Raw genomic sequence first — 72,089 nt, 5'->3', positions numbered from 1 at the left:
CTCCCGTATTTCATCCAATAGTTCCAGGATAGTGATCATGGCCTCGCTGTTCAGCTCTTCGGCCGCATATTGGAACCTAAGGCTCGGTTCTCCCACCTCGACTGGTATTAAGGCTTCGGCTCCATAAACCATAGAAAATGGGGTGGCCCCGGTGCTTGATTTCGAAGTCGTATGGTATGACCACATAACTTCGGGAAAGATCTCCGTCCATTTTCCTTTCGAACTGGTTAACCTCTTTTTCAAGTTTTGAAGTATAGTCTTGTTCGTTTATTCTGCTTGATCATTCCCACTAGGATGTTAAGGCGTTGATAGTATCTTTTTTATCTTGTGATCCTTAAAATACTTACTCACCTTATTGCTGATGAATTATTTTCTATTGTCGCAAATAATCTCGGCATGTATCCAAAATCGACATATTATGTTGTCCTAGATAAAATCAATGACTTCTTTCTCGTAAAGCTTTTGGAACGCTTGGTCCTCAACCCATTTGGAAAAATAATCGATCGAATTGTATAAATTGAGATTTACCGGGTGCCCATGGAAGGGGACTGACAATATTAATTCCCTACTTCATAAATGGCCACGGGGATAGGACCGAGTGGAGAATTTCTCCTGGTTGATGGATCATCACGGCGTGTCTTTAGAACTCATTGCATTTCTGTACAAATTCCTTCGTATCCTTCACCATTTCGGTCCAGTAGTAGATGACCCTAATTAGTTTTTGAACTAAGGATTCCGCCCCCGAATGTTTCCCACAAATGCCTTCGTGAACTTCTCTTATGGCTTATTCGGTCTCTTCTGGTCCTAAGCATCAGGCTAGTGGGACAAAGAAGGTCCTCCTGAATAATGCCCCTTCGACCAAGCTAAATCTGGCAGCTTTGGTGTGCAGGGCTCTCGATTATTTGGGATCTGAAAACAATTTTCCCATCTTCAAGTAGTCTATGTATTTGTTTCTTCAATCCTACGTTGAACTCATTGAGTTCACTTCAGCGTGGCCTTCTTCTATCACCCATTTCATCAACAGCAGTACCGCTCCCGAATTGAACTCATTGTAATCGATCAACGACCCCAAGTTAGCCAGTGCATCGACCTTACTATTTTGATCTTGGGGTACATGTTTCAGGGTCCATTCCCTAAATTAGTGCAGGGTTACCTGCAATTTGTCCAAGTACCTTCGCATCCATTCTTCTTTTACCTCGAACATTCCGTTAACTTGATTCACCACGAGGAGGGAGTCGCACTTGGCTTCAATTATTTCGGCCTCGAGGCTTTTAGCCAATTCTAGACTACAATCATGGACTTATACTCGGCCTCATTGTTAGTCAATTTCACAGTTGTAATAGATTGCCTAACTACATTTCCCGTAAGTGGTTGTAATACAATGCCGAGCTCGGACCCCTTTGCGTTGGAGGCACCATCAGTGAAAATGGTCCAGATTCCCAAAGTGGTCACTGAGGCCAATAGTAATTCCCTTTCGACTTCGGTTATTAAGGCCGACGTAAAGTCGGCCATGAAGTCTGCCAAAATCTGAGATTTTATGGCTGTCCGGGGTCGACATTCAATATTGTACCCCCAAATTTTTACGGCCCATTTGGTCAACTGGCCTGATAGCTCGGGCTTGTGCATGATAATCCTTAGTGGATAAGAGGTCACGACACATATGGGGTGGTATTGAAAATACGGTTTTAGCTTCCATGAAGCGCTTAGCAAAGCGAGTGCTAAATTCTCCAGGTGAGGATACCTTGGTCCGGCATCGCCTAGATTTCTACTGACATAATAGATAGAAAACTACGTACCTTCTTCCTCCTGGACTAAGACACCACTTACCACCACCTCACAAATTGCCAAATAGAGGTATATTTGTCCGTCTGCCTTCGGAGTGTGCTGCGGGGGGGAAGGGGCTCGATAGGTACCGTTTGAGTTCATCAAAACTTGATGGCATTCTAGGGTCGAGGAAAAGTTATTCTTCTTCTTTAATAGTGAGAAGAATCGATGGTTCTTCTATGAGGACCTGGAAATATATCAGCCCAAGGAAGCTATACACCCGGTCAGTCTTTGAATGGCCTTGATGTTGTCCCCCATGGTGATGTCCTCTATGGACTTTATTTTGTCAGGTTTGATCTCAATCCCTCAATTAGATACCATGAACTCGAGGAATTTGCCCGATCTGACCCTGAGTGCGCACTTCTCCGGGTTCAGCTTCATATTGTATTTCTTCAGTATGTTGAAAGTCTCCTGTAAATATTTCAAATGGTCAGATGCTCGCAGGGACTTGACCAATATATCATCAATATAAACTTCCATTGATTTCTCTATTTGTTCTTCGAACATACAGTTTACTAGGCGTTGATAGGCGGCACCAGCATTTTTTAACCCAAATTGCATTACATTATAACAATAGGTGCCGAATTTAGTGATGAAAGAAGTCTTTTCTTGGTCGTTCAGGCCCAGCCGAATTTGGTTGTATCCGGAATAGGCATCGAGAAAATTGAGTATCTCGTGTCATAGCCCTCGCATCGATCATTCGATAGAGGTTAGGCAAATGGAAAGAATCCTTAGGAATGCTTTGTTCTGGTCTTTATAATCTACACACATTCTTAGCTTATCCCTTTTTAGGTACTACCACTACGTTAGCTAACCAGTCCAGGTATTTAACTTCCCTGATGGATCCTATCTAAGAAGTTTGGATACCTCATCCTTGATGAATGCATGTTTGACCTTGGACTATGACCTCCTCTTCTGCTTGACCGAATGGAATTTTGGGTCCATACTTAGCTTATGAGTAGTCACCTCCACTGGGATCCCTGTCATGTCAAGATGGGACTAAGCGAAACAATTTGTGTTTGCTTTAAAAAAATTAATAAGTTTTTCCCTGAGCTCGTGGGTTAACCACGTGCCCAAGTATACCTTTCGATCTGGTAGGTGTTCGATTAATATGACTTGCACCAACTCTTCAATAGTCGATTTGGTGGCATCAGTGTCATCAGGAGCTATGAATAATCTGGGGACACTGGAATCGTCCTCCTCGTCTGCTCCTCGGTCCTCTAGTTCGGCCGACGATGGCAACCGTGATTGCTATTTAATTTCCTCCTTTCTGGTCGGTTATGCGTTCCTTGATGTCGAAACCGCGGGCATCGAGATTACCTCATCAACAATAAACATCTCTTTTGTAGCCAGATGTTCTCCGTATATCGTCTTAACTCCCCCCGGTGTAGGGAATTTCAACGCCTAGTGCAAGGTTGAGGGTACCACCCTCATATTGTGAACCCTTGGCCTTCCGAATAGGGGGTTGTACCTCATGTCTCTCTCAATCACGTAGAAGTTTGTTTCATGGATTGTCCCAGCGATGTTCACTAGCAAGGTTATTTCCCCTTTAGTAGTTTCACATGCCATGTTAAATCCGTTCAATACCAGGACCGCTGGCATGATTTGGTCATGTAACCCCAATTACTCTACGACCTTCGATCTGATGATGCTAGCCAAGCTACCTAGATCAATAAACACATGTTTAACTCGAGATTTATTGATAAGTACAGATATTACCAGTGCATAATTGTGGGGCTTCGATGCCCTCGGCATCTTTGTCACTGAACGAAATTGCTCCCTCTGGAACATAATCTCAAGTGAGTTTTTCCCTTGTGATGGATACTTTAGTGCGTTTGATCATTGGCCCTTAGGGAACATCGACTCCTGCGATGATTATGTCGATTACGTGCTGAGGCTCCTCTTGTTCGACCTGTTTGTTGACATCCTTGTTCCTGAAGTGGTTTTTGGCTCGATCACTCAATAATTCTCGGAGGTGCTCGTTGTTGAATAACTGGGCAACCTCTTCTATCAATTGTCGACAATCCTTAGTCCTATGACCATGAGTGTCGTGGTACTTGCACATCAAGTTAGGATCCCTCTCGGAAGGGTCGTACTATAATGGTCGGGTCCATCTAGTCTCTTTGATGCACCATATGGCCGACATGATGCTGGCGGCATCCACGTTGAAGTTGTATTCCGACAATCTCGGTGCTTCCTTACTCCCGAGCGGCCTATCGAAGCCATTTTTGCTCATAAGGCCTCGACCACTAGGTCCTTGATTGCTTCTATTCTCATTCCTTGAGGGATGATGCCCGGATCTGTTTCCTTTTTGGTCTGCACTGTATGGCCGATATTGATATCAGGCCGGTCTTGGATCTTAATCAATAGATCTCTTAGATCTATCACATCGAACCTGATAGGATAAGCAGATCCAAACGGGGCCCCGAGTTGATTGCCCTCGACCCTAATCTTTGATAGATACCAGTTATAGACGTCGGCCCAGGTTATCGCCGGGTACTCCACCAAATTTTGTTTCAACTGTTGAAAGGAAAAGAACTTCAGGGGTTGATCCCCCAAGTGAATTCCTGAACAACCCAATCATCCACGACCGGTGGTAGATTCATCTGTTCCATATGAAATTTTGACACGAACTCCCTAAGCATCTCGTTATCCCTTTGTTTGACCTTGAAGAGGTCTGACTTCCTATTCTCGACCTTGATGGCCCTGACATGGACTTTTATGAAATCATCTGCAAGCATAGCAAACGAGTGTATGAATTTTGGGGGCAAGTTGTGATACCATATCATTGCTCCCTTGGATAGAGCTTCTCCGAACTTCTTTAGTAACGTCGACCCGATCTCATCATCTTTTAAATAATTTCCCTTGATCGCGCATGTGTAGGAGGTCAATGTTCGTTAGGATTTTTGGTTCCGTTATATTTGGGGATATCGGGCATACGAAACTTCTTTAGGATCGGCTTGGGTACTGCACTAGGAGGAAAAGGCTTCTGGATAAATTTCTTAAAATCTGATCCTGGAATTGTATGTTTCCACCTTCTTGTCGTTATCCTCAATTTTATTCTCACCAGATTCCACCTGCTTCATTAATCCTTCAAGAATTTTCATTATCTCAGGAATGACCACGGGCTCGGCTTTACCCGGTCTCTCGGTGATTTGTTCATTTCTCTAGGTGCTTTCCCGGTATTGTTCGAGCTCGACCCTATTGGGGGCGTGGTTTTGATTTTGCAGTTGCACTATTACCGCCTGTTGAGCATGCAATATTTCAAAGATTAGTCATAGGCTTACACCATCATCTTCGCCTTCGGGCGCTTCACAAGCTGGTGACGGGGTCCCCGCAAACACTATTTTCGGGATTAGTTGGCAAATTAGAATCAATGGCCACCTATGAGGTAGCATCGACCGGATCAGAAACTGGGACACCGTTGGGATCAGAAGGAGGCACCTTGTATCTAGGCACCAAATTATTATTTTCGCCATGATGTCCTGACTCAGCATCAATGTTCAAATGAGCAAACTAAGAGTTCACATTTTTGGGCTGACCTAAAATTAAAACTTTAAAGAACAAGCGTGAAATATGGTTTGTTATGGAGATTTGTATCAAATTACCACTATTATCCGTAACCCCAAGATGGGCGCCAAACTGTTTTTCCCATAAATCGGATAACAATTAAATTTATACATGATTTTAAGGATACGTGGGTTGATTCAACACAAACAATCAAGCAATTAGATAAACGAGTTAAAGAAAAAATAAAGAATAGAAAATTGAATAAGAACTTTAGCAACAACTAAAAGTATAAAAATAAACTTGTATTGCTTTGAGTTTCCGTGTTACAATATGACTTACAAAAGAAAAACTTCCCCTTTATATAGTAGGAGAGTTTCATCCCTATTGTAAGTTTAAAAAAAGTAAAAAATTTCCTTTATCATTAATTACTGATCCGTAGCCGACATCGAGCGAGATCCGCGCTGTGATATCCGTTCGCGAATATCATGGCCCTCTATCTATCATGTGTAACCATTTGTTGTGTTCCCCGAGATCTTAGAACTCGTCTTGGGTCCGGGGCACGTCGCTTTATTAGGCTCGATGATTAGCACATCGTTCACCTTTCATGGATCTCGATATGAAGGGCTCCCAGCCTCGATTTCAGTCTCGTGCGTCCATGTCCTTTTTCCATTTTCTTCACCGGGAAATCGAGTTATGCATTACCCCCGATTTTACCACTATACAAGTATTACATTTAATAAATCATAAAGGTCATATACTATATGTTAACGAGGTGCGTGCAACTGTGTCGAAAGGAGTAGGATCTCGATCAAAATGAAAGATTTAGAAAGGTAACTCAAAGAATTAGAGAGTGGCCATTCTTTTTCTTTTACTTGCAGTACTTTAAGTTTGTTTTAAGGATTAGACTGATGATAGTTAAAGGTCAAAAAGCACATAACCTCACTAGAGAAAATTAAAAAAAATACTAAAATTTATTATTTCATATTCTCTATTATTTTCAAGTGATGAAAGGTCAAGTACTGACCCCTGCATACACCCTATCCACAGAAAGCTTTTTATCTGTGCAAACTTATTTGTCTAATAATAATTCAACAATCAATCTGCTTTATTTTTCTCTTTTGTTGTATATCTTTTGTCATTTGTGATCATCTAAGTAGATGTCACACTTTCTAGGAAGTACAAGGAAAACGAACAAGATCAAAGATGTATTTTTCAGTATGACTCATGAAAACAAATGTGCTACAAGTTATTTAATTGTTGTATTGGGTGAAATTGGTTAGTGAAGCTGGGTGAATAACTAAATGACAACTAAAATTAAAGACAGGTGGAACGTGAGTCAGCAAGTAACTAGCACTGAATGTAAGCATGCAATCGATGCTGAATGAATCCCGAAGACAGAATAGCTGGTAACAAAGATTCAAAGCATTGTCATCGGATACTATTCAATGGGAAGTCGTTACAGAGAATATCTACATTTATAACTAAATGTTATGCAACCATCAATGACGGTTTTATTCTCATTCAAAAGGAGCTTGATTTGGGGATCTTGTCTCCTTGAATACAACTATAAGCAGGAGGATCAACATCTATTGTAGGGAGGAACAACTCTATACACAAAAAGCTATATTTTGCTCTCTAAATTATAAAGTTATTCACTATCTTTTGCTCTCAATAATATCTATACTTCTGCTATCTGAAAGATTAAGCACATAGCCAGGCATGTATTTCCTTTAGTTTCGTTTCATAATCTTTTTGTTCTTATTTACTTAATATTTTTGGGTCAAATCGATTCACTTGTCTATAAACCATGTTATAAATTCAACTATACCATTTTATAGGTAAATAACACCGTGGGGCATAGACAATAGTGTAATTACTTTTATCCATTCATATATTACTAACAAATTTTGATTCCTCTCTTAGCAAAAGAAAAATCAAATATGGCAGCTAATGATATCAACAATGCCTATAATATTGGAGCACATAATGAACGCGAAGATGAGTTCCAGCATGACGATTCACCTAGCGAAACTTGCAACAAAAGAGATGAGGCACCCCTATACACGAAGGCCAGTATCCTCGACATGTGAGGGGGTGGACTCCCGATGATGCAGAGGATGAGCACGTTCTTGACAGTCAAAATCTTGAGAGAAAAATAAAAGGAAATCATAGATCACCTCTCAAGGCAAGATCGGGTGATAACAAAATTGAAGTAGGCATTATCGGGTGCTTCCAATAATTCTAATAGAAGGGCCCCAATTCCTCCCAGCATTCCCATAAATCAAACGGCTCAAAGAACCGAGAACGACACTCCAAGAGAGGAGGTCAGTTTCAACGAGGACGGAGGTACCAGTAGCAGATCTGGGAACAACAATTTAAATGATCCTTTCAAAACTAAGCTCATGCGATTCACAAGAGAAATAAATGAACGAGTGGATCAGAATGCAAAGAAATTTCACGCTCAGATGGATCAGATCCCTGGGGCGCCACCGGTGTTAAAAGGACCAGATTCAAAAAAGTATACGCAGTTGCCTTTTAAACCAAGTGTGGCACCAGAGTTGATCCCAAAAAGGTTTAAGATTCCAGATATACCAAAATATGATGGAACTTTGGATCGACAGGAGCACATCATGACCTACTTTACAACAGTAAAGGGAAACGACTTGACCCAGTATAAGATCGAATCAGTTTTATTGAAGAAGTTTGGAGAAACCCTTACGAAGGGTGCCTTAACTTGGTATTCCCTCTTACTAGAATACTCTATTGACTCTTTTGAAATGCTTGTATATTCGTTTATCAAAGCTCATGGTGGAGCAAGAAAGGTCCATGCAAGGAAAGGTGGGTATATTTAAGGTATCTCAAGGAGAAGCTGAGTTGTTGGGAGAGTTCATGATCTGATTCCCAAAAGAAAAGATATTGTTACCAGCGGTTCTGTATGAGTGGGCAGTTGAGGTATTTACAAAGGGTCTCAACCCACTGAGCTCTGATGCCCCAAAAAAATTGAAGGAAAGCTTGCTCGAATTTCAGGCCAGCACATGGGCAGATGTTTGCAACCACTACAAGTCGAAAATCATAATAAAAGATAATCAGCATGGTTCCTCGATGTCTTTCAATAGAAGAAATCATGATTGGAATCAAGATAAGTTGAAAAATGATTTTGGCATAAATTAAAGACCCTCTAGAAGTCATTTTCAGCCTTACGAGAGAACTAATAGGCGTGGTAATAAGGGATTCTAGTAATTGGATAGGTTCATTTCCAATAGAAGGACGGATCGTGGCCGGAGTAACAGATCATTATAGGAGAAAGATGTGTCAGGGTCCTGAGATTTAGTATATCCCTTATTGCCCGATTATAGTTTTAATATCAGTTTGGTGGAATTGGTGTCGTCCACGAGAAATATTAAAGAAGCTAAGTTCCCGAAATCGATCCAATCGGATCCTAATCTATAGTGTGAATTCCATGGGACTCACGACCATAGGACTAGCGACTGCCGACATCTCGGTGAAGAGGTGGAGACATTGTTGAAGAATGGTCACCTTAGGGAATTTTTAAGCGACCACGCAAAAAACAACTATGGGAGAAACAAGGATAATGCAGAGCCATCAAAAACAGTAGCAAGGTCACCTCGAATGACAATCAACATGATCTTCAGAGGAGACGAAGTCAATGGGGTGAAACTTTTAGCAGCAAAGAAGACGAAGATATCAGTGACTGATGGCAAAAGGATCCGAGAATTCTCAAAAGATGACATCACTTTCATAGAGGAAGACGTTAATGGACTTCTTCTACTACACAATGATGCTTTGGTAATTTCTATTAAAGTTTTAGATTTCAAAATTAAGCGTGTTTTTATTGATCCTGGAAGTTCAGCCAACATCATACAATGGAGAGTTCTGGAGCAAGCAAGTTAGCTGGGAACATCATTGCGGCGACAAAGCTTCTAATTACCTTCAATCTAACAAGTGTGACAACCCGAGGAGAATTTTTGCTACCTATACATGCCAAAGGTGTAACAAAGACCACCTTGTTCAAAGTGGTTGATGGTGACATGAGCTATAATGTAATCCTCATAAGGTCTGGATACATAAAATGAAGGACTTACCTTCAACAATTAAAGTTTCCAACACCGGAAGGGATCAAAAAGATTCGAGGAGATCAACCGGGTGCAAGGGAGATGAATGTAGTATCTGTTTCCTGAAACAGGGGGAAAGAAACCAACAAATAGCAATTACAGGAATCGATGCCTTCTCCATCCCAATTGAAGATGATAAAAACAAGGAGTCATCAAAATTATATCAGGTACCGATGTCTTTTCAGGTACTAGAGGAGACAGATGCAACCAAGTCAACCGTAGAAGAGCTCGAACAAGTGGCTTTATTCGAAGCTTTTTTTGGAAAGAAATTCCATTTAGGAATGGGGTTGAGACTCGAACTCAGGTTATAACTTATAAATTTTCTTAAATCTAACATTAATTGCTTTGCATGGTCGCATTCAGATATAACATGTATTCCATTGGAGGTGGCCATACACAAACTGAGTCTGGATCTAAACTTCCCTCCAGTAAGGCAGAAACGATCAATAGTAGAGGTCAAAAACTAGTTTTTTAAGGAAGATGTTAACCCGATTACTTAACATCGGTTCAATTTGAGAGGTAAAGTACCTGGAGTGGCTAGCTAATGTAGTAGTAGTTCCAAAAAAGAATAACAAATTTTTGATGTGTGTAGATTATAAGGATTTAAATAAGGCATTCTCCAAAGACTTTTTCCCATTGCCAAAAATTGATCAAATGATCGATGCTACGGCGGAACACGAGTTAATGAGTTTTCTTGATGCTTATTCCGGGTATAATCAAATTAGGATGAACTCGGAAGATCAAGATAAGTCCTCTTTTATCACAAACTTTGGCACATGTAGCTATAATGTGATGCCTTTTGGGCTTAAAATGCCAGAGCCACTTATTAGAGGCTCGTTAATAAAATGTTTGAAAAACAGATAGGTAAGATGATGGAAGTTTATATTGATGATGTATCAGTTAAGTCTCTTAATGTAGGAGATCATCTATAACATCTCCAAGACACTTTTGACATTCTGAGAAATTACAACATGAAACTCAACCCGAAAAAGTGCGCCTTCAGCGTTGGCTCCGGTAAATTCTTGGGATTTATGGTCTCACAAAGAGGGATCGAAGTAAACCCTAATAAAATCAAAGCCATAAAGGATATTCTGGATCACTTAACAAATGTGAAGGAAGTACAGAGTTTGACCGGTAGGTTGGCAGCTTTAAGCAGGTTCATCTCAAAGTCCTCGGAGGAGTGCCACCACTTCTTTTCACTTTTGAAAAAGAAGAACGACTTCTTGTGGACATTGAAATATCAACATGCACTAAACAACCTAAAAAGGTACCTATATAGCCCTCCGTTATTGTCAAAACGGGTGTCACGCCTCGAGCCCGGGGGCGAGACCAACACCTAGTGCCTCATCTATCCTTGCGTACCACTTGCACTAAGAGACTCTGAACATGTAATGTCATACTTTGGTTATGGTCCACATTACAAGATAATGTGCGATGCAAAATATAAAACTAAATGGAGACTAAAACTGACTAATGTCAACATAAAACTGGGCCGGCAAGGCCGTCATAATTACTACAACTGACAAGCCAACAAAATATACGTGTAGGGCCTACAAGCCCAACATACTGCACTAACCGACAAGATATGTCTACAAGCCTCTACTGATAGATGTACTGTGATCGGAACAGGGCCCCTACCTTCCCATAACCTATCTACATATATACACAAGGTACACCACGCTGTTAGACCAGGCAACTCCGAAAGAAGGGAAGCTTACCGATAAAGCTGAACTCAGGCAACACCTACTGAGGAGGTCTACCCATCTGTCTATCTGAACCTGCACGCATGAAATGCAGCGCCCCTAGAAAGGGACGTTAGTACGAAATAATATACCGAGTATGTAAGACAATATACTGAAAGCTGAAACAGAACTGATGATATAATAACTGAAAGCAACTGGGGATCAAAGATAATCTGAAGATATGCTCATCAGCTGATACTGACTCAACTCTCTCAATATAGTGAGTAAAATAGATGTCCGGCCCTATAAGGCTCGGTATATATATATATATATATATATATATATATATATATATATATATATATATATATACATATATATATGTGTGTGTGTGTGTGTATGTGTGTATATATATATATATATATATGTGTGTGTATATATATATATATGTATATATATATATGCTTTGTCGTAGTAGGCTCTCTCATAGGTGCTCGGCCGTACTAGACTCTGTATCTCGACCAATTGGGCTCACTCATAGGCGTTCGGCCACAGCAGGCTCAGTATATGACTTACCATCTGATCAGAGGTTGCCCAATAAGGGCCTGCCCATCGATTATAACTCGATGGTAATGAAAATACTATAATACTATATATATATATATAAACTCTCTGCTCTTTGACTGGAAGGAAATACTCAATTGAATATGAAGTTCTGATAAGGAGAATATCATAATTTACAAAACTAGGAAAATATACGTAACTTGCGAGATTAGCAAAATATACGTAAATTTCGGGATATGAATTTTTCTTTATGACTCGTTATCAAACTTGTGTAATTACGAGATCATGCAAAATGAAAGAAGAGCTTAGCCTTAACATACCCGGAGTAGGGAAAATCCATATAATATCCTTGGAAAAAGTCACATTGTACCTCGCTAGAATCGCAAAATTTCTCCGTTGCTATAATTCTAAAAATTCTCGTGGATTTGTTGAAATTATATAAACCATGTTGTATCACGTTGCCTTCTTCAATTCTCAGAAAGCTCACATTATTCCTTGGTTTTGAAAGATTAAAAATGACTTTTCAAAGTTTTGTTTGAAAGATTTGAAGAATGACTTTAAAGATTTGAAGCATGACTAACGTTCTTAACATTTGAAGAATGACTTTTAAGGTTTTTCATTAAAAGATATCTAGGAGTTGTGTTTTGGTAACACTTATTGTTGCAAACCTATCAAGAGTGATTAATAGTCACCTCTTCATTAAGTGGCTTGCTGCCACGTGGGGGTGGGGGTAATTTTAGTCTTATCCCATGACAAATTAATTAAGTAGGTAATATTCCGTTACCTGGTAATTAACCAATTACCCGCATAATTAAGAATTATCTCAAATTACTTAAAATTCTACTTATTTTAAATATGCTTTACATATCTTACTGTCACGATCCTATGGTATCTTGTATGGTACTAGTCCATAAATATCAGGTATTAACTCTCGGCCCGTATTTTATCCCAAACCGACAACCTTCAACGAAACTCTTTTTTTTTTAATTCGCGTACCCTTTCTTCCATAGCACTTACTTATTGCTTGGTACAAATAGCATAAATATGCTAACCTCAAGATAATCTCATCCCCAAGTTTATGTCAATTAACTGAGGACAAAACCTTAACATACGAAGAATGCGAGGTGTAACATCCTTCCCCCCTTAGAAACATTCGTCCTCGAATGTTTACTTTTAGATACTTTTGGAAAATTTTTTGCCAATCTCTTCCGTACACTAGACTAAAACCAACTTGTACGTAGCCAAAAAATATACTATACACGCCACACATGGCCACTGTCTATAAATAGCAATACTTGGCTTCATACAACTGTTCATCATAAATTCTGAGGGTCAAAATGAGAGTTTACCTGATGATCTACTGGCCTGAATAGAGTTGTGCTGAGGTATCCCATAAATCTCGAGCCATATCTCCAGTTTGAAATAGGTGGGGGTATTTAGACTTCATTTCTTCCTCTGCTTCCCATGTCATCTCTTCCACCTTCTTACTTCTCCATAAAACTTTCACGGATTCTATCTCCTTATTTCATAGCTTGCAGATTTGTCGGTCTAGGATGGCAACCGAAATTTCCTCGTATGACAAGTCCTCTGTAATATGTAAATCATCTGTGGGCACCACTTGGGTAGGATCGCCAATACACTTTCGTAACATAGATACATGAAAAACCGAATGAACAGACTCCAATTCCGAGGGTAATTCTAACTTATAAGCTACTTGGCCTACTCTCCGAATGATCCTATAAGGACAAATTTACCGTGGGCTAAGCTTGACTTTCTTGCCAAATCTCATCACACCTTTCATAGGTGATACCTTTAAGAATACCCAATCATTAACCCCGAACTTTAAATCTCGTCGTCGCACGTTATAATATACTTCTGACGACTCTGTGCTATCAACAGTCGCTCCTAGATAAGCTTTACTTTTTCTATGGACCGTTGAACCAGGTCTATCCCATGTAACCCAGATTCTCCAACATTAAACTACCCTATAACAGATCTGCACCTACGCCTATACAAAGCCTCGTACGGAGCCATCTGGATACTGGAGTGGTAACTGTTATTATATGCAAACTCGATAAGAGGTAGATGTTCATCCCAACTTCTTTTAAAATCCAGCACGTATGCTCGCAACATATCCTCGAGCGTCTGAATTGTGCGTTCGGCTTGTCCATCTATTTGGGGATGAAAAGTTGTGCTGAGATCTACCCGAGTTCCTAGACCTTTCTGAAATGACCTCAAAAATATGTTGTAAACTGGGCCCTACTGTCAGATATAATAGATGCTGGTACTCCGTGTAGTCACACTATCTCCTTAATATATAGTTTTGCATAATCTTCTATTGTATATGTAGATCTGACCGGTAGGAAGTGAGCTAATTTCGTGAGCCTATCGACTATTACCCATATGGAATCGAACTTACGATGAGAACGAGGTAAACCCATGATAAAGTCCATGTTTATCACCTCCCATTTCCATGTCGGGATCTCTATAGTCTGCATTAGCCTCCGGGCTTCTGGTGCTCTATCTTCACCTGCTGGCAACTAGGGCATTGAGTGACATACTCAGCAATGTTCTTATTCATATTGTTCCACCAATACACCTCCTTAATGTCATGATACATCTTCGTCGGCCCAGGGTGAATGAAGTACCACGAATAATATGCCTCTGACATAATCATATCTCGTAGCCCTGCTACATCTGGAACACACAGATGACCCATGTATCTGAGAACCCCATCTCCTTTGAGTTCTAACAACGGCTTTTTCTGCTACAGTACTCGCTCTCTCAACTCGACCAACTTTGGGTCCTCGTATTGCCTCTCCTTTACTTTAGCTATGAGAGATGATTTTGCAGTATTTTTTAGTACAACTCCTCCATTTCCAGAGTCTACTAATCGAACCCCCAAACAAGCCAATTGATGAATCTCTCTAGTTAATTGTCTTTTTTTGGCCTCTACATGTGCTAAGCTGCCCATAGATCGGCGACTTAAGGCACCTGCTACAACATTAGCTTTCCCTGGATGGTAGAGAATGTTAACATCATAGTCTTTTAATAACTCAAGCCACCGCCTCTGTCACAAATTCAACTCCTTTTGTTTGAAGATATATTGCAGGCTTTTATGATTTGTAAATATATATCAACATGTACACTATATAAATAATGTCGTCATATCTTAAGTGCATGGACAACCAAAGCTAGCTCGAGGTCGTGGGTCGGATAATTCCGCTCATGCTTCCTTAACTGCCTTGAAGCATACGCAATTATTTTCCCTTGTTGCATCAGGACACATCCTAACCTGACACCTGAGGTATCACAATACATGGCATAACCATCTGGACCTTCTGGAAGTGCTAGAACTAGCACTGAGGTCAACCTGTTCTTAAGCTCTTGGAAACTCTGCTCATAGGCCTCTCTCTACTGAAACTTAGTCGGTTTCTGTGTCAGCTTTGTTAATGGTGCTGAAAGAGAAGAAAAACCCTTTACGAACCTCTGATAGTATCCTGCTAAGCCTAGAAAGCTACGAATCTCTGTCAGAGTGGTAGGTATAGGCCAGGATTTCACAGCCTCAATCTTCTGAGTGTCTACCTTTATACCTCCGTTGGATACAATGTGCCCCAAGAATGCTACGGACTTCAACCAGAACTCACACTTAGAAAACTTAGCATACAATTTATTATCACGGAGGTTTTAAAGTATCGCTCGCAGGTGATCCACATGCTCATCCTCTAAATGTGAATAAATCAGAATATCATCAATAAAGACTATTACAAACCGATCAAAATATGGCCGGAATAGGCTATTCATCAAGTCCATAAATATGGCATGTGCATTCGTCAACCCGAAGGACATTACAAGGAACTCAAAATGGCCATATCGGGTCCTAAAGGTTGTCTTAGGAATAACTTTCTCCCAAACTCTGACCTGGTGGTGCCGCGACCTCAAATCTATCTTTGTAAAGCATCCAGCTCCCTGCAACTGATCAAACAAGTCATCTATACTTGGAAAGGGATACTTATTCTTAATAGTTACCTTGTTCAGTTGCCTATAATCAATACACATCCTTAACGAGCCGTCTTTCTTCCGTACAAACAATACCGGTGCACCTCAAGGTGAGGTACTGGGTCTGAAGAAACCTTTCTCCAGTAAATCTTTTAACTTCACCTTCAACTCCTTTAATTCGGCAGGTGCCATTCTATATGGAGGGATGGATATTGGTTGCGTTCCAGGAAGCAAATCGATGCCAAAATCAATCTCTCGCTCTGGAGGAATACCTGGAAGTTCATCTGGAAATACATTCGCATAATCCTTGACTACTGGAATAGACTGAAGTGTAGGTATCTCAGCATTCACATCTTTAACTCGCACAATATGATAAATGCGCCCTTTTGCGATCATTTTCCTCACCTTCAGATAGGAAATAAACCTACCTCTGGGTGTCACTGTATTACCTACCCATTCAAGGACTGGCTCACACGGAAAATAAAATTTGGCTGTCTTTGCTTGACAATCACTGTGGCATAACAAGCTTCTAACCAGTCCATGCCCATGATAGCAACAAAATCTAACATCTCTAGCACAACTAGGTTGTTTGAGGTCTGATAACCACAAACTCATATCGTACAACCTCGGTAAATGCATCTAATGATAATCGACTCTCTGACCGGTGTAGATACTACAAAAGGATCACTTAGTATTTCAGGCCCTATACCGATTTTCCTCGCAACAAATGGGGTAATACATGATAAAGTAGATCCTGGGTCGATCAAGGCATAAACATTGTGAGAACAAATGGTTAACATACCTATCACAATGTCTGGTGAGGACTCTTGGTCCTATCAACCTGCTAGCGCATAAATACTATTCTGGTTACCACCTGAACTAGACCCTCTACCTCTACCTCGACCTCTACCAGCCGAAGACTGAGACTCACGCCCTGAAGGATACATGGACATAGCTAATCTTGTTGCTGAATTCACTGGTTGCACCATTCCCCCAAAATCTCTATTTGGGAAATCTTGCATCATATGCCCCAGACGTCCACATGTATAGCAAGCATCGGAATCGACTCGGCATTGGCCCAAATGTCCTCTACCGTAGATGACACACAGCGGCGGAACTAGCCATGTCTGCCCTGAACCTCATTGTCATTGCAAACTTAATGCGTGGGAGCTCTCACCTGATCCTGACTGAGTATTGCGGTCATACTTGTAACCCTGTAGCTGAGGTGGAGGAGGTCTAGGTGGTCGTTCGAAGTACTGGGGCATGTAACTACCCTGAGACTTCTCTTGAGACCTGGCAAATCTCATCCTCTTACGCTGCCCTGACTCAGTCCTCTCCGCACCCTACTGCTGACGCCTACCCCTTTCTATATTCTAGGCAAATGCCTGAATCCGGGAGATATCCATACTATCCTGCAATGCAACGGTGGCACACGCCTTATTCAACTTTGGGGCCAACACTGCTATAAACCTTTGGATTCTATCCCCCATAGTAGCAACTATGGATGGTGTATATCTGGCCAATGAGTTAAAACAGAGACTATATTCTCGAACACTCATATTTCCCTGCTTGAGGGATAGAAATTGATCGCGTCAGGCCTGTCGGATCTCTCGTGTAAGTACTGGTCAAGGAAGGCATCTGAAAATTTCTCCCAAATAGCAGGAGGTGCATCACGTCCACCGGACCTTTCCCAAATCGATAAACCGATAACAAATAATCGATTCGATTTATCGATAAACCGATTCGAATGCACACCCCTATGATAACATAAAAGCAAAGGATGGAAAGATATTTCAACCATAGAGCAAATCTACGATATTTTAAATTTGGGGATTTGGTTCTAAGGAAAGTCACTAAATGCACTCAAAAAGTTAACGCATGGAAGCTAGGATCGACATGGGAAAGACCTTATCGGGTTTCGGCTATAACTGATAAAAGGCTCATACGAATTGAAAAATTAAGATGGAGTTAAATTGCCAAGCAATTGGAACGTGACTCGCCTCAAAAGTATTACTACTGAAGATCATTCTTGGTACTGAAAGTATGTGCTACACTTTTTTCCCTTCGATAAGTTTTTATTGCAATTGGGTTTTTCTGGCAAGATTTTTAACGAGGAAGCAATGTAAAGCATACTACGAATGAATGATCATCGGCAAGTTGGTGAATCAACAACCCAAAGCTCTGTTGCCTTCACTTTAGCATGAGTATAGACATCTCTGTGTAGATCAACTTGTATGGAAATCAACCTGTGGATGGTTAAATAATCTTTGGCTCGATAGCATAACTCGTCTTCCAAGACTCTCATTTTTTCCATTGACCTCTGGAAACAAATAATTTACCCATCCACAAGTTATTTTTTTTAATTAGACAACAATGTAAAGTTTACTATGAAGGAAGTATCATCGACAAATGCAAGACTTCCAGTGTTTGAATTCATATACTTAGCATCGGAACACTGGGGGGAGGGAGAATAAAAAATGACAAGGCACTAAAAGTATTACGATTAATGTCTTATTAGGACCGGGGACTGCGTGATCAGTCCAATGTATTTCATCTTCTTCAACCAATAATGCTACTTCAAGTCACGATACATCTTTGTGACACCAGGGTGAATAGAATATCATGAGCTATGAGCCTACATAAGGATCAACTCTCTCAAACTATCAACATTTGGAATACAAATCGAGACCTAAAGTCGTGTAACACCATCATCCCCAATCACAACCTTCTTAGTATCATCCCGCTACACTGTGTATTTCAATACCAACGAGTGAGGATCATCAAACTAGCAAGCCTTGATATGCTCCAACAAGGATGATTGTGCCACAACATAAGCAAGGACCCTACTAGGATCTGAAATATCTAACCTCACAAACCTGTTAGCCAAATCATGAACATCCATATCCAATGGCCTCTCCACTACCGGTATAAATGCCAAGCCACCCATGATCTCTGCCTTCCTACTCAAGGCATCAACCACTATATTAGCCTTTCCTAGATGATATAATATGGTGATATCATAGTCTTTCAATAACTCAAACCATCTTCGCTGCATGTAATTAAGATCCTTTTGCTTAAATAGATGTTGGAGACTTTATATGATCAGTGTAGACCTTACTTGGCACACTGCATAAGTAGTGCTTCCAAATGTTGAGTGTGTGAACAATGGTTGTTAACTCCAAATCATGCATGAGGTAATTATTCTCATGGATCTTCAACTGAAGTTATGTGTAGGAAATAACTCTACCATCCTGTATCAATATCGCGCCAAGCCCAATACCTATATCACAATACACAGTGTAAGACTCTGAAACTATGGGCAAAACCAAGACTGGGGCTGCAGTCATCTTGAGCTTCTAAAAGCTCTCCTCACACTTGTCAGACCATATGAAAAGAGCGTCATTTTGAGTCAACTTGTTCAATGAGGCTGAGACAAATGAAAAACTCTCCACGAATGGCGATAGCGGCCCGCTAGACACAAGAAGCTCCAAATCTTAGTAGCTAAAGTAGGTCTAGGCCAATTTTGAGCTGCCTTAATCTTCTTAGGATCGACCTTGATACCATCAGAAGACACAACATGACCCAAGAAGGCAAATGAGTCCAACCAGAACTCATTCTTCGAAAACTTGGCATATAACTAATGATCCTTCAAAGTATGAAGTACAATTTGTAGGTGTTGCTCATGCTCCTCTCTACTACGAGAGTAAACCATAATATCATCAATGAAGACAATCGCAAAAGAATCCAAATAAGGCTTGAACACACGGTTCATCAAATCCATGAAGGTCGCTGGAACATTGGTCAAACTAAATGACATCAGCAAGAACTTGTAATCCATAACGAGTCATAAAATTTGTCTTAGGGACATCCAATGACCTAATCTTCACCTGATGGTAGCCAGATCTCAAATCAATCTTGGAAAACACCTTGGCACCTTGAATTTGGTCAAATATATCATCAATCCTAGGAGTGGGTACTTGTAATTGATGGTAACCTTCTTCTACTGATAGTCGATGCACATCCTTATTAATCTGTCCTTCTTATTAACAAACAACATTGGTGCACCCCCAAGGTAAAACACTTGGTCTAATGAATCCCTTATCAAGCAAATCCTGTAATTGTTCCCTTAATTCCTTTAACTCGCATAGAGCCATACAATACCGTGGAATAGAAATAGGTTGTGTGCCCGAAACCAAATCAATGTGAAAGTCAATATCCATGTGGGGTGGCATACCTGGCAAATCTGTAGGAAACACTTCTAGAAACTCCCTCATAATCGGTACCAAATCCATAAGAGGAACCTCCGTACTAGAATTAAGGATTGGCCAAATACATTAGATATCCCTTCCCAACCATACATCGAGCCTTCAAATATGAAATCATACTGTTAGTGGAATGATCAAGGGTCCCTTTCGACTCTAATATAGATAACCCTAACGTAACCATTCATCACCATCTTGGCATGACAATCCAGATAGCGTGACACATGGACAACCAATTCATACCAAGAATGACCTTACAATCCACCATATTTAGCAAAAAAAGATCAACTATTTTATCAAAATTATTAATAGTAACAACACAAGACCAGTACATCAAATCAACTACAATAGAATCTCCAACCGGTGTAGACCGAAACACAAACATCAAGAGAATCACAAGGCATACTCAAGTGCAAAACAAAATATGAAGACACATAAGAATATGTAGAACCTGGATCAAACAACACAAAAGCATCTCTATGACAAACTGAGATAAGATCTGCAATGACTGCATCAGATGATTCTACTTCAGGCCTACCCAGAAATGCATAACTATGAGGTTGAGCCCCACCAATCTGTCATACAATCTAGGATGACCTCTTACTGACTGGCCTCCACCTCTAACTGATTGGCCTCTACCTCAGGCTACATGATCCTCACCTCTAGCTGGCTGATTGAGTGGTGAAGTAACCGGTGCTGGAATCATGGCACGAGTACCCTACTATGGCATGCTGCCCTGTAATCTGGGACAACACCTCTTGATATGACATTGCATCTCTACACTCAAAATAGCTCCTCAGCTGGTGTGGCAGCTAAATCTTATATTGTCCATATCAACCCAAATGACCACTATAATAGCTCTAAATATGTGATGCATTAATAGGAGCTAAAAGTGCACTAAATGCTAATGAGGTCCATAAGCATAGTGGCTACCTGATGTACCCTATGTGACCTGTAGTGCTAACTGTATCGGCCTAACAGAATAGCCTCTACCAAAGAAACCCCTGCATCGAGACGAGGCAATACTAAATCATCCAAAATGACGGAACCTCCTATCATAGGTCGTATCTCTTGACTTGCCTCTAATGCGCTCAATCCTCATGGTGATCTCCTCTACTTGAGTAAAAGAAATCTCAGTCTCTGCCTCTCTAGCCATCTGAAGTTTGTTGCCATATGTAAGACCCTCTATAAACCTCCACGCTTTCTCCCTCTAAGTAGGGATCAGGATAGTTGCATCACGAGAAAAATCAACAATTCTATTCTCATACTGAGTAACAGTCATGCTACCCTACTAAAAGCACTTGAATTGGCTATGCAACTCCTCTCTGAGTGAAGGGAATAGGCTTCTCCAAAAACAACAACTAAAATTTAGCCCATGTGAGAGGAGGTGACCCCGCTGGCATGCACAGCTCAAAAACCTGTCACCACCTCTTGGCAGAACCATGCATCTAAAAGATAGGGAAATCAACTCTGTTAGACTCAACTAGTCCCACGTTATGCAAAATCTCATGGCAATGGTCCAACAAGTCATAGGCATCCTCTAAAGGTGAAATGCTAAAGTGAGGGGGAAAATACTTGGTGAACCTGTCCAACCTCTTTAGCTCATAAGCTAACATCGTGGGACTGTCCCCTGGCTATGTAGCACCAATAGGCCGAACTGCCCCAACTAGTAGCACTCTTGGGGTCTGATAACCATGGGTTATCTGCTCTGCAGTGTGAGTAGCGGGAGTCTAAACTCCTCTCTCATACTGATAAACGGCTAGTGCCACAGGAAACATACCGGCTTGAGCGATACTCTTCATAAAGCCAACCATGCGGACTAAGGCATCCTGAAGCACTAGGATAGCAATGAACCCCTCTAGGACTTGAGTTGGTCCTACTAGCTCGGTCAGAATTGGAACCTCATCATCGTGCATTATCTGAGGTTTGACTATGGGGGTGACTGCATGTATTCTAGGTTGGGCTCTTCTTCTCATCTGCCTCTGCCTTATCCCCGGCCCCTACCCCTGGTCGTGGCTAAAATTTGGGACTCCGGCTCCTTATTAGCTGCAGACGACGTAAACGTCCTTACTATCTGTGAGAGAATAAGAGAAAAATGATTCAAACTTATGATAGAACAAAGATGCATGATAGAGAAAGAAAGAAAGTGAAGTTTTTCAAACCCTTATTGCCTCTAGAAGATAAGTACAAATATCTCTGTACTGATCCTCAAGACTATACTAAGTTTGCTCATCACTCATGAGACCTATGCAATCTAGGGCTCTAATATCAATTTGTCACGATCCAAAATCCCAAACGTGGGGCTATAGTGGCGCCTAACACTATTTGGTAGACAAGCCAACCCTTGACAATAAATAAGAAGCTAGTCTAACAGGTAACAGTATAATGAGATAATAAAAATAAATTCAATTACATATGATAATACGTCTAAACCATACACCATTTACATAACCTCCCAAGATTTGGTGTCAGTAACCACGTGAACCACTAGAATATAACATATAAGGTCTGAACAAAAATGCAATATTGTTTGATACAAGAAAATAGAAATAATGAAAGTAAGGGGCTTCTAGGGTTTGCGAATGCCAAGCAGCACTACCTCAAGTCTCCAGGAAAAGGTCCGATCAATCACCTCTGAATTCCGTTGGGACCAATATCGGAATCTGCACAAGAAGTGCAGAAGTTTAGTATAAATACAATTGACCCTAGGTACTCAGTAATTATCGAGCCTAGCCTCAACGAGGTAGTGACGACGCTATGTCAAGATATTCATGTAAACCTATACGAGCAATAAGTAGAAAACAGTAACAATATAGAGAAACAAGTGAAACATAACGAATGAGATAAGAAAATAGAAGACGGACCCCCCAGAATATCACCACTGCATAGCCTCATAACACAACACGATAGCGGAGTATAACAATCGAGAATGACTACTAGACATCCTTTCTATTGTGTGCACAGCCCGATCCCAATATCAATATCAACAATTGTCCATACCATTGCAGCATGCAACCCGATCCAATGTGAATAACAATATTGTTGCAACGTGCAACCCAAACCCAATATTAATAACAATACCTTTGCAGCATGCAACCTGATCCCATTATATTAATTTAGCTGATAATGCTTAATGGCAATCAACACGACAAGTCTCACAGCATAATAATAATAATAATAATAATAATAATAATAATAATAATAATAATAATAGTATCTAGAACTCATAAATTCACCAAGGATGTATGAGCATGAACAAGGAACACCAAACAATGCCATATCCGAGAAACTAGTCTAACAACAGCATACACAAACAAGACTTAAAAAAGTTGTAACACAAGAACAATCTAAGGTCATACAATACAACATAATATAATAGAATAACACAAGGGACAGGTAAGACAATAAGGCACATAAGGACATGAAGCAGGCGAAAATATCTATCTAATAACAGGAAAGAGCATGTAACAAGTAAATGCATACATCAAATCATAACATAAAGTAACTAGAAGCATACAACAAATAGAGACAGTTTACAAGTGAAAGCTTGTATGTATCAAGTAAAACGTGTATCAAGTAAGGGCACATAATAAGGAAAAATACGAAATAAAAAAAAAAGACATAGTATAATTCAAGGCATAAAGTAAGCTAGAACACCCTGCATGCATACCCATGAAAACACATATGCTTAAGCAAGAACACCTTGCATGCTTATACCCCTGATAACGCATATGCACCCGTCACCTTGGACATAACCCATCCCCACACATAAATCACATAAAAATAGATCAGTCATGTGCTAATTCTCCCAAATCAAGGTTAATCACGATACTTACCTTTTTCGGAATAAGATCAACAATCCAATGTGGCTTTTTTCAGAACAAGCTTTCAAATCACCTAAATCTAGTCAAATATTACTCAAATAAGTAAAAATAAGATTTAGAAACTATCCTAGTACAAAACAAGTTCGACCTTTAACATATTTGAAAAGGTCGAGAAAAAGTCAACCCGTACATATGTGGTCGAAATGTGAAATTAAGACTAAATCTCGATTACCCATTCACCCGAGTCCAAATATGTGATTTGTTTCGAGATCCGACTTTAATTTAAGGTCTAAATCTCAATTTTATAAAATCTCTAATTTCTACCCAAGACCCAAATTTCTACTCTATGAAGTCTTTAGATTTGATAGTGAAAATTCATGAAAAAGTAATAGAAATTGAACAAAAACAAGTTAAAGTTACTAATATATGATGTTGGGAAGAAATTTCTCTCCAAAATCGCCTATATGTGGAGTCTATGTCTCAAAAATGGAGTAAAATAAGCTAAGTCCCGAATCTCAACCTTTTACCCAGCTGCAGATATCGTAATTGCAGACTCTTGTTAGTAGTTGAGATGTTCACAAAAGCGAAACACTTATCGCAATTGCAAATAGTGTATGAGCCTCTAAGATGTCGCAAATGCGACTAAACCTTCGTATTTGTCAAGTACTAGCCCCTCGCAAATGCGAAGCTACCCCCTACTTCCCAGTATCGCAATTGCGACATAAGCCTCACATTGCAAAGTCCACCAACTACCAAAAGCGACCAAAGCTATGCAAATGTGAAGTTGCCCTACCCCTGCCCAGCATCGCAAATGCAAGCTAGCACTCGCAAATGTGAGGTTTACATTTGCGAATAGACCTTCGCAAATGCGAGGTCTGTAGCACCAGCAAATCCCATCTTTGTCAAAATAGTTCGAAACTCATCTAAAACTCATATGAGCCCCTCGCGATCCAATCCGAACATGCACACAAATATAATAACATCGTACGAACTTGCTCATAAGCTCAAATTATCAAAATAACATCTGAATTTAAGAATCAAACACCAAAACTCAAAGAACTTCAAAGTTCATACTTCAAATTTGCAGTTTTCACATCAAGCACCGAAATGGCCTTAGGTCCCATGGGACCCCAAAAAAATATGTGTACAAGTCTAAAATCACTATACGAATCTACTAGAATCGTCGAAATACCAATCTGAGATCGTTTACAAAATATTTTGACTGTGGTCAACTCTAGCCATTTCCAAGTTTCAAAATCAAGTTTTCTTTAAAACTTCACATTAAAACTTTTCGGCAATTAACATGGACCACACATGCAAGTCATAAATTATTAAATAGCGGATGAAAGGTTTCAATAAAAAAAAGGGGAGCTAGTATTCAAAATGATCTATCGGATCTTTACAAAAATAATAATAATAATCTCCTCAAAAGTCGTCTATTCTCAAGCTCCAAAATTTTGTGAGAAAAAGTGACTAAATTTTGGAACAAGTAAAAAAAAATACAGAATTTGTCCCAGCCTGAATCAGATCATAGATGATCCTGAAACTCACCTTTGACAAGTGCAACATGCTAGATTCCGCCCAAGATAGACGGTTGAATCACTCAAATTAGCCTTAAATGAGAGAGACATATTGTTTTGAAATTTTAAAGGAAGTCTGAAATTTATGGATGAACATAGGTACATAACCGGTATTTTCAAAATTGTCGTACTACAAAATTTAACAATTGCAACATCTTACTTTTAGCACTCGAACTCATTCAGAACCTCTCGAAAACAAATCACATTTTCATTTCCATTATAAACATATTACCAACCAGCTCGCGCACTCAAATACCGAATAGAGGTTGTATTAACCCGGCATTGACTGTGGACAAACTCAAATTTCTTAACTTAACTAGTCTCTCAACCAATGATCCAAAATACACCTGAATCCCTCAGGACCCCGTCTAATCATAATAACAAGTACAAATATTTTATCCAAACTTATCCAAAGACTCGAAGCACCACAAATAACATCAAGACCAAGAATCGAAGATCAAATCATTCTCTTAAGTTTCAAACATTCTAATTCACTAAATACGTCCGAATCACACTTAGATATTCTGGATCACAACCAAACTTTGCGCACAAGTTCCAATCAACTAAATGAGCCTATCCAAGGTTTCAAAACCACAATAGGAGTCCGATAATACCGAAATCAACTTCTGGTCAAACTTATGAACTCTCCCATTTTTCAACTAGCCAACTTTTGACACATAACATCCAAATTTAAATCCAAACATATGCCTAGGTCCAAAATCACTACACAAACCTATTGAAATCATCAAGTTCAAATTCCGATGCCATTTACTCAAAAGTCAAATCTTGTTTAACTCTTCTAACTTAAGGCTTCCAAATTGAGAATTACTCTATCAAATCAATTTTGAACCTTAAGAACATCAAAACCAATCATATATGCAAGTCATAATACATCATATGAATCTATTCAAGGTCTCAAATCGCCAAACAGAATGTTAAAGCTCAAAATGACCAGTCGGGTCCTTATACAACTTCATAAACTTATCCATCCTCTTCAGCTCATCAGCTGACATAGCGAGCCTAACCTCAGGTTGTGCGGCAATGATAGGCTAAATTACCCCAACTGATAACACTCATGAGGTCTAATATCCCTAAATCATCTGCTCCGAGTATGAATGGTAGGAGTATGAACTCTTCCCCCGGCCTGAGAAGTATCAAGTGCCATAAGAAACACATCGGCTTGAGCCATTCTCTCGATACTATACAGACTAAGGCGTCCTGAAGTACTAGAGTAACAATAAACCCTTCTGGGACCTGTGTTGGTCCTACTGGCTCAACCTGAACCGGAATCTCATCCTCTGGATCTGTCTGAGGCTCATCTAGCACTACTCTAGCACGATCTTGAGTGGTTGCAGGTGCTTTTGCACGTGCCATGGGTTGGGCTCTACCACTACCCTGGCCTCCACCTCCGCCTCTACCCCTCGTAGCGACTATGACCTGGGGCTCCTGCTCAGCCGCAGCTGAAGCACGTGTCTTCATCATCTGTGAGAGAATAAGAGAAAAAATTCAAACTTTAGAATAGAACAAAGTCAACAATAGAGAAAGAAAGAAAGTGAAGTTTCCTAAAGCCTTCTAGCTTCTAGAAGATAAGTACAGACGTGTCTGTACCGATCCTCTAGACTCTACCAAGCTTGCTCATGACTCGTGAGACCTATGTAACCTAGTGCTCTAATACCTTGTAACGACCTAAAATCCCAACCAATGAGTCGTGATGGCTCCTAGCACCGCTTGCTAGGCAAGCCAACACTTAGCAACAACAAGTAAAGCAAGTTTAATAGTGAGCAATATTATAATAAAGATAAAGAGCAAAAACTCATAAAAATATAATAGGCTACAACCTAACGCTATCTAAACTTCCTAAGATTTGGTGACACAATTACATAAGCTACTAAGAGTATTAAATACAAAGTCAACAAGAAAATACAATACTATCTGGTACAATGAACAATAATAAAATGATAGGATGGGGACTCTAGGATCTGCAAACTGCATGCGGCACTATCTGAATAGTCCGAGCTAATCACTCATGGAAGCATCGATGGGACCAACACCGGGATCTGCACAAAAAGTGCTAAAGTATAGTATGAGTACAATCAACCTCATGTACTCAGTAAGTATTGAGTCTAACCTCGATAAGGCAATGATGAAGCTATGATAAGATATTTACCATACAAAATTGCACAGTTAATAGGCAACAGAAATAGTAATAGAGATAATAGTAATAATAGCGTGAATAAAGGCAAGAAATAGTAAAAGAATCCGATAGCAATAGTGATAACTATATTTCTTGAACAACGCAACCAAAACCCTTTTGAGCGGCTCAAATCAATGAGAAAAGAACGATATCCATAATCAACACAGCCAAAACCCACAAAGAAAGTCTATATTATAAATAAAAATCCACATCTCATAACACATATGCTCTGGCGCACAACCCGATCCAACGCATATATAAATATCGTTGAGGCGGCAAACATGTCCCATGGCCATACTATTGTTGCAATGGGCAACCCGTCCTTACCTTAATAATATTGCAGCGGCATCCTGATCCAACATATCAATTTACATAGAACAATCCAACAACACATCCAAATATAGCGAAATTCATAATAACTATCAACGAGAATAAATAAGTATAATTCACTAAGGAAAGGAAAATAGACCAAGAAGTAATAGAAAATACCAAGTTTTAGAGCTAATTTGACTCATGTAACATAATAAGGATCCAAACAAAGTTATTAACATGCAAACAGTCAAAGGATCACACAATCCCCAATATAGCATAGGAAAATAAGGTATAAAATAAGTCTATGCATGTTCTGGTAAAAGCATTTATAAAGTAAAAGCATGACCTCAATAAAGCATACATTCAACAAAAGCATATAATAAGTAAGAGCATGTATCAAGTAAAGGCATGGAGCAAGTAAAGCATGTGTAAGTAAGGCATGTAACAAATAAAGGCACAAAACAAGTAAGAGTATATAATAAATAAAACATAAAATAAACTAGTTCTACCTGCATTCTTTGATCCATTACAGTGTATATACCCTCATCACCTTACATATACGACGTCCCCAATACATAATTCATGTCGCAATAGACCCAATAACATCCTAAATCCATGAATCAAGGTTAACCACGATACTTACCTCTTCTGGAACAAAATCAATAATTCAACACAGGTTTGTATTTAGCACAAACCTCCAAACAACCCGAATCTAGTCAAATAATATTCAAATAAGTCAAAACAAGCTTTAGAAACTATCTTAGTATAAAAAATGTTCGATCTTTAACATATTCGAAAAAGTCAATAAAAAGTTAAGATGGGCTCACAAGGTCGAAATTAAAAATTAACTCTGAATTTCGACTACCCATTCATTCCCAAATCCAAATGTGTTTTGTTTCGTGATCCAACCTCAATTTGAGTTCTAAATCTCTAAAATATAAAAATTCTAAGTTCTAACCAAAAACCCTATTTCTATTTTATGAAAACTTAGATATAGGGATAAAAATCTATGAGAAGTAATGAAAATTAATCGAAAAATAAGTTAAAGTTACTAACCTATGAAGTTGGGATGAAAATCTCTTCAAAAGTTGGCTTTACACGAAGTTCAAATCTCTAAAATAGAAAAAAATGAGCTAAAACATGAAACCCTACCCATTTAGTCAGGTGTGGATATCGTATTTGCGAATGTTGATCGCAAATGCAAACATCACAAATGCAACCACTCAGCTCGCAATTGGGAACTAGTGTCGATGTAAATATCACATTTGCGACCAAGCCGTCGCAAATGCATCACAGACATTGCAAATGTGATCCTCCCACAAGTTGAGCTCCTTCGCACATGTGAGCCAACATTCGCAAATGCAGACCTCGCATTTGCGGACAGTGCTTAGCAATTGCTAAACCACCTGAGCTCTTCCCAATCTCGTAAATGCGAGCTAGCATTTGCTAATACTAGTTGCCTTTGCATTTGCGACAACAACAGCACCATCATATCTCAAGTCTTCCAAAACAGCCTGAAACCAATTTGAAACTCACCCGAGCCACTCGAGCCCCAATCCAAAAATCCATACAAGTATATAAACATCATACGAGCTCGTTCGTAAGCCCAAAACATCAAATAACATAAAAAAATCAAGAATCACACGTCAAAACTCAAAAATTTCAAAGTTCATAAGTTCAATTTTTAACTTTTCATAATAAGCACCGAAAACGGCCTCGGGTCACCCAGTACCCCAACTAAGGCTGCTCGGTGGGCCGGGCCTGAACCGGACCGGACCGGGCTCGCGGTCCTAACGGGCCTGGTGGTCCTGGGAAGCCCGTGACGGGCCGGTCTTCTAGTTTGAGCCCACGAGCCCGGGACCGTGTAGCCCGGGACCGTCAGGCGGGCCTGGGCCGATCCTGGCGGGCCTAACGGGCCCAACGGCTATTTTTTTTTTTTTTTAAAAAAAATTTAAATTCTCCAACGGCCATATTTAAAATCTAGTCATTTGGGCTGAAAAAATGACCGTTTTTAAGTTTAAAAAATGGTCATTTGGCCCCCAAACTTTATATAATTACTCTTTTCCCCATTTCTCAACTATAAATACCCCCTCATTCTTTCATTTTTATTCACTCATTCATCAATATCTCTCAATATCTCTCAATCTCTCTCAATCTCTCTACTATAATTACTTAATTTATTGTTGAAATTTCGTGAAAAATTGTGAAGTTGTTGAATTGAAGTTTTCAAGTGTTCAACGATTTTCAATTTTCAAGAAGTTGTTCGGCAATCCGGTAAACTCGTTTCAACTCTTACGTTTTAAGAATATATTTTTGTGTGGTTTAGTTTGCATAATTATAATTAATATGGCATTTACTTTGAAAAAAATGTTTGGTAAAGGAAAAGATAAAACCGGTGAAAGTAGTGGCCAACCAACTACCCTTCCCCCGGCTCCCCGACCTAGAAAAGATAAGCAAGTTGAAAGTAGTCGCCAACCTAGACGTCCTCCTCCTTCCGTAATTCTTGATAGTGATCACCCTTGTTTTCAATTTACCGATAGTGAATTTTACCATAATGTTGCACCAGGTGAAAGATTAGATGATGAAATTATGAATGCTCTTTATCCTAATGAAACCATCTTAGAAAATAATGAGGAAAATGAGGATGATGATGAAACCCAAGCACCGGATTTAGATGATACACCTACTAGTCCTCTTAATAACCCAACTGATGCACCGGTCGACCCACCTGTAGAAACTCCTACTTTTAATAGAGAACCTGCTAAACGCCTAGAAACATCATTAGTTTGGAATTTTTTTACTCAAGTAAGAGAACAAAATAAGGCTAAGTGTAAAACTTGTGGGAAATTAATGGTGCATAAATATACTGGAGACCGTAGCGGCACGGGTAGTTTGACTAGGCACATAAAAACACACCCTAGAGATAAGGCTAGATTTTTTCAAATGAAAGCGCAACTAGAGGGGACAAGTGTAGATTCTGCGGTTAACCCTAGTACAGGTTCGAATATATATACATAAGATACAATATATATACTACAAGAAAATATATTATGCGAATATATATACATAAGATACAATATATATACTACAAGACAATATATTATGCGAATATATATACATAAGATACAATATATATACTACAAGACAATATATTATGCGAATATATATACATAAGATACAATATATATACTACAAGACAATATATTATGCATGACAATTTAGTGTTTTACTATTGTTTTGTTATTTTCTTTTTCGTCAAGCACTTTAATAATTAGATCTACATATATACTACATATATATTTTTAATATAGCCATGATACTACAAGAAATTGCCTTAAAAAAAAAAAAAAAAAAAACTCCGCTAGGCCCGCGAAGCCCACGAGCCCGACCCGTTAAGCACAGGACCATGTGGGCTTAGGCCCGTCATGGGCCGGTTCCACCCATTGAGCCCACGAAGACCGGGACCGCCAGGCCCGTGACCGCCAGAGCCCAGGACCACGATGCCCGGCCCGTTAGGCCCGCTAAGGCCCGGGCCCGGGCCAGAATACAACATTAACCCCAACCAAACATGCGTACAAGTCCAAAATTATCATACAAACCTATTAAAATCGTCAAAACACTGATCTGAGTACTAGAAAATACCTTTTTTCCGACTACAAATTCTGACTACAAAATGTTAGTCGCAATTTTCCGACTACTGTAGTCGGAAATGTCATATTTATTTTTTAATTCATTTTTAAGAATTATTCCGAATACGTTTTTGCCTAATATAATCGTAAAGTTTCGCGGAAAATTGCGCGCGTAAAGATTTCCGACTACCGTAGTCGAAACATGAGATAGTAAAGTCAAAAACACTTTTGACTAAGTGGTCCCCGGAATTTTTTTAATTAAAAAAATTAAATAATATATAATTTCCGACTACAGTGGTCGGAAACTTTAAGTTATTTTCCGCTAACCCTTATTTTCTAATTCTTTTTTTCACAATCTCTCTCTAACTCTGTCTCTTTCTCCGTATCTCCTCGCCTCTCTCTCAACGGTGCCGGCAAAATCGGCGACGGGACTTCATCAGGTACACGCGCTCTCTCTCTCTTTCCCGTCTAATCTTCGGCCAAGACTAGGGTTTCGATTTTAATGTGCAAAATCAACGGCAGTACTAGGGTTTCGATTTTAATCAGAGCTTTTCATTCTCTTTACAATTCTTTGTCAAAATCTGCCGAGGTCTTAATTAAGTACTACTGCCGAGGTCTGCATTAAGTACTACTGCCGAGGTCTGCAAACATACATTAGGTTAATAACGACACAAATACCTAGCAAATTTCTTTTCACTTCCATATATAATTGCATATAACGTGCATAATCTGATAGTAATGTAGTAGTTCATACCAGTAAAAAGTGGGTGAGGAAACCTCATACTCATACCTAGGAGATACTGCATGTCGGTTGTGCCTTAAATTATAAAGTACAGTATATATTTACTGGTTAATTTGTTGTTTAATCCTTTTTATTTCCTAAAGAAAATTAAATTTCGTTGTTTGTGCCTTGAGCATTCAATGTAGACTGATCATCTAATTTTCTTGAGCCGCTAATTATATTTGATTTAGGAGATAAGTTATATAGTCTAAAGATCAATTTATACAGTATACATCTGTATTTTGATTGGTTTACTCTATCTTTCATATTATCGTATCAAGAGTTAATATTGTAAATCAACATTATCAAATTGGTGTAAAAAGCCTATACATTGTTAGTGCTGAACTTAAACTCTTTCATTTATACATGTCAAAAAGAGAAGATTATTTGAATTAAACTTTCCATCTGCATTCACATGCATAGAAACTTTTTTTCTTTTTCCTCTCCTTCACAAAATGCTGTAATAGAGTTGGTCTCTATTAGTTGTACCAGAAAAGTAACAGAGTCTTTTATTTCAACTGCCACATGTTATGGTCTTAACCGGATTGTCTTCAGGTCTCTCTCTTTCCTGCCTTCTCCTGACCTGTTTGCCAATTGAGCATTAACTTCAGATCTCTTTAAATTTATACATGGCTGTCAAATGAACTTAAATTGGAGATATAATTTTGTATAAAAATGTGTGGTATGGGACAAATTGAGTCCCTGACCATGTCGTATCCCGAATAGACGTGCATTTAGAATTTCAATATTAGTTGGTGTGACTTGGATAAGAGACACGTGTCCCATAACATACCATCACTTCCTCTGCTGTCATTGCTATTTTCGTGACAAAAATACTCTATGTTACTGTTAAAAGTATGAGAAGGAGAAGAGTAAAAACTCCCTTCAATATTAGTATTGTCAGTCACATTCTTGTTAGCTTCTTGACCATGCCAGCTTAAGCCTGATGGATGATCACATTGCAATTGAAACAAAAAATCTGAATTTTTTGGAAAGAACATTCTGCTCAAAGATTGACATTCTTCATCAAAGAAAGCTCCCACAGACTCCATTTTGTGTTTTTTTTTAAAATTGAAAGGCTAGTAAGGAGGGGAGAATGAGAAGTGGTTTACTAAATATAACCACTAAATATTCTCAAAAGTGATACATTGATGCTTCTCTTCCAATGATCGATTACATTGACAAACTTTATAATTCCAGAAGTATAAGCTTGGATTGGAGATCTCATACTTTTACTTGGATTGGGAATAAGCAACAACAAATGACATTAATGCTTAAGAACCCCTGTGAGAGTAGGACCATGCACCTCTTGTGTACGAGGTCATTGGATTATACTTTTTATCTGTATTTGCAAAATACTGGCATGATATGAGTTTGTCACTACTAATTAGTTTTTTATGTTATATGTAGTTCACGTAAAGGCTCCTTTTTCTGTTTGATCTTATTTAGTCCTAGTAATACTTAGATAGAAAAAAACAAGATCTTATGTTCTCATCCCATATCTACGTTCACTCATACAAGTCATCTTGATTTTGTAAAAGCCTAAAGAGTACAAAGGTTGATAACTAAAGGAAGGTTGGCACTACCGGTTCATCATCCATTTCGACTTTTATTTTTTAGTTTCGTCCTTGCTGCGGCAGGTATAGCTATATATCTTTTTTTTTTTTAAATATATGTTTATGAAAAATATATCTTTATATAAGTCATAGGACTTGCCTCATTCTTCATGTTTACCTTGTTTGCCAATAATTAAATGGTTAGGTTTCATTTGTGTAAATTTGAAATTTTGGTTTCACTTTGATGCTAGGAGTTAACTATTAATTTATATTAACATGTTATTCATTTCACTTTAAGTTTGAATGAAATAATGAAATAATACTATGTAATCATTACAGTATTTAGCATAGTACTAAGGGCACTTTCTCCGAATATTATTGTTGTTGCAAATTTAACTAGTCAATTGGACATGTGAGACTTCTCTTGTTGAATTTTGATTCCGCTATAAACTAGTAAATATACTTTTGAATGTAATCAATCTAATTTTTGTTGTGAAATTTTATATTTATAGAGTCATTCATAGTTAAAATGTTGAAGGTATTACAATTATTCAAAGTAGGAACCTTTAGAAGAATATCTCAATAGTTTTTTCTCTTGATGTAGATGGAATTTGAACATCGTGGATGGATGTATAATAGGACTCATCCTAATCGTGCGAGATTGAGGGAGGAATTTATAGAAGGAGTTGCGGGGTTTATTGCTAAGGCGAAATCGCTAAATGATTTTCTTATTGAAAGGACAATTAGGTGCCCTTGTATTAAATGCAAGTGTGTCAAGTTATTGAGACCAGATGCAGTTGAGCTTCATCTTTACAAGAATGGATTTATAGAAAATTATTATGTGTGGACTGTTCATGGAGAGAATCATGATTTTCATAATTCTTTTGGTGGTGAGGGTAGTCCCAGAATAGAGAATAATTTTGAAAATTCTCGATGCAATGAAATGATGAGAGATGCGTTTGAGATGTTCCCAGGGGCTCACTCCGAACCAAATGATGAGGCTAAGCGCTTTTATGAACAACTAGAGAAAGCTAGTCATCCATTGTATGAAGGCTCAATGCATTCCAAGTTGTCTGTTGCAGTTAGACTACTAACTATCAAATCCGATAGTTCTATTTCTCAAGCGGGCATGGATTCTATCATTGGGCTTATGAATGAACTAAATCCGAATAAAATTGATTTACCTAAAGATTTCTATACTCCAAAGAAATTGGTGTCCAAGTTAGGACTTTCATCAGAAAGGATTGACTGTTGTGAGAAAGGATGCATGTTATTTTACAAGGATGATGCAGCGTTAGAAAATTGTAAGTTTTGTAACCAACCTCGTTATAAGGAGGTTACAAATGCTAATAAGAAGAAGGTTCCCGTAAAGGCTATGCATTACTTACCCCTTATACCAAGATTAAAGAGGTTGTATGCATCAATGAGCTCCGCTCCTCATATGAGATGGCACTATGAACATAGAATGCCAACCGGTGTTCTATGTCACCCGTCAGATGGAGAAGCATGGAAGCATTTTGATAGGGTGTTCCCGAACTTTGCAAGTAAACCAAGAAATATTAGGTTAGGATTATGTGCTGATGGATTCACTCCATTTGCAGCCTCTGCCGCACCATATTCATGTTGGCCACTGTTTGTTATGCCGTATAATCTTCCTCCAGAGTTTTGTATGACAAGTCCATATTTGTTTCTAACTTGCATTATTCCAGGTCCACGCAATCCAAAAAGTTTGATTGATGTATACATGCAGCCGTTGATTGATGAGTTAAAGTTATTGTGAACTCATTGAAGCCAAAAGGAAATATTCATTTTTGGTGAGGCAAACCTCTCACAATCACATTCTTGCCCAATTATAGTTGGTCGAAGAATTTGGTAACATTTAAGAAAAATGTGATTCTGAGAGGTCGGGATTTTGGTAACATATTAGGATTACTAATTGAAATGGAGAAAGAGAGTAAAGGGCATAGTATCAGATTAAGAGACCATATATAGTAGATAAAAGTTTCAAATTCAGGGGTTATATCCCTTTAATTCTTTTATAATATAATCACATTTATGCTCTAACATTTCATGAAAATTCTTTTAATTGTGTCATTTTCAGTTGCTAGTGTAGGGTTCCAAACCCTATCTACTAATAGAAACAAAAGAGAAAGTCAAACCTTACTCTTAACAAGTTGCTTGCTTTTTGTCAGCCATTCTGCACTGGTGAATATGAAAAACAAATTGAGATAGATTATTAATGATGGAAGTAGGTTTAGGACATAGTATGTTTGACCGAGGTGGATCCAGGATTCGACTGTCACGGGCACCATAAAATTCAATATGAAGTTATCACTGCTCATTCGGAAATTTAATGGCTGCCACGCCCTCCTGAACATATGGGCAGGCAGCAAATACACGAACCAAAAGAATCTGATATTCTGCACCGGCTCTAATCAAGAAATTTAATGATAAGAGTATATGAAAATTCTGATTTAATCAACATGGTAAGGAAGCACATGTTGATTTTGTTTGTACTAAAATCCTGACAGCTTCTTGGTCAAAATGAACCTCTTTTACTGCACTCCTTGATTCAGCCCGTTTCATAGTTCTTGGTGCTTTTCTATAGATAAAGAAAGTGAATGCAATTTTGCTATTGAATAATAGAGTAGCATTGGTTCAGTGGTGCCTGTTTCCAGCAGCTAGAATATGTAGTGCCACATTCTGAGACATTCTTCATATTCTACTCTTTCCTGTGCAACTTGCCTATCTTTTACTAATAATAAAAGAGTGGAACAGCCTTGCCTTGGTGTTAAGAAGTATTTGTACTTCCTTCGAGAATTTTGGAATTTTAGTTCTAGTTGAAAATTTGAGCAATATATGTGTAAGTTTTACAACTTCAAATTGTCAAATAAATTAAGAAATGCTCCTGAAGGTAAAAGGTATTTATTGATGTGGTATTTATTTGGACATCACTAGAAAAATTATATTTTTTATTGCAGGAAAAGTTTAAAGGGGGACCAGTGTCTGATGCTGAGGTTTTTGCGGAGACACATAAGAAAAAGAAGAAAGACGGTTCAAGAGAAGGATGGGTTGAGACACGTGCATCGAAACAATATGTAGGATCATAACTTCAAGACTATTTTCACTTTAATATTGATTTATTTATATAATCCTTATTACCTTTATTTCAGGATGGATATCATAGAAGCTTGGATGAATGGTGTCAGACGCAGCCTACTTCTGATGATGGTACCCCAATCCAACCGTCACCCGATGTTATGACTTCAATATGGACGGATGCAGCAGGTGGTGTATCCAAGGAAGAGTTTACGGGCTTGGAGTACAACGACCTTCCTCTTTTCGTCCATCGCCATTAGTTTCGGATGCTCCCACTGCTCAAAATCAGGAAGAAATGGGAGCAATGCAAAAGAATATTGAGTTGTTGTCGAGACGATGTGAGACGGCCGAAGCTCACATTGCTAGAATGGATAAATACATGAAAAAACACATGCCCCACTTTTATGATGATGAAGAGACTGATTCTGATGTGTAGTAGTGATTTAAGGTTGATTACTGTTCTTGGATGTTTAAATTTTATATTTAGACTTTATGGTAGATTTGAATGATGTGGTATATATATGTTTAGACTTTATTATATTAGTGTCGATATGTATTAGCTACTCAGACTTGATATTGAATATTTAGACGTTAAGCAATGTTTTGGTTTGATATTATGGGATTTGAATGTTTGTTTGTTGATGTTGGAATTGGTTGGTTTGATTATTAGATTGTTTAGTTGGAATTGGTTGTGTAGTTGAAATTGATTTGTTGAGTTGGTTGTTTAGTTGGAATTGACTTGTTGAATTGGTTGTTTATAATATTTTGCATTTGACAGGTGATGTGCTAATAAAATGGCAGCTTTCTGTCAAATTTCAACCCAGTTTTCCGACTACTATAGTCGAAAGTGTGCCCAGCATAATGATTTTTCGACTACAATAATCGGAAAATGAGGTCAGAATAATACAGATTCTGACTACTGTAGTCAGAAAATATAATAAAATAACTAATAAATAATTATTATTTGTATAATATCCCCACTATAGTAGTCGGAAATAATTTTTAAAATAAATAATAGTTTTTTCTTATTTTCCGACTACTTCAATCGAAAAATAGCTGCATTTTCTAATTTTTGGTGGAAAATATTTTTTGACTACTGTAGTCGGAAATTTCCTTTTTCGGAAAATATTTTCTGAGATTAGTCGGAAAATATTTTCTGAGATTAGTCGGAAAATATTTTCCGACTAATCTTTTTCCGACTACTCTAAATCAATCGGAAAGTAGTCGGAATAGGTACTTTTCCGACTATTTTGGTAGTCGGAAAATAGCGAATTTCTTATAGTACCAACAATGTTGACCGTAGTTAACTCCAACAACTTTTAAATTCAAAAATCAAGTTTTCTTTGAAAAATCACATTTAAACTTTCTAAAAATCAAAACGGACTACACACAAGTTATAAACCATCAAATAACGCTATGCAAGGTCTCAAATCACGAAATGTGAAGTTAGAACTTAAAACAACCTATCGGGTCGTTACATGTATAAAAAATCCCTTTTCTATAAACCTACGTATTTTCCAAATTTCCCCTACAATTCTCATTTTATCTTTTACTTTCATGTACTTTTGTTTATATTTATCCTTCTAAAGTACTAAAAGGTAGTTAAAAAAGGTTCAATTTTGCTTTTAAACTTTGCAAAATTAGTCTTTTTTGTCTTCTGTTAAAAGTTTACTTCAAAAAAGATTTCGTTCTTACCCATACGTATTAATACCCTTCGTTTCTAACGACGCTCCAACCTACATATTTTGTTTATGCTGATCATTTTAAGTTGTCAAGTCGGGGAGACACTTGAAAGAAAAAAATTCAAATTTCCCCTCAACTTTATGAAAAAGGGAGAGGGAAGACAAAAGTCTGTATGATGGATAATTTTTTTTTTTTTGAAAATTCTTTTTAGAAAAAATGACTTACTCTTTACAAAATATTCTTCGATGGTTTATCGCAGAGAAAAATATCTTCTAAATAAAATATCTACTAAAAATTGATAATAATATTATTAAATCAAATAATGATTTGATGACAGTTTCTCAGCATTAAAGAATGATAATATGTGCTGGCCAAATATTGATGTGAAGTTAAGGGGGGTCGTTTGGTAGGATGTATTAGGGAAAATAATATATGTATTATTTTTGGTATTATTAATCCCTTATTTCGTAATATATTTCAATTTATGTGTAACTAATGTAATTACTAGTTACACACTATAGTCAATACTATTTTTGTACATAGCAAACTATGACATTAACAATATCGTAATTTTTAATATATGGATAAGCAAATATAAATATAGAACTACCGTTTCTAAATCTTTTCCAACGAGATAGATGGAGGGTATTTTTCGAACAAATAATTTTTTTTAAAAGTGTTGCAATAGATATTATTTTTAATACACAAAATTAAATAGTTGATAAGAAATAATTCCAGTATAATTAATCCCAACATTACCAATACACTCTATTCAGCAGGGGCCTATGCATAATTTTTTGTGTGGTGTCAAAATTTATAGAATGAGAATATTTGCCAAAAAATAAGTGCTAGTTTAGCTTCAAACCTCTAACCTCTTAGAGCAAAATCAAGCATATACAAACACGCTAAGAGACAATATGTGTCAAGTGATATTATTTTTCTACTTATTAGTTTCCTCACTGTATTTATTTTTTGCAAAAAAAGTTTGACGAAGTAGTATCACGTGACATCGTTTCCTTGAATATACGTCCGCCACTAATATTCAGTATTCTTTTTGTACACTCTATCAAACGACCCCTAATAGTTAAAATTGTTGTAAATGACATAACTTCCCAAAAAAGTAAATGAAGTTATTTTCCCCAATCCCCAGTTTGCCTGTCACGGTCCAGATTTCCCACCTCGGGAGTCGTGATAGCGCCTACTAATGAGAACTAGGCAAGCCAAATCTTAACTACTTGCTGCACTTTCATTTTTGCTTCTTTTAACAAATACAAGTCGATAATATGATAAAAGTGGAATTTTAAATAAATAAGCGGAAGTCAACAATTATATATCTTAAGGCTACGTCTATTACAACTTTTAAAAACCTCAAATACCCCAAAACCTGGTGTCACAATGTCACAGACTATCTAAGAGTTACTACATACAAGGTCTGAAGAAATACAATACACTGTTTATGAACAAAGGAAATGAAACAGGAAATAGAGATAGAGGGAGACGTCAGGGCCTGCGGACGCCTGCAGGTCTATCTTGGGTCTCCGAGTGGACTGAAGGAAGCCCTCCAACTATTGTCCGAAAGCTGCTCCTGGATCTGCACACAGTGCAGAGTGTAGTATCAGCACAACCAACCCCATGTACTGGTAAGTGTCTAGCCTAACCTCGGGGAAGTAGTGACGGGGCTAGGACCAGACTACCAAATAAACCTGTGTAGTTCATATATATATATATATATATATATATATATATATATATATATATATATATATACAGCGAAAAAGAAATACAGAAATAACCAGTCAATGTGGGAGGGGGAAACATGCTGTGGGGGCGATAATAGTTCCAAATAGATATGCATCAAGTAAGGAAAGAAACGACATAACTAGAATATCAACAAAGAAGCAGAAATCAACAATTGCACGGCATCACCCTTCGTGCTTTTACTCCCAGCCTCACCAAAGCAGTTATATACTAAAAACGTGCACGGCATCACACTTCGTGCTTTTACTCTCATCCTCACCAAGACAATCATATAATCAAAATGTACATGGCATCACCCTTCGTGCTTTTACTCTCTTTCCTCAACATATGATCAATAGAATCGGCAAGGAATGGTACGCCGTGCGGCACGACATCACTCTTCATGCTTTTACACTCTTTCCTCACAATATTAAACAATACACGACATCACCCTTCGTGCTTTAACACTCTTCCTCACCCAAACAAAAATCACAAACAAAGGGGCAAAGGAATAAACAAAATAATAATAGAAATCCCGGCACAGGAACACAATTAAATAATTAAATCCCGGCATGGGAACAACATCAATAATCTCAACATCCCGACAAGAGAGATAATTAACAAAGCAACAATATCCCGGCAAGGGAACAATTTAATAACTCTTTCTAAATTTTACTCTACAATTTACTTCACAACTCGAGCGAATGCTCTAGAGGTTCGATTATCACTTATACTTTCACAACTCATTTCACAACTCGAGCCAATGCTCTAGAGGTTCGATTATCACTTATGCTTTCACAACTCATTTCACAACTCGTGCCATTGCTCTAAAAGTACAATTGTCACGTATACTTTCACAATTTCACTATACAACTTGAGCCAACGCTCCTCAATATTCATAGGTCACAATTCTTTCCACAAGCTTTATATAACAATTAGGAATCTTCACCAAGGCATGAATAATACAACAAAATCATGAAAACCACAATATAAGACCCACGGTCATGCTTGATACCAACGTATAGATACTCGTCACCATGCCTATACGTTGTACTCGACAAGAAGCAAATAGCAAATAGGACACAACTCCTAATCCCTCAAGCTAAGGTTAGACCGAACACTTACTTCGATGCCACGAACACAATTCAAGTTTCAATTATAGCTTTACCCCTCGATTCCTCCGCCAATTCGCCCATATCTAGCCACAAGTTACTTAATTACATCAATAAACGCTAAATGAATCAATTTGAATGCATGAAAATGGGTTTTCCAAAGTTTTACCCAAAAAGTCAAAAATCGCTCTCGGGCCCATATGGTCAAAACCCGAGGTTCTAACCAAAATCCGATTACACATTCCTCCACGAGCTCAAATATGTAATTTGTTTTGAAATCGGATCTCAAATCGAGGTCCAAATCCCCAATTTTTGAAAAACCTAGGTTCTACCCAAAACACCCAATTTCTCCCATGAAAATAATTGATTTGAAACTGAAATCATGTTAAAAGATGTTAATGATTGAAGAAAACTAGTTAAAAATGACTTACAATTGATTTGTAGAAGAAAGGTTGTTTGAAAAATCGTCTCTTATGTTTTAGGGTTTTGAAAAATGAAAAATAACTGAAAATCCCGTCTATTTATACCTCTCTCAGACCCCCTGTGCAGACCGCACAAAATGGACTGCAGCCGCACAAGCCTTTCTGAGATACTGCGGTCCAGTGCCCTGTGCGGACCACACGAAATGGACCGCGGCCGCACAGGTCTCCACCGCGCACCGCACGAAATCGAGCCCGTCAAAGAGGGGCAGCTGTAAGCACGTGATTTTTGACCCTCCCCGAGAATTTTCACATTTTTAGCGTGAATATGTGAAATTGGGTCTAGTATAGCTATTTTAACTATTTTTACTTTATTTCGTTGCAAAAAGAAAAATTTCAAAAATATATATATATAAATTTTAGTTTATGTATCTCTCATAAACTTGAAAAATACAAAAATTGTACTTTATTTTGGTACTTTATATAAATTCGAAAATTACAAAAAATATAGTTCTATTAATGTTTGCAGTCATTATAATTTTGAAAAATACAAAAATATTACTTCATATTTTTGTCTTTATTAAAGAACGAAAATTACAAAAAATAGTTTTATTAATATTCTATAGTCATTTTAACTTTGAAAAATACAAAAAAAAACATTACTTCATATTTTATCTTAATATTTAAAAAAACGAAAATTACAAAAATAGTTTTATTAATATTTTGTAGCTATTTTAAATCTTGAAAAAATATTTAAAAAATATATAGTTTTGTTTGAATACTAGTCTTATTTTTGGTAGTTATTTTGCTTACATAGGACTAGTTAAGCAAAGTGTTCCTATTTCTCGGGTCCGGGCAAAAGAATAATATTCAGGTTCAAACTACCCGGTTTTAGGCCTAATTTTCGGACCTAGCCCATAATAAACCGTGTCCAGGACACATGGGGACCCCACCACGCGTGGGGACATAAACCTTGAACCCCACCACGCGTGGGGCTCATTTTTCTTGGCCAAAGCTACAAATGCACGGACTTGGACATTTTCAAAGGGGGGACCAACGAAAGGACTTGGATTTTTGAAAAAGAGGGGACTTTGGAAATTTTAAAGAAAGAAAAAACGGACAGGAGGACGGGGGGGGGGGGGACTTTTGGAAAAGGATTTTAAAAAAGGGAACTGTTGAATATCCTTCTTCAGGAGGAAGGGAACAGAAAACCCTACTGGGGAAAAAACCTACGAAAACCAACTCCCCTCCACCAACTTCACAAACGACCACTCCTCCATTACTACCTGAAACCACTCCGTCACCCAACGACTGTCCATAACCTGCTGCCCAGTTCAGTCGACCACCACCCCCGTCAACAAACACCCAAAACCCTGCTGCTTCGTCACCTTCCCCAGCATCACGACCAACAAACACCACCTCCCGTTAAGCCCCCTCCTCCTCACGTCCAGGCTCCAGCCATCGCCACCACCTCACGTCCAACACCACGTCCAAACACCATTACTGAACACCACCATTGATGCCCGCTACCGGCTCCTTCCATCGCTGTAACCCCGACGACCACTGCTGGTCGCAGTCCCCAGTCCAGCATCCAAACGACCCCTTTTGCTTCATATTCACGTATCAACCTGTTGCGTCGAAAAACAGAAATGCAGCAGCCACCAACATTTCGTGCGTTGGCAGTTTTGGCCGAGGTTTCTCTCCATTGAGGTCGTCGTCGTTCGTCGAGGTCCGGAACGTCGAGGTTGTTCCGAGTTTTTTGTTGTTGTTCCTCGTCCAGTGAAGTCCAGCTTGAGTCCCGTCGGGGTCGTGTTTGTCGTTCTGAGGTTGTCGAAGTTCAAAGGTTATTGTTCCTCATCCTTTGCTTCATTTTGTTCATTTCGTATATTAGGGTTCAAGGCAAATGAGAGTATTGATGAATGCCAATAATGCAATTTTTTGTTGTCGTGTTAAAAATGCTTATTTTATGGATAGTTATTGCCAGCTTGAAGTAACTGTGAAAACATCTGAACGGTTTGTGAGTCGTCTTGGTTGAATCGTTTTTTTTATTTTATTTTTACCAGGGATATTATTACTTATTAGAATCGTTGTTTTCGTTTAACCTCAGATGACGTCATGGGTAAAAAATCATAATTGCTTTTAGGCTTGCCTTTAATAAATAAAATGAGGCGATCCTCGAAAAATGCACAAGCTGCGGGGACCTCTAAATGTATATACTAAATACTTAGATTCCGGGACGGGCCGTTTAGCAAATTTCACGGCCCTACCCAAAATAATAATGCGCTAGTTGCTTTAGGCGCGCCTTTAATAATGTTATCTCCCTGAACTCGGGTGCACATTTATGTGACCCAAATCCAAATCTCAACGAAATCGAAATGTGTCTATAACCACGAGTGCATTGATTGTGACGTGGTATGAGATGCATTTACATGACGTTGCAAATTCCTTTTTTTTAATAATGAATGAGACGAGCCTCGCCAAATAAAAATGCAAATTGCGGGTCCCTCAATAATTAGTCATAATAAATACTTAGAATTTGGGATGGACCGTTTAGTGAATTTCACTGCCTTCCCTAAAGATAATAACGCGTTAGCCTCTTTAGACGCGATTTAATCAAATTACTTTCTTAAACTCGGGTGTGCATTTCATGCGACCCAAAGCCAAATCTCAAAACATCAAATAAAATGCGTTCCGGATTGTGGGTGCATTTCATGTGACGCAGTCCAAAGACGTGTTTTAAGCGATGTTCACATTCTTGTAAAAACAATAATAATAAAGCGGTTAAAAGTTAAAATTTGCACATAAGTTCATACTTGTATAAAATCAGATAATCAAGCCGAATATAACAATTGAGCGACCGTGCTAGAACCACGGAACTCGGGAATGCCTAACACCTTCTCCCGGGTTAACAGAATTCCTTATCCGGATTTCTGGTACGCAGACTATAATATAGAGTCATTATTTTCCTCGATTCGGGATTAAAATTGGTGACTTGGGACACCCTAAATCTCCCAAGTGGCGACTCTGAAATAATTAAACCAATCCCGTTTCGATTGTCCTTTAATTGGAAAAAACTCCCTTGCGCCCTCTCGGGTGCGGAAAAAGGAGGTGTGACAGCTCTGGCGACTCCGCTGGGGACTAAACCCAGAACCACTGGTTCAGGGTTAAGAATTCGAGCTTAGAATAATTGTTATTATTTGGCTTTATTTATTATCTGATTTTTACATGTTTGAGCCTAATGTGCTAAATGCTGCTTTTACTGCTTTGATATTACGTGAACTGTATATAAACTGTGCCGAAACCCCTATACTTTCTGAGTCTTCTAAATCATGAAGAAGGGCATACTTCGTATGACTTCTTTTCTGTATAGTGTCAAATCCCAATTTAGAACGAGGTTCGGATAAGTTGCTAAGCCGGTGAAGCTTCTGTATTCCCGGTACGCTGCCCCCCCTCGGCTCGAGCTGTCCGCTCGGGTAAGCCAGGTCTAGAACAAACACCCAGGTTCTGAACCTAGTATAACAAAGCCACATGCCGGATCCCTAGTAGGAACGTTTATTTGCATCATGTGCATTTGACTTAGGGGACTCAACACAGGGGTTGGGTCCGTCTAGGACAAGCAACCTGAAAATAATAGACCATCTTATGGCATCCTATGTGCTACATGTTGTATTCAGTCAAGGGCGAATGGGTCATTTGGTCATTTCCAGCATGATGTTATTTTAATCAAAGCATGGGGAACATTTGTGGAATCCAAGAAGCCTTGGAATTCCCTATGTCCCCCACGCTTGCTTTTTGGGAAAACACATGGGGAACATTTGTGGAATCCAAGAAGTCTTGGAATTCCCATATGTCCCCCACGCTTCATATGTTGGAAAAAGCGCATGGGGAACATTTGCGAAATCCAAGATGTCTTGGAAATCCTTATGTTTCCCATGCCACATTTTGAAAATAACAATAAATATAAAAAAAATAAAAATACATATAAAAACAAGGCATGAAAATTCAAAAAATTTTGTACGTTGTCATCATTTTCCACAAATTAGAAAGTCGTGAAAAGATGAGGAAATGGCAGTGTAGAGATATAACTACTTATTTTTAGAAAGAAAAAAAAACAAATGTCCAAGTAGTGTCGAAACTCTGCCGAAATTTTGAGAATATAAAATAAAAAATATGACTTATTAGTTTGTTTTATTAAAAAAAAAGCATTAATAGAAAAGGAAATTGTTTGTCTTGCCATAAAAATGAAAAAAAAAAGCCTTGTTTTTAAAATATGTGTTATTTATTTGTTTATGAAAATGACAAAATTAAAATAATCCAAAAATATTTTCTCCATTATTGGCTTCTCTAGGAAGTCTTTCTAATTGTTTTCAAAAAATAATATAATATAAAATAATAAAAAAAAAACAAATCCGAAAATATTGTGATTCTTTTTCAAAATTGAAAAGAAAATTCAAAATCCAAAAAAAATATATTTTGAGAAGCATTTCTTTTATTAAAAGCAAAATTCCGAAAAAATATTTTCTTCTTCTTCTTTAGAATAAAGAAAAAAAGAGCAAATGAAAATTCAAAATATATCTTGGAAGTGTTTCTTGTAAAAAGAAAATCAATAAAAAAAAATGCTTCCTTTCTTCTTTTAAAGTAGTTTATTTGACCGAACTACGCGGGTTTGATTCTCACCGGATGTGAGATACGTAGGCAACCCTCATCGGGTCCAACCCCACCTTCTCAAAAAAGAAGGAATGTTTTATGTTTTTCGTTAATTTGTTTGTTTGTTATGAATGAAAAATAATAGTCTATTTGATTGTTGTGAAAAAAGAATAATAATAATAAAAAAAAATAGAAATGGAAAAGGGTCTTCTCAAAAATAGCTTATTTGCCCGAACTACGCGGGTTTGATTCTCACCGGATGTGAGATACGTAGGCAACCCTCATCGGGTCCAACCCCACCTTTTGCTAAAAAAGCCAAAAAACAAATAATAATAATAATAATAAAAAAAAAGTACATGTCAAATTTTAATTTTTGTCATAAAGAAGTCGGGTGACGCTGTTTTATCAGACATAGCCGAATGTTCCCGAAAGGGACGCCGGAAGGCTGACTTTGCATAAACAGCCACCTTTGGGTCATTTTTTAACACTTGGTCCAGTTGACCCTCACAGCCTAAAAATCTTCGTCCCCAAGACGTTGAAAGGCCGTGTTTGCAATATTGACTTTTCCAATTTGAAAAACGATAAAAAGAGTTATAAATAAGTCAGGTGATGTTGTTTAGTCATAAATAGACGAATGTTCCCGAAAGGGACGCCGGAAGGTTGACTTGGCATAAACAGCCACCTTTGGGTCGTTTTGAGATATGGACCCACACAGCCTTAAAAATCTTCGTCCCCGAGGCGCTGAAGGGCCGTGTTTGCAACACCAGGTTTTTATTACAATTTGAAAAAAAAAACCAAGAGTTGGCGGTCAGGTGAATACCGTCCAAATTTTGTCATAATAAGTCGAGCCAGCTTCGGCCGCATCTTAAACCGTTCTTGCCGAAATAGCCTTAGAATATCTTTCAGTTGTCGAAAGGTTATTTTCGTAAAAGAATGGGCAAGTTGGTAAAGTGTCATAAAATAATCCTCCCCGGCCTCAAAATTCATGTGAAATTCGGAAGGGGCCACATTTGCACAAATAACCATTTGGTTGCATTTGTCGAACAGAGAAAGGGAGTTAGCCTTTTGTTTTTGAGTTTATAAATCTCTTGATTAAAGTATATGGGTTATTTGATTTTCGAGTTTGTAGGTCATCTTCAAACCTTTGAAACCCAGTTTGTTTTAATATGAAAATTGAAAAATGGTTTGTTATTGTTTATCTCTTATTGGTCCGAACTACGCAAGGTCTGATTCATGCGGGGGCATGATACGTAGGCAATCTCCATAAGATTCGACCACAACAAAAAATAAAAAATAAGAGAAATTTTGAAAAAAAAAAAAGAGAAAAAAAGAGAAAAGAAAGAAAATAAAATGAAAAAAAAATCTAAAGAAAAAGAAAATACAAAATATAATAAAATACAGGGGTTCCCAAAGTACTTCAAAGGGGCAAATAAGCAAGCCGGGATGACGCATGTTGTTTGAAGCAGGGATGACGCATGTTGTTTGAAGCAAGGCATGTTAGAAACGGTTAACTGCCTAGGGGCATTGCATCCTCAATGTGTTGTTATCAAATCTGTTAAACTCTAAACGCTAACAAGTTTGTTGTTTTCCGAATCTCAAACAGTTAGTTGTTAAAGAATTCTGGCAACACACCCTTACCAAACTAGATCCAAAGGACCGATAACAACAAGCATGACTACTTCAGAGAATAGCACCGAGGAAGAAAGGCCGATGAGCCAGTTGTTAAAGGAAGCGATGGAAAAGATAGAAATGATGGGACTAGAGATGAATGCAATGCAGCTAGCTCTAGCCAAAGCACAAAAGAGCCCTGAGCCACTAGGGCACGTGCCGGAATACCCTCACTCCGGCCCTTCAACAAGCCTCCCAAATCCCCGTTACCATCAAGAAAGAAGCCCTTATGATTCCCAGGCTCCACCACCCCATCAATCTCTCCCCACACCCGATATTCCCACTTTTGTGGGACCCACACCAGCCCCCTTGCACAGAACGACCAGTGAGCCATTGTTTCAGGCTCACGATACGCAATACTATCCCCCTGAGCCTACATTCCATGCCCTCGAACCACATGCTTACAATCCACACTTGGAGGTACCGGCAGAGATCGAAAAGCCGGTTAAAGCCCCTGAACAGGATGAGGTGTTGAGAAAATTCAAAAGCCTGGAGCAGTCCTTCAGGAGCCTGCACGGTTTGGGCAACCAGGTCAGCGTAGCATACAAAGATCTATGCCCTTTCCCGGACGTCCAACTCCCGGCTGGGTTCAAGATGCCTAAATTTGATTTATATGAAGGGCACGGTGATCCCATGGCGCATTTGCGGGGATTCTGTAGCAAAATGAGAGGGGCAGGTGGCAAAGATAAGCTGCTGATAGCTTATTTCGGCCAAAGCTTGAGTGGTTCGGCACTAGAATGGTACACCAGGCAAGATTCCAGTAGGTGGTATACTTGGGATGATCTGGCGCAGGCTTTCGCAGGTCATTTCCAGTACAATCTCGAGATAGTCCCTGACTGTCTCACATTGCTGAGGACTGGAAAGAAGCCCGGGGAAAGTTTTCGCGAGTTCGGGTTCCGCTGGAGAGAGCAAGCAGCCAGAGTTGATCCTCCCATGAGAGAGGGAGAAATGGTGGACTACTTCTTGCAGACACTGGATCCAACTTACTTTGGTCACTTGGTGACGACGGTTGGGAAATCCTTCAATGAAGTAGTAAAGATAGGGGTCATGATAGAGGAGGGTCTGAGGTCTGACAAAATCCTGAATTACTCAGCGCTCAAGGCAACGACCCAAGCTATTCAGAGCGACACGGGAGGTGCCCTGGGAAGGAGGAAGAAAGAAGAAATTGCCACGATTGAGGCAAGCAGTTGGTCCAGGTCTGGTAAACCATACTACAACCAACCCAGACCCCACAAACCAAACTACCCATACAACCCACCTCAACACCACTATTCACCTCAAGAACCACACTTCCCCGTGCACCAAGCCCAAACATATACTCGGCCTCCGGTTCGCCCGCAATGGCGCGTGTCGGCTCCCCAGAACACACATACACCACCGCAAAACACCTATCTACCGCCAAGAGCTTACAAGAACCCTCCAGGGGCAGGTTTTCGGGGAAATCAGGCTTTCAGAAATGAAAGAATCCAAAGAACATTCACTGAGTTGGGGGAAACCTATACTGTCGTGTTCCACAAATTAAGGCAGTTAGGTTTGTTGTGTCCTGTTGATCCCAGATTGCCAAATCCCCTTCCCAAAAATATGGACCTCTCGGTAAGCTGTGAGTATTGTTCGGGGGCTCCCGGACATGATACCGAGAAGTGTTGGAAGTTGAAACATGTCGTACAGAATCTTATTGACACCAACAAGATTGAAGTTCAGACACCAGAGGCTGAAAGCAAAGATTCCTTATTTTGAAAGCAAAGATCAACAATTGAATGGCTACTCCTCTTCTTATACGAAGGGAGTCTTGGTAGTGGGCTCTGATTTTCTTTTTTGTTGTCTGGATTATTCCAGGGTTGTAATCCAGATTTTTTTTTCTTGTGCTCGCCAAAGTGTGAAACCTTGCTATCCCGTATTTTAATAAAGTGAGTTTTTTTCTCATTCCTTATTTGGTTTTAATTTTTCTTCTTATTTTCTGAACAGTTCTCTTTATACTGGTTCTAATGACATGGCATGCATGACGGATCTTCAACCTAGTCTAAAAAAATCAATTTGATTTCGAACTTATAGTACAAGATTGTGATGATAAGTCGGAATACGATAAGGATGAAGCCTTCGAAGAAATTAACAGAGATTTGAGCCAATTTGAAAAAAGAGGGCCCAACTGACACGGAAGCCGTCAATCTAGGGATGCGGATGACATCAGGGAAGAACTAATCAAAGCACTTACTGAATTCAAAACATTCTGCATGGTCATACGACGACATGCCGGGTTGAAGCACCAATTTAGTGGTTCAAAATTTGCCCACTGACCCGACATTTCCCCCCGTCAAGCAAAATTAAGGAAGTCCAAAACCGACTCTAAACATAGCAAGCCCAATGACGCTTTGTGATCAACAAATATCGAAGGGAAATGCGTCGACATGGTTATCAATTCTGACACAGTTGAGAGATATTATGTATGATTGTAATTGTTGTTTGTTGGTATTTAGCATTTATCAGAGAATGAAATGACGGAGGCAATTCTTTCTTCTATCCAAACACTTTAACCTTTGCTTCCCCTTTTGAGCCTTATTTATTTTTTTTATTTTTTTCTCATACCCCTCTTTTGGAATCAGTAATGAAAATGAAAGAAAAGAAAAAACAAAGTAATGATGATAAGAACAAAAGAAAAGTCACAAAAAAAACAAAGGAATTGGGAACTACGTTTGACCTGATTCCTCAAAGAAGGATACGTAGGCGCCTCACGGCTCGGTCATAGTGTAACAAAAAAACAAAAATCCCCAAGCAAGAAAAACTGGGGCAGAAGTTGATTCCGAGAGTTGTAATGTTTTACCCATCAAAATCATCTTGAACCTCTTGTTACCCCTTTTTTTTAACCATACACGAAAACCCATATTGACGTCCAAAAAGACCTCCCGATCAGTAACTGAGAAGTGCTAAGTCAATGCAAATGGATGTCGGGGATAACACTCTGATCCCCAGCAAAGAAGAAGATCACAAGCTGGAAATGAATTGATAGCCGAAAGAATCCCCAACAGAAAGTCATATCGGCATCACTCCGATCCCCAGTTGAAAAATAAAATAAAATGAGAGAGTCTTATCGGTGAAAACCTTCACAGGCACCATAAGGCGATGAGAGTTGAGAGAAATGAGAGAGTCTTATTAGTGAAAACCCCTCGAAGGGCACTATGAGGCGACAAGACAAGATTGGCGGGAAGGATCCGCATTTGGCAAAGAGTTGAGTGCCTGTTTATCCTCAGCAACATGAGGCCGTCCGAAGGGTTGATTGATACAAATAGACTGGGTTGATTAATCCGGAATGCGTGACATGATCGTTGGGATCGGTTATATCATTCAGATAAGTTCTTTTCTTTCCTTTTCCCCAGCATTTGTTCAGAAAGACTTCTTCTTTTTCTATTTTTGAAATTCTTCACTTTTTCATTTCTTGGTTTAAAGATTTTACCTCCCCAACAATTTATTTTTGAAAAGGATTTTCAGAGCTTACTACCAGTTGCCAAAATGATGCAAAGCAAAATGCGAATAGGACATGCCAAAGATAAGACGAGCAGCGAAAAGAAGTTGGTCGCAAGACCAAATGTTGAATAGGTCTAGATCCCAAGAGGACCAAATTTCCAAGGGTAGCTGGAGGAAAACAGGAAAACAACAGTTGAGAAAATAAAAGCAAAATTCATTCCCAGCAAAATAACCCCCAGCAAGTTTTGATAGTGTAATGAAGCACAAAGCGGGGGAGAGAGAAAGGGAGAAACCATCCCCAGCAGGAGTGGCACGACCACTCACAATGTGTTAAAACTAACAAATTTTCTGTGATTTGAAGCAGGAAAAGGAAATCTTGTTAATGGCGAAAAACATGCCACAAGGAAAAGCACCAAAACTGGGGCAGAAAATTTCCTGCCATTTGTCGAAAATTTTCTCGGAGGAACGAGGAAATCAATTCAAGTTTTAAGAGATAGCAAGACAACACGATTCTAAGAAAAACGGTCGGAGGTAAGACAATTCCAAGCTTTTGAAGATGGGTTCATCCGCCCTCGAATAGGATATTTTGGGTTCATCCGCCCCCGAATAGGATATTTTGGGTTCATCCGCCCCCGAATAGGATATTTTGGGTTCATCCGCCTTCGAATAGGATATTTTGGGTTCATCCGCCCTCGAATAGGATATTTTGGGTTCATCCGCCCTCGAATAGGATATTTTTGGGTTCATCCCCCTCGAATAGGATATTTTGGGTTCATCCGCCCTCGAATAGGATATTTTGGGTTCATCCGCCCTCGAATAGGATATTTTGGGTTCATCCGCCCTCGAATAGGATATTTTGGGTTCATCCGCCCTCGAATAGGATATTTTGGGTTCATCCGCCCTCGAATAGGATATTTTGGGTTCATCCGCCCTCGAATAGGATATTTTGGGTTCATCCGCCCTCGAATAGGATATTTTTGGGTTCATCCGCCCTCGAATAGGATATTTTGGGTTCATCCGCCCTCGAATAGGATATTTTGGGTTCATCCGCCCTCGAATAGGATATTTTTGGGTTCATCCGCCCTCGAATAGGATATTTTGGGTTCATCCGCCCTCGAATAGGATATTTTGGGTTCATCCGCCCTCGAATAGGATATTTTGGGTTCATCCGCCCTCGAATAGGATATTTTGGGTTCATCCGCCCTTGAATAGGATATTTTTGGGTTCATCCGCCCTCGAATAGGATATTTTGGGTTCATCCGCCCTCGAATAGGATATTTTGGGTTCATCCGCCCTCGAATAGGATATTTTGGGTTCATCCGCCCTCGAATAGGATATTTTGGGTTCATCCGCCCTCGAATAGGATATTTTGGGTTCATCCGCCCTCGAATAGGATATTTTTGGGTTCATCCGCCCTCGAATAGGATATTTTGGGTTCATCCGCCCTCGAATAGGATATTTTTGGGTTCATCCGCCCTCGAATAGGATATTTTGGGTTCATCCGCCCTCGAATAGGATATTTTGGGTTCATCCGCCCTCGAATAGGATATTTTGGGTTCATCCGCCCTCGAATAGGATATTTTGGGTTCATCCGCCCTCGAATAGGATATTTTGGGTTCATCCGCCCTCGAATAGGATATTTGGGTTCATCCGCCCTCGAATAGGATATTTTGGGTTCATCCGCCCTCGAATAGGATATTTTGGGTTCATCCGCCCTCGAATAGGATATTTTGGGTTCATCCGCCCTCGAATAGGATATTTTAGGTTCATCCGCCCTCGAATAGGATATTTTGGGTTCATCCGCCCTCGAATAGGATATTTTGGGTTCATCCGCCCTCGAATAGGATATTTTGGGTTCATCCGCCCTCGAATAGGATATTTTTGGGTTCATCCGCCCTCGAATAGGATATTTTGGGTTCATCCGCCCTCGAATAGGATATTTTTGGGTTCATCCGCCCTCGAATAGGATATTTTGGGTTCATCCGCCCTCGAATAGGATATTTTGGGTTCATCCGCCCTCGAATAGGATATTTTGGGTTCATCCGCCCTCGAATAGGATATTTTGGGTTCATTCGCCCTCGAATAGGATTTTATTTTCTAAATTGTTGTTGAAACCAGGCGCCCACCTGTATAACGAGAGGAATACATTTCAGTCTTTACTTTTCAAGTGTTGAAATTGGGAGCCCGCCCATAATAACAGAGGAATACATTTCAGTCCTTACATTTCAAGCATTGAAGTTAGGCGCCCACCTATATAACAAGGGAATACATCCTAATCTAGTGTTTAGTTCACTCTCAGCACTGCATCAGTAGTGTCAGTGGGCTACGATTTTGCTAACGACTCACAAACCTCCCCAATGCAAACTAGGTTAGGAAATTTTGTTTGTTTTGTTTGTTTTGATTGTCAGGGACCCGCCTGTAGAACGGAGTTTGTGGTATGTCAAAGATCGAAGAAGTCAGGAGTCCGCCTGTCAAAGATCAAGCAGTGACCCACTGGAAAGCAGAAGGATTACAACAGAAATCCCCAGCATTCAATCCAAGTTAGAAGCTCGCCTCAAGAACGCGAATCAATAGTCTGGGATGATCAACAGAAGCTGGTCACAAAAACAAAAAAAAAACAAAAAAACAAGAAAAAAAAAGAAGAAGAAAAAAAGAAGAAAGAGAAGAGTCCAAAATACGGAAGTGGAGAACAAATGTGGTCTGCTCAAGAACTAGCACCTACAACTAGCAAGTATCAAGGTTCAAATCCAAAGTCTGTATGAAGCACCATTCAAGACTCAAGATCAAGTTTCAGAAGACTTAAGAGATAGGAATCCTTGTAACTAGTAGCTGATAGGCTTAGTTAGTCTTTTTCAGTTTTCATTTTTGTTGTAATGACAGGACCGCGGACCGGAACCTCAACGGAACGACACCTCGATCGGCTCTTCACCTCGGTACACTTCACTATCTCTCTCATTCCCGAACTACACGTGGCCTAATTCCTGTATAACCAAGGATATGTAGGCAGCTCAGATACCAGGGCTCGGTCACATTCCCTCCCTTTCCTTCAGTGTAGTCCGTCCAAGTAATGGTCGGGTCAAAAACACGTCTAGTCGTTCTTTGTCGGAAAACTCTTCGTGTTTCCAGTCAAAGAGGGGCAGCTGTAAGCACGTGATTTTTGACCCTCCCCGAGAATTTTCACATTTTTAGCGTGAATATGTGAAATTGGGTCTAGTATAGCTATTTTAACTATTTTTACTTTATTTCGTTGCAAAAAGAAAAATTTCAAAAATATATATATATAAATTTTAGTTTATGTATCTCTCATAAACTTGAAAAATACAAAAATTGTACTTTATTTTGGTACTTTATATAAATTCGAAAATTACAAAAAATATAGTTCTATTAATGTTTGCAGTCATTATAATTTTGAAAAATACAAAAATATTACTTCATATTTTTGTCTTTATTAAAGAACGAAAATTACAAAAAATAGTTTTATTAATATTCTATAGTCATTTTAACTTTGAAAAATACAAAAAAAAACATTACTTCATATTTTATCTTAATATTTAAAAAAATGAAAATTACAAAAATAGTTTTATTAATATTTTGTAGCTATTTTAAATCTTGAAAAAATATTTAAAAAATATATAGTTTTGTTTGAATACTAGTCTTATTTTTGGTAGTTATTTTGCTTACATAGGACTAGTTAAGCAACGTGTTCCTATTTCTCGGGTCCGGGCAAAAGAATAATATTCGGGTTCAAACTACCCGGTTTTAGGCCTAATTTTCGGACCTAACCCATAATAAACCGTGTCCAGGACACATGGGGAACCCCACCACGCGTGGGGACATAAACCTTGAACCCCACCACGCGTGGGGCTCATTTTTCTTGGCCAAAGCTACAAATGCACGTACTTGGACATTTTCAAAGGGGGGACCAACGAAAGGACTTGGATTTTTGAAAAAGAGGGGACTTTGGAAATTTTAAAGAAAGAAAAAACGGACAGGAGGACGGGGGGGGGGGACTTTTGGAAAAGGATTTTAAAAAAGGGAACTGTTGAATATCCTTCTTCAGGAGGAAGGGAACAGAAAACCCTACTGGGGAAAAAACCTACGAAAACCAACTCCCCTCCACCAACTTCACGAACGACCACTCCTCCATTACTACCTGAAACCACTCCGTCACCCAACGACTGTCCATAACCTGCTGCCCAGTTCAGTCGACCACCACCCCCGTCAACAAACACCCAAAACCCTGCTGCTTCGTCACCTTCCCCAGCATCACGACCAACAAACACCACCTCCCGTTAAGCCCCCTCCTCCTCACGTCCAGGCTCCAGCCATCGCCACCACCTCACGTCCAACACCACGTCCAAACACCATTACTGAACACCACCATTGATGCCCGCTACCGGCTCCTTCCATCGCTGCAACCCCGACGACCACTGCTGGTCGCAGTCCCCAGTCCAGCATCCAAACGACCCCTTTTGCTTCATATTCACGTATCAACCTGTTGCGTCGAAAAACAGAAATGCAGCAGCCACCAACATTTCGTGCGTTGGCAGTTTTGGCCGAGGTTTCTCTCCATTGAGGTCGTCGTCGTTCGTCGAGGTCCGGAACGTCGAGGTTGTTCCGAGTTTTTTGTTGTTGTTCCTCGTCCAGTGAAGTCCAGCTTGAGTCCCGTTGGGGTCGTGTTTGTCGTTCTGAGGTTGTCGAAGTTCAAAGGTTATTGTTCCTCATCCTTTGCTTCATTTTGTTCATTTCGTATATTAGGGTTCAAGGCAAATGAGAGTATTGATGAATGCCAATAATGCAATTTTTTGTTGTCGTGTTAAAAATGCTTATTTTATGGATAGTTATTGCCAGCTTGAAGTAACTGTGAAAACATCTGAACGGTTTGTGAGTCGTCTTGGTTGAATCGTTTTTTTTTATTTTATTTTTACCAGGGATATTATTACTTATTAGAATCGTTGTTTTCGTTTAACCTCAGATGACGTCATGGGTAAAAAATCATAATTGCTTTTAGGCTTGCCTTTAATAAATAAAATGAGGCGATCCTCGAAAAATGCACAAGCTGCGGGGACCTCTAAATGTATATACTAAATACTTAGATTCCGGGACGGGCCGTTTAGCAAATTTCACGGCCCTACCCAAAATAATAATGCGCTAGTTGCTTTAGGCGCGCCTTTAATAATGTTATCTCCCTGAACTCGGGTGCACATTTATGTGACCCAAATCCAAATCTCAACGAAATCGAAATGTGTCTATAACCACGGGTGCATTGATTGTGACGTGGTATGAGATGCATTTACATGACGTTGCAAATTCCTTTTTTTTAATAATGAATGAGACGAGCCTCGCCAAATAAAAATGCAAATTGCGGGTCCCTCAATAATTAGTCATAATAAATACTTAGAATTTGGGATGGACCGTTTAGTGAATTTCACTGCCTTCCCTAAAGATAATAACGCGTTAGCCTCTTTAGACGCGATTTAATCAAATTACTTTCTTAAACTCGGGTGTGCATTTCATGCGACCCAAAGCCAAATCTCAAAACATCAAATAAAATGCGTTCCGGATTGTGGGTGCATTTCATGTGACGCAGTCCAAAGACGTGTTTTAAGCGATGTTCACATTCTTGTAAAAACAATAATAATAAAGCGGTTAAAAGTTAAAATTTGCACATAAGTTCATACTTGTATAAAATCAGATAATCAAGCCGAATATAACAATTGAGCGACCGTGCTAGAACCACGGAACTCGGGAATGCCTAACACCTTCTCCCGGGTTAACAGAATTCCTTATCCGGATTTCTGGTACGCAGACTATAATATAGAGTCATTATTTTCCTCGATTCGGGATTAAAATTGGTGACTTGGGACACCCTAAATCTCCCAAGTGGCGACTCTGAAATAATTAAACCAATCCCGTTTCGATTGTCCTTTAATTGGAAAAAAATCCCTTGTACCCTCTCGGGTGCGGAAAAAGGAGGTGTGACAACCGCGGATCGCACAAATTACACCGCGGTCGCGAAGTCCCCACCGCGGCGGCGAAGCTTCCACCACGGACCGCGAGACCTGGCTTCAGAAACCTGCAACTTCGCTGAATCTGCAACTTTTTCCTAAGTGTAAAAACATCCCGAAACTCACCCGAGCCCTCGGGGCTCCAAACCAAATATCATACTAACTCAAAAACATCATATGGACCTACTCGTGCGATCACATCATCAAAATAACATGTAAAATCATGAATTAAACCTCAAAACTCAACATTTTCATCAAGAACTCTCAAAGTCCATAACTCTTCAACCGGAAGTCCAACTCACGTCAAATAAACGCTGTTTTTCACCAAATTTCACAGTTATCTTTCAAATACCATAACAAGTTTGTACCGGGCTCCGGAACCAAAATACGGGCCCGATAACAATGGTTTCAAACATTAATTCTTTTCTTTATTCCTTAGATAATTCAGTAAAATAATTTCTTTCAAAAATTGATTTCCAAGGCTTGGGACCTCAGAATTCATTTCCGGGTATACGCCCAAGTCCCATATTTTACTTCGGACCTCCCGGGATCGTCGGAACACGAATCCGAGTCCGTTTGCTAAGAATGTTGACCAAAGTCAATCATAATCAAAGTTTTAACTCTAAAATTTCTATTTCTCATATTTTCACATAGAAGGCTTTCCGAATATAGGTCCGGACCATGCACATAAATCAAGGTGGGGTAAAAAGGAAAGTTTTTAGGCCTCGGAACACTAAATGCACTTGCAACGCAAGTGATGACCCTTTTGGGTCATCACATTGCCTCTGGCAACTTAACACCAAAAAACGAATTATCTTCCAAAAAAATATTTCCCATCATGCGAAACACATCTAAATCCATTAAATGACTCAGAATTGGGATTTATGGTTTGAAAAATGATAAAAAGAAACAGTTCTTCGAAGACCATCTCTAATACAACACCAATTTTGACACCAAACACCATTTTAGTGTAAGATTTGTTTTTTTTTTGCTCCAATCCAATACCATTTTTTGCACCATTTTGGTGTGTTAATAATGTTACATCAAATTTGGTGTAACACTATTCATCAACACTATTACTATTCACTATTATTTTAATATTATCATTTATTATATAACACTTTTAATTTAACATATTATAATTTTGTAATTAATTATAGTTTTTATGTAATATCTTTATAATATTAATTTTTGGTGTATAATTTTTATAAATTAATTTTTGTATATTTTATTTTTATATTAAATTGTAAGTTAATTTTATTATAAGTTATAATTGTATAAAATATAAAACCATAAAAAAAATGAAACGTGCAAAACGAAATTATAATATGTTAATAAATAACACAATGTTCATTGATTATCAAGATGCTTGGGAATGAAGTCAAGTGCAAAACTGAAATATACTGTACAACATGATAATCGAGGATGAACGTGATCTTAATGCACCAATTCAAGATGCTTGGGAAGGTCCAACTCCAACAATTTTTAGCTCGGCACAAAAATATTAAGGACAAAGATGCTCATTTTACACTTCGTAATACATTATAGAGCATCCGAGAAGATTTTCATAGGGGGTGACTTTAATGGTCATGTTGGGGAGATGGCTAGAGGTTATGACGAGGTGCATGGAGGGTTCGGTTTCGGGGCTAGGAACGAGGGCGGTACTTCGTTGTTGGAGTTTGCTAAAGCTTTTGACTTGGTGTTAGCTAACATGGGTTTTCAGAAGAGGGAGGATCACCTGGTCACTTTCCGGAGTAGGGTTGCCAAGGCTCAGATTGATTATCTTCTCCTCAGGAGAGGTGATAAGGGCCTGTGTACGGATTGCAAGGTTATCCCGAGTGAGTGTCTGTCGATGCAGCATAGGCTCCTAGTAATGGATTTGGAGGTCAAGGGAGTAGGGAAGAAGAGAGCGGTGTACGGACAACCTAAGATCAAGTGGGGAACCTTGACTAAGGGAAAGGCTCAGGAGTTGAGGGAGAAGTTGTTGGCTATGAGGGCCCAGAGGAGCAGTGGGGACGCGAGTAGTATGTGGACCATGACAACAAACTGCATTAGGAAAGCTGTTAGGGAGGTGTTAGGGGTCTCGAAGGGTTACTCGGGTGGAAGGGGATTGGTGGTGGAATGAGGAGGTCCAAGAAAAAGTGAAAGCTAAGAAGCGGCGTATCTGAAGCTAGTGAGGAGCACGGATGAGGAAGAGCGAAGGTCGTATAGGGAGTGCTACAAGAAAACAAGGAGATATGCGAAGCTCGCGGTTACGGCGACCAAGACTGCAACTTTTGAAAGATTGTATGAGAATCTTGGTGGCAAAGGAGGGGATAGGAAGCTGCACAAGTTAGCCAAAATTAGGGAGAGGAAGGCTCGGTGTTACATCCCGTAAGTTTAACAACCTTGATACCGTTATATATATATTTGATATGGTATTTTGAGTATAACATTTTTGTAAAAAAAATAAAAATAAATAGTTTGAAAAAAATATGATTTCATATAGTTATTAATATTACCACTTTCGAATATGTTTTAAATTATACAAATAATATGAGATAAGGTTATGAGATTTTCTTTATTGTAAAGATATGAATTATTTTCTCACAAGAAAAGAAGGTTATCTTTTTACCATTTTAATAATTAAGCGTATGAAGTTTTGTACTCTTTATATGAGATTAAGAAAATTAGAAGTTGAGAAAACATGTGCAATTTTTTTTACATGGATGTTTTAATGAAATAATAGTGTATGTATTTATTTTATATGATACCACATGACCATGATAGTAGGATATATAATTATATATAAAGTGTATTAAAAGTAAAATGTATATTAAGTAATTTGAGATAATTCTTAAGTATGTGGGATAGTTTTTTTTTCCTTTTTCTTTTATGGGTAAAATACCAAATTTGTCCTTGTACTTTGTTGGAAGCTCCACAATTACCCTCTGTTGGAAGTTGGATTTGTGTGGGTCATGAAACTTTCGAGCAAAAAAAAACGTCCTTATTTTATTGCACCTGTTCAATTTGAGATATAAAAGTAAATGGACAGAAGAGTAAAAGACGGTATTGCATCCTCCGGTTTAATCGGGTTCGGATTTGCTCCAGTAGAAGAGGCTCCAGTAGATATCAATACTATTCTTAATCAATGCCACATGTCCAGAAATTTTTTCCAAGGTTAGGATCTACTTTAGTTATTCATATTATTTAATGGTTAAAAAGATATGAAATAAATGAAGAGAACAAAAATATGAACATTTGAAAAGTACTGTTCTTTTCTTCTTCTTCTTCTTCTCTTCTTCTTCTTCTTCTTCTTCTTCTTCTTCTTTTATTATGCTATAACCAATTGTTAATTTAGTTAAACAAAATCATCTTCTATTTATTTTAAATCGAACCTCTTTTATTATCCTATTTTTGTAGTACATTTGAAAAGCAACAAAGACATGAAAGGCGGATCAACTCATTTACTGTTATTTTTCTAATTGTCACATTTATTTATTTATTTATTTATTAAGTCTTACTTTGTTTCGTTTTTAGAGCATATTATATATGCATTGTTATATATATATTTAGTGATTATTATGTTTCTTGTTGTAATGTTAATATGTTCATATTATGCAACTTGTAACTGCCACTTTTTTTAATTACCTTTTAACTTGATTATAGCTTATTAAAATTTAAAGAGAATAAAGCCTTACAAACGTTCGGCGACATTTATTTCTTTTTGATTTACAGTTTTTAACCATTAATAGGGAAAAAGTTAAGATGCATCATAGCCTTTGAATGATACCCTGGACAGGCGGCATTGATTAACAACAGTATTGACATCTACTGAAGCTTTTCCTACTGGAGCAAATCCTTACCCGGGTTTAATCATACATAAATATAAAGTACCAATTGACTTGCATATTATTATATTAATAATAATACTTGCTTCTCTAATATGACAATATTAGTAACGATGATAAAGCAATCATCCCCTCCAAAAAACGTGGCAGCAAGTGTGGAAGGGCTCAAAGCCCAATAATATGACTCTTAAACTATTTTGCAAGGTGGCAACATATAAAAGACACTTTTATCTCATTTGGTTGAATATAGAATTAGTGTCCATCCTCCTGGTCAGCGGACTCTTTGTATACACTTGAACCCACCTAAACATTCAGTGATCTCTCTATTAGGAATCTAGGCGGATCTAGAATTTGAAGTTTATGGGTTCCTATTATAATCTTAAATTAATATACAATAATAATTGGGTTCACAATTATATATTTATAGATATTTAATGAATTTTTTAATAAATATATAGGATCTCCGCAAAAGTTACCGGGTTCCCGAGAACCCAGTAACTATACTCTACATCCGCCACTGATTAGGAATTCTTGGCATTCTAATTGTCATTTAGCACTCTAATTGGATAGAATGGCAGTTAAATTTTGCGCTGATGTTACATTCCTATATTCCTATTATTAATAAGAGGCAGTTGAGGAGCTTGGGGTCGTCCTGTCAGCTTGAAGAAATATTATTTGTGTTATAAAACAAAGACTATAAAGTAAAGACAAGTATAGAGAGAAACTGATATATTATTCGAATTCAAACTGATGTACATAATGAACTGAAATATCTTCTATTTATAGAAGAAAGGAAGCTGCTCTGTAAGCTGCTACTACAAGCTGCTGTGTAAGCTGCTACTACAAGCTGCAGTGTAAGCTACTATAAGCTGCTGTGTAAGCTGCTACTACAAGCTGTTGTGTAAGTTGCTACAAGCTGTTGTGTAAGCTGCTGTTGTACCAGATATGGATAATCTTCTACTGAGAGCAATATTTATCCATAACGGAGTACTGAATGGATAAGCTTATTATACCCGGTATGGATAATCTTCTACCGGGGGTAATGTTTATCCATAACCGGGTACTGAAAAGATAAGCTCATTATACCCGGTATGGATAATCTTCTACCGGGGGTAATGTTTATCCATAACTGGGTACCGAAGTGATAAGCTTCTTCAGGAAGCTTATTTCCAATATAGTACTAAATAGATAAACATATTTACGGTGGAGTCTCATATGGATAAGCTTCTTCAGGAAGCTTATTTACAACGGAGTACTAAATGAACATCCATAATATAATATATTTATAACACTCCCCCTTGGATGTTCATTAAAAAGATAATGTGCCTCATTAAAACCTTACTGGAAAAAACCACGTGGGAAAAAATCCCAGTGAAGGAAAAAGAGTACACATATTTAGTAATACGCATTGTTAGGTGCCTCATTAAAAACCTTATAAGGAAAACCCCATGGGAAAAAACCTTAGTAAGGGAAAAAGAGTGCATCGCGTATTTTACTCCCCCTGATGAAAACCTTGTTTCAAATATTTGAGTCTCCGCATTCCAATCTTGTATACCATCTTCTCAAAAGTTGAAGTTGGCAAAGATTTAGTGAATAAATCTGCTGGATTATTACTTGAACGGATTTGTTGCACATCAATGTCACCACTTTTCTGAAGATCGTGTGTGTAGAACAATTTTGGTGAAATGTGCTTCGTTCTATCTCCTTTTATAAATCCTCCCTTTAAATATCGCAATATATGCTTAATCCCGTTCCAATGTCTCCGTGTAGGAGAAGAACTATATCTTGCTAGTAAATTAACAGAAAATGCTATGTCAGGCCTTGTAGCATTAGCAAGATACATTAGTGCACCAATTGCACTGAGATAGGGTACTTCGGGACCAAGGAGTTCCTCGTCCTCTTCTGGAGGTCGGAACAAATCCTTATTCACTTCAAGTGATCGAACAACCATTGGTGTACTCAATGGGTGCGCTTTGTCCATGTAAAAGCGTTTTAAGACCCTTTCTGTATAGGCAGATTGATGGATAAAGATCTCGTCTGCTAAATGTTCAATTTGCAGACCAAGACAAAGTTTTGTCTTTCCAAGATCTTTCATCTCAAATTCTTTCTTAAGATATTCAATTGCCTTTTGGAGCTCTTCTGGAGTTCCAACAAGATTTATGTCATCAACATAAACAGCAAGTATAACAAATTCTGATGCCATTTTCTTTATAAAAATACATGGACAAATAACATCATTTATGTAACCTTCTTTCAGCAAATATTCACTAAGGCGATTATACCACATGCGCCCAGATTGCTTTAAACCGTACAAAGATCTTTATAATTTGATCGAGTACATTTCTCAAGACTTTGAATTATATGCTTCGGGCATTTTCAATCCTTCAAGGATCTTCATATAGATTTAGCCAAATAAGTCATATAGGTTAAGACTTGTATCTAAATGGTACGACATCTTCAAGTGTCTGGACTGCTAGTCCGATCCTCACAATCGTTTACAATATTGTGCACTATATTGTATTAAATGTATCGTCGACGATCATTTTGTGTCAGTTCCGAAGCGACATAACTTGTGGAGATCTCATCACTTTCTTTATTTTCAGGTACCTGAACTTTTCCGGGAGTTTCATGAAATGTTATGTCGTGGGCTCTTCTAGAGCATATTTCCTCCTCATTATGATCATTTTGATCATTAGCTCCTACTATTTTTCAAGGATTGTTACCTTTGGAACCGATTGGTCTACCACGCTTCATGCGTACAGTAAACTCTATCCTTCAGGGACTTTAATTTTAATAGGAGCATTTGCAGCTGAAATATGATATTTAATTTTGGATCAAGCAAATGCTTCTGGCATTCGACTTGAATTATCTTCTAAGTGAGGATCATGATAATTCGATTCATATAGCATATTTTTCAACTGTTTATTCCATCCCCCAAATGTTAGAAAAACTAACATATATCCCCAATCATCTTTGGGAAACATATCTTTGTGTATTATGGTAGAGAAATTAATCATATACCACGAAACAAAAGATAGTAAAAATATTTGGTTTCTGATCCTAAACCAATTGTGAAGGGAGGACTTATCATATATTGTTGATATGATGCATACAAGTGCTGCTATATGCAATTTAAAAAATCTTGGACCAACACATGAAGCTTTGTTCTCATAAGCAATGGTTTAGACATTAATAGGAGGTATTCAATGCTAAACCAGCTTGGATATAAACCAACATTATCAAGATGAACTGTCTTGATTTCATAATCTGAAAATTATGCTCTTAATTGAGAAAAGCAATTCCAAATGTCAAACTGCAGGTTGACAATAATTACACATGTAACCATCTCATATATGCACCTATAAGTGGTTCACATGATAGGTGAACGGGCCCATATTCACCTTTTATATATTTCAGAATCAGGGGTCTTAGTCCCAACTTTAGCTGGTATAATCAATTCATTATGAGAACAAGCAACACATGAGAATTCCTGAAGAATCTTCTAGTTCTTTAGTATATGCTTATCTGAATTCTCAAATAGCTCATTTAAAAATGGCAAATGAAAACTTCAAGTTTATCATGTCAGTGTTATCTCTTAGTAAACTTCTGGTTTACTATGGCATAAACTTTTGCTTTAGTAAACTTCTGGTTTACTGTGATACATGATATAGTACAAATTAAAGAATAAGGCAGGTAACTTCTCACATACATATTATTTTACCCCCTATGATTGTGGAAACATGAAGATAATCAATCTTCCAATCATTTGTAGTCTCAATATGATAGCCATTTGTATTAGTAAACTTCAGGTTTACTACAACATATGTTTTGACCATAATCATATAATATGAATGACATATTTGTATATAAGCTCTTCGAGAGCCTTAATTTATTATCCACAATCTAATATTTATCTGGCACTACTGGTGTCATGTATTCTTTAGGCAAACATTTAGCTCTTCAGGAGTTATTGATACATTTTGTACTATCAAATATTGCTCAGACACTGCTGGTGTCATGAGAGAAAATCACAATCAAATAAACAATGTAAAACAATTGTTTAAGCACACGAAAACTCTTCTTTATAATATTTTTCCACTTCAGGAGGCAATTTCAACTGTGTTACTTCTTCAGGAGCAAATTTAAAACACGAAATATTGAGTATATATTCTCTCAATTATATTAACTCTTCTGGAGGTGAATTGTAATGTATTCACATCAAGAGCGCGTTCATATTTACCCGACTTATTAGTATTGTCACATTCACTTCAGGGAATGGATTAATATTATCAAAAGTTCTCATCCTTCAGGAAATCGAACATAATTATCTGAATGCGCATTAATCACATCAAATTGTGATGCCTCAACCTCTTTTAAAATATTTACTACTTCAGGAGCAAATCGAGGCGTGCATTTAATATAGAGAATATTTATGTAGCTTATCTTCAATTGTAACTATAGAAAGCCTAAATTATCACTTTCTGGTGATCATAGACATATACCACTTCTGGTGGTTAACAAAATATAATTACAATGAGATATATGAAATATAACTACTTCTGGTGGTTGTATATTTCTTGCAAACTCTGCTAGAGTTTAAGTTGATCTAATAATATTATCCATATTCTTTAAAATGACATAAATAAGATATATTATAGTAAACATCATTATCAAATCATAATTTTTCTTTATGTACAACAATTACATAACCATACTATCTATTACAAATAACAAAAATTAAAATATTTACATTTCTACAGATTCACCACCGATTACATGACTTGTTTCTCCTTCTGGGAGTGCAAAGTAATCAGCTACATCCAAATGCATGAAGTCTAAATTATCTTCAGAAATAAAATTTGCTTCAGCATTTTTCTCTGTCTTCTTCAGGGAGGCTTAATAAAGCTCAACCAGGTGCTTTGGCGTACGACAAGTACGTGACCAGTGCCCTTTTCCTCCACATCTATAGCATGCATTTTCTACATTTGGCGCTTGCACCGCTTCATGCTTTGTTCCTTCCTTTTCCACTGCTGGTGGTGAGGAGGCTTTTTTTGGTGCATTATTATTACCATGATTGGTGTTTCTTCCCCGACCACGGTCATGACCACGACTGGGGCCACGACCTCTTCCACGTTTAGCTTGGTGGAAGTTCGTCTCATTCACTTCAGGAAATGGACAAGAACCAATAGGTCGACTTTCATGATTTTTCATTAATAGCCCATTATGTTGCTCTGCTATAAGAAGATGTGAGATAAGTTCAGAATACTTTTTAAATCCCATCTCTCGATATTGCTGCTGCAGGAGCATATTCGAGGCATGAAAAGTGGTGAAAGTTTTCTCCAACATATCATGATCAGTAATATTATCACCACATAACTTCAATTGGGAAATAATTCTGAACATAACAGAATTATACTCACTGATAGATTTAAAATCTTGTAGCCTTAAATGAGTCCAATCATATCGTGCCTGTGGAAGAACGACCATCTTCAGGTGGTCATATCTATCTTTCAAATTATTCCACAGTATGACTGGATCTTTAACAAGTAAGATATTCCATTTTCAGGCCCTCATCAAGGTGATGGCGTAGGAATATCATTGCTTTGGCACGGTCTTGGTTTGATGCCTGATTTTTGTCTTTGATGGTGTCTGCCAGACCCATCGCATCAAGATGAATTTCAGCATCAAGCACCCAAGACATGTAGCTTTTGCCCGATATATCCAGGGCTACAAATTCAAGTTTAGAAAGATTTGACATTATTTAGGAAAAGAAAGTTCTTACCTCAGATACTTTCAAAATATTTGCTCGAGATGACAGAGTCTCGTGCTGATAACGTGTTATAAAACAAAGACTATAAAGTAAAGACAAGTATAGAGAGAAACTGATATATTATTCAAATTCAAACTGATGTACATAATGAACTGAAATATCTTCTATTTATAGAAGAAAAGAAGCTGCTCTGTAAGCTGCTACTACAAGCTGCTGTGTAAGCTGCTACTACAAGCTGCAGTGTAAGCTACTATAAGCTGTTGTGTAAGCTGCTACTACAAGCTGTTGTGTAAGCTGCTACAAGCTGTTGTGTAAGCTGCTGCTGTACTAGATATGGATAATCTTCTACTGAGAGCAATATTTATCCATAACGGAGTACTGAATGGATAAGCTTATTATACCCGGTATGGATAATCTTCTACCGGGGGTAATGTTTATCCATAACCGGGTACTGAAAAGATAAGCTCATTATACCCGGTATGGATAATCTTCTACCGGGGGTAATGTTTATCCATAACTGGGTACCGAAGTGATAAGCTTCTTCAGGAAGCTTATTTCCAATATAGTACTAAATAGATAAACATATTTACGGTGGAGTCCCATATGGATAAGCTTCTTCAGGAAGCTTATTTACAACGGAGTACTAAATGAACATCCATAATATAATATATTTATAACAGTTTGGCAATTGATTAACTCATTATTACTACAATTGTCATCATACAGAATAAGTAAATAAAGGGTACGATTGAGCTATTTTGCAAAGGCTACATAATCACTCTACTTTGACTGCATGTACAGCTGCTTAGTCATTTATTCTCCACTAAGCCACGTAAGATGATACAAGTTATAAGGATTTTCATCTTTTTGTATAAAGGGATGAGGATAAAATTTCTAAGGTTTTCTATTAGGTCCCATCATATACCGTGAGCAAGCTAAATTATAGCCCATTTTCCATTGTATATACTATCTAATATGTGCTAAATAATTTTAAACTTGTGGAAAAAAATAATTCTTATACTATGCTTGAAAGGTATTCTAGATAGCATTTTAAGTCTTTTAAAACTCAGTTGAGACCTTTGGAGTCTACTCTATTTTTAAAATATTCTAAAACTACCGTTTGTATTGGTAAAATCCAATTTGAAGAACAAGTTGTAAAATTTGATTTTTTAGGCTTTAATGTTAAACCGATTATTAATAATTTACATAAATTCAAAGTAAAAGAGCAAGAACATAAAAGTATTATCAAAACAATAGTGATGTTTACATGGTTATTTAGGCAGCGTACTCGTTTATATTTATAAACTCATCCCTTAAAATATTACATAAAATAATTTTGTACGTCAAATACTGTAATAATTTACTTACTACTAAAGTATACAACAGTATAAATAATCGAATCAGTTGTTAAAATAACAGAGCAACAACATAGAAGAAGACGTACCACTAAAACTCTTATGACTATTTAGTATAAGTTCAAATATATAGGGTTTAAATTTTACTTGATATTATCTAAAATTATGTTAAAGCACGATAAGATATTAGCTTTTCCTTATGATAAACATAATAAGAAAAGCCAAACACTTACTAAGCTTATTCTAGATGTTAAGATGTATTACAGAAACTTACATCCATTATAATTCTTACAAACAAAAATTGATGTCACTGACGAATAGGTGACAAAACAACAACAACAACAACAACAACAACTACCTAGTGAAATTTCACTAGTGGGGTCTGGGGAGGGTAGTGTGTATGCAGACTTTACCCCTACCCCGAAGGAATAGAGAGGTTGTTTCCGAAAGACCCTCGGCTCAAGAGAACAAAAAGACAAAAGGAGACAAAATCAGTAACACCACAGAAATAATAAGAAAAATAGGTAAAATATGTAAAATAGGAACTAACATATAATCCAGAAGAAAGATACAAAGCAGAAGTGAAATAGTATCCCTACCAAACTAATCCCACAAAGTTATGACATAAGGCAAGACTCAACTACCTCCTAACATACAACCTTAATATTCGACCTCCACATGTTCCTATCAAGTGCCATGTCCTCAGTAATCTGAAGCCTCGCCATATCCTGCCTGATCACCTTCCCCCAATACTTCTTAGGTTGTCCTCTACCTCTTCTCGTGCCCTCTACAACCAGCCATTCGCACCTCCTTACCGGAACATCTGGGCTTCTCCTCTGAACATGCCCGAATCATCTGAGTCTCGCTTCCCGCATCTTGTCATCAATGTGAGCCACGCACACCTTCTCCCGAATATCATCATTCCTAATCTTATCCATCCTAGTATGCCCGCACATCCACCTCAACATCCTTTTTTCGACTACCTTCATCTTCTGGATATGCGACTTCTTAACAGGCCAACACTCAGCCCCATACATCATAGCCGGTCTAACCACACTTTATAGAACTTACCTTTGAGTATCAGTGGCACTCTCTTGTCGCACAATACTCCAGATGCTAACCTCTACTTTATCCATCCTACCCCAATACGGTGTGTGACATCCTCGTCGATCTCCCCTTCCCTCTGGATAACCGACCCAAGGTACTTGAAGCTGCCTCTACTCGGGATGACCTATGATTCAAGCCACACATCCATGCCCATTTCCTCCTGCTCAGCGCTAAACTACAATCCAGGCATTCCGTCTTCTTCCTGCTAAGCTTAAAACCCTTAGATTCCAGAGCCTGTCTCCAAATCTCCAACCTCTCATTAATACCGACTCGCGACTCATCAATCAGAACTATGTCATTGGTGAACAACATGCATCATGGCACATCCCCTTGAATATTGTATGTTAACGCGTTCATCACCAGGGCGAATAAGAACGGACTAAGCGCAGAACCTTGGTGTAACCCCATGACAACCGAAAAATCCTCAGAGTCGCCTCCTACTGTCCTAACCCTAGTCTTTGCCCCATCATACATGTCCTTAATCGCCATAATGTAGGGGACCGGCACGCCTTTTGCCTCCAAGCTTCTCTAGAGAACTTCTCTAGGAACCTTGTCATACGCTTTCTCCAGGTCAACAAACACCATGTGCAGGTATTTCTTCCTATCTCTGTACTATTCCACCAACCTCCTAACAAGGTGTATAGCTTCAGTAGTATAACGATCCGGCATGAACCCAAACTAGTTGTCGGAAACAGACACCGTCATCCTCAACCTCGCTTCAACCACCCTCTCCCACACTTTCATAGTATGACTCAATAGTTGATACCCTTATAGTTGTTACAACTCTGGATATCACCCTTGTTCTTATACAATGGGACCACCGTGCTCCACCTTCCGGAATCCTCTTCGAGTGAAAAATAACATTGAACAACCTAGTCAGCCACTCCAAACCCGCTTTCCCCACACACTTCCAAAATTCTACTGGAATCTTATCAGGCCCGGTCGCTCTGTCCCTACACATCTTACTCATAGCTCCCACGACCTCCTCAACCTTGATGTACCTGCAGTACCTAGAGTCACTGTTGTGAGCACGTGATTTTTGCCTCACACGAATTACTCCAAAAGAATTCCCAAAATTAGGTCTTTTCTTTAATTATGTGTTACTTTTAGGAATTATTACGCTATTTTCCTGATTATTTGCATATGTTTATGTTCATGTTTAATTTTATTAACACATTAAAAAATACAAAAAATATAGTATCTGCATTTAGTATTTGATTTTACCTATTTGGATTAATTAATAATTAAGAGTTTTACAAAAATGAAAAAATAATTATAATAATAATAACAACATATTTTTAGTCAAATTGTGTGCTTTTCTTCTAATTTAGCGTTTAATTATTCATGTTAATTATAATTTAGAGTGAATTAGTATTTTTAAGATTAATTTTGGTTTTATAACTTAATTTAGGATTTTAATTTTTGAAAAAATAAAACAAGAAAAGAAGGAATTAATTTGAAAAGTAAAGAAATGAAAAATCAAAGTTTGGGTTGTTCTTTAAACCCAAATCTGCAGGCCTAAAAAAATTTATGCCCCATACCCGGTCCAAACTTTCAGGTCTCTGAGACCAGCGAAACGACGTAGTATAGGGACAGAACTACGTCGTTTCGATTTCAACAGATCTCAACCATCCATTCATCTACATCCAACAACCAGAACTTCGCCCCATCGCCCATACCCACCCCTGAACCGGTCTTGCCCCATGAAACCAAAACGACCCCGTTTCCCATTTATGATTTAATCAGAGCCATTGGATTCCAATCATCCAACGACCCTAATTAAATCAAACATTTAATATATCAAACCCCCCCCAAACCCGACCCTTCCCATTTCATCCCCCCATCTCTCATCAGAGACCAAATGTAACGCCACCATGAACCGCCGCCTTCCGCCCACCAGAAATCGCCTCACGACGGTTCTGGTGGCCCAAATCACCCCATCATTACACCATAGAATCCCCTCACTCCCCTCTTTCCGAATCCACAAACCTTATCCCTCAAATATCCCTGGAATCCCTCGAATTTCAGATCAAAGATCGGACCCGAACCCTAGTTTACCCAATCGACCCCAAGCTGACACCCCATAACCTCCACAACCCCCTCATGCCCAATATATCATTAGTTTCCCTCGAATGTATCCAAAACTCCTCAAATATCGAATCTGAGTTCGAGCCTTAGAACCCTAAAATTCTGACCAGTGCATGAAAGATCATTTGGCTGGATTTCTGGGCTTATTCAATCTTGTTTCATCACAAAATAATAATGCTCGTTTGCTCTGCACCAAGAACAAACGTTTGGTAATATTTTGGGTTGATTCAGAGTGTCAAATCCAAGTTCGAGCCTGT

The 72,089-nt window shown here is 38.4% G+C and overlaps 2 protein-coding genes across 2 annotated transcripts; both read left to right on the top strand.

Annotated features, from left to right (window-relative positions):
- Positions 1 to 31,840: 31,840 nt before the first annotated feature.
- LOC104247723 (uncharacterized) lies at positions 31,841 to 37,561 on the top strand. The gene is made up of 4 exons (XM_009803808.2): positions 31,841 to 31,953; positions 34,455 to 35,413; positions 36,832 to 36,948; positions 37,024 to 37,561. Exons 2-4 carry the CDS (start codon positions 34,455 to 34,457, stop codon positions 37,112 to 37,114), a joined length of 1,167 nt encoding a protein of 388 aa, XP_009802110.1. The 5' UTR covers positions 31,841 to 31,953; the 3' UTR covers positions 37,115 to 37,561.
- Positions 37,562 to 59,282: 21,721 nt separating this feature from the next.
- On the top strand, positions 59,283 to 59,807 carry LOC138887230 (uncharacterized). Its single transcript, XM_070168954.1, has one exon. It carries the CDS (start codon positions 59,283 to 59,285, stop codon positions 59,805 to 59,807), a length of 525 nt encoding a protein of 174 aa, XP_070025055.1.
- Positions 59,808 to 72,089: the final 12,282 nt, after the last annotated feature.

The sequence above is a fragment of the Nicotiana sylvestris genome, chromosome 3, assembly GCF_000393655.2.
Source record: "Nicotiana sylvestris chromosome 3, ASM39365v2, whole genome shotgun sequence".
Lineage (NCBI taxonomy): Eukaryota > Viridiplantae > Streptophyta > Magnoliopsida > Solanales > Solanaceae > Nicotiana > Nicotiana sylvestris.
Note: the sequence above shows the minus strand (reverse complement) of the source record. Positions and strands in the feature narration are given on the sequence as shown.

Coding starts and splice junctions, on each gene's coding strand:
- LOC104247723 (XM_009803808.2), top strand. CDS start 34,455: ATGGAATTTGAACATCGTGGATGGATGTATAATAGGACTCATCCTAAT. Junction 35,414..36,831: donor AGTAAACCAAGAAATATTAG/GTTAGGATTATG, acceptor TTTTTATTGCAG/GAAAAGTTTAAAGGGGGACC. Junction 36,949..37,023: donor CACGTGCATCGAAACAATAT/GTAGGATCATAA, acceptor CCTTTATTTCAG/GATGGATATCATAGAAGCTT.
- LOC138887230 (XM_070168954.1), top strand. CDS start 59,283: ATGGCTAGAGGTTATGACGAGGTGCATGGAGGGTTCGGTTTCGGGGCT.